Source organism: Orcinus orca, chromosome 17 (genome assembly GCF_937001465.1).
Source record: "Orcinus orca chromosome 17, mOrcOrc1.1, whole genome shotgun sequence".
NCBI lineage: Eukaryota > Metazoa > Chordata > Mammalia > Artiodactyla > Delphinidae > Orcinus > Orcinus orca.
In genome coordinates, this window is record NC_064575.1 from 19,699,092 (window position 1) to 19,771,180 (window position 72,089).

Consider the following 72,089-nt stretch of genomic DNA (forward strand, 5'->3'; position numbering starts at 1 on the left):
CAAAAGGTCTGAGAGAATACTGGAAGAGATTATAGTTGAAAACTTCCCTAATAGGGGAAAGAAAATAGTCAAGTCCAGGAAGGACAGAGAGTCCCCTAGAGGAAAAATCCAAGTAGAAACATGCCAAGACACATATTAATCAAACTATCAAAACTTAAATACAAATAAAAAATATTAAAAGCAACAAGGGAAAAGCAACAAAAAACATAAAAGAGAATCACCATAAGGTTAACAGCTGATCTTTCAGCAGAAACTCTGCAAGCCAGAAGGGTGTGGCAGGACATATTTAAAGTGATGAAAGGGAAAAACCTACAACCAAGATTACACTACCCCGCAAGGATCTCATTCATATGCGATGGAGAAATTAAAACCTCTACAGACAAGCAAAAGCTTAGCGAATTCAGCATCACCAAACAAGCTTTACTACAAATGCTAAAGGAACTTCTCTAGGAAGTAAACAAAAGAGAAGAAAAAGACGTACAACAACAAACCCAAAAGAACTAAGAAAATGGTAATAGGCATATACATATCAATAATTACCTTAAACATAAGTGGATTAAAAGCTCCAACCAAAAGACATAGACTGGCTGAATGGATACAAAAACAAGACCTGTATATATGCTGTCTACAAGAGACCCATTTCAGACTTAGGGAAACATACAGTGTGGGATGTAAAAAGATATTCCATGCAAATGGAAATCAAAAGAAAGCAGGAGTAGCAATTCTCATATCAGACAAAATAGACTTTAAAATAAAGACTGTTATAAGAGACAAAGAAGGACCCTACATAATGATCAAGAGATCAATCAAAGAAGAAGGTATAACAGTTGTAAATATTTATGCACCTAACATAGGAGTACCTCAATCCATAAGACTAAGGCTAATGCTAACAGCCATAAAAGGAGAAATCAACAGTAACACAATCATAGTAGGGGACTTTAACACCCCACTTTCACCAATGGACAGATCATGAGAAATGAAAATAAATAAGGAAACACAAGCTTTAAACGATACATTAAACAAGATGGACTAAATTGATATTTATAGGACCTTCCATCCAAAAACAACAGAATACACTATCTTCTCAAGTGCTCATGGAACATTCTCCAAGATAGATCATAACTTGGGTCAGAAATCCAGCCTTTGTAAATTTAAGAATATTGAAATCGTATCAAGTATCTTTTCTGAACACAATGCTATGAGACTGGATATCAATTACAGGAAAAAAACTGTAAAAAATACAAAGAGATGGAAGCTAAACAATACACTACTAAATAACCAAGAGATCACTGGAGAAATCAAAGAGGAAAGCAAAAAATACCTAGAAACAAAGGATAATGAAAACACGATGACCTAAAACCTATGGAATGCAGCAAAAGCAGTTGTAAGAGGGAAGTTTATAGCAATACAATCCTACCTCAAGAAACAAGAAACATCTCAATTAAACAAGCTAACCTTACACCTAAAGCAATTAGAGAAAGAAGAACAAAAACCCCCAAAGTTAGCAGAAGGAAAGAAATCATAAAGATCAGATAAGAAATAAATGAAAAAGAAATGAAGGAAAAAATAGCAAATATCAATAAAACTAAAAGCTGGTTCTTTGAGAAGATCAACAAAATTGATAAACCATTAGCCAGGCTCAACAAGAAAAAGATGGAGAGGACTCAAATCAATAGAATTAGAAATGAAAAAGGAGAAGTAACAACAGACACTGCACAAATAAAAGGATCATGAGAGATTACTAAGAGCAACTCTATGCCAATAAAATGGACAACCTGGAAGAAATGGATACATTCTTAAAAAAGCACAATCTTCTGAGACTGAACCAGGAGGAAATAGAAAATATACAGACCAATCACAAGCACTGAAATTGAAACTGTGATTAAAATCTTCCAACAAACAAAAGCCCAGGACCAGATGGCTTCACAGGTGAATTCTATCACACATTTAGAGAAGAGCTACCACCTATCCTTCTCAAACTCTTCCAAAATATAGCAGAAGGAGGAACACTCCCAAACTCATTCTATGAGGCCTCTATCACCCTGATACCAAAACCAGACAAAGATGTCACAAAAAAAAAAAGAAAACTACAGGCCAATGTCACTGATGAACATAGATGCAAAACTCCTACAAAATACTAGCAAACAGAATCTAACAGCATATTAAAAGGATCATACACCATGATCAAGCAGGGTTTATTGCAGGAATTCAAGGATTCTTCAATATATGCAAATCAATCAATGTGATAGAGCATATTAATAATTTGAAGGAGAAAATCCACATGAGCATCTCAATAGATGCAGAAAAAGCTTTTGACAAAATTCAACACCCATGTATTATAACAACCTTCCAGAAAGTAGGCATAGATGGAACTTCCCTCAACATAATAAAGGCCATATATGAGAAACCCACAGCCAACATCGTCTCAATGGTGGAAAACTGAAACCATTTCCAGTAAGATCAGGAACAAGACAGGGTTGCCCACTCTCACCACTATTATTCAACATAGTTTTCGAAGATTTATCAGAGAAGGAAAAGAAATAAAAGGAATCCAAATAGGAAAAGAAGTAAAGCTGTCACTGTTGGCAGATGACACAGGGAATCCTAAAGATGCTACCAGAAAACTACTAGAGCTAATCAATTAATTTGGTAAAGTAGCAGGATACAAAATTCATGCACAAAAATCTCTTTCATTCCTATACACTAATGATGAAAAATCTGAAAGAGAAATTAAGGAAACACTCCATTTACCACTGCAACAAAAAGTATAAAATACCTAGGCAAAAATCTACTTAAGGAGACAAAAGACCTGTATGCAGAAAACTATAAGTCATTGATGAAAGAAATTAAAGATGATACAAACAGATGGAGAGATATACCATGTTCTTGGATTGGAGGAATCAACATTGTGAAAATGACTATACTACACAAAGCAATCAACAGATTCAATGCAATCCCTATCAAACTACCATCGGCACTTTTCACAGAACTAGAACAAAAAATTGCACAATTTGTATGGAAACACAAAAGATCCCGCATAGCGAAAGCAATCTTGAGAAAGAAAAATGGGGCTGGAGGAATCAGGTTCCTGACTTCAGACTATTCTACAAAACTAAAGTAATCAAGACAATATGGTACTGGCACAAAAACAGAAATATAGATAAATGGAACAGGATAGAAAGCCTAGAGATAAACCCATGCATATATAGTCACTTTATCTTTTATAAAGGAGGCAAAAATATACAATGGAGAAAAGGCAGCCTCTTCAATAAGTGGTGCTGGGAAAACTGGACAGCTACATGTAAAAGAATGAAATTAGGACACTCCCTAACACCATATACAAAAATAAACTCAAAATGGATTGTATACCTAAATGTAAGGCCAGACACTATAAAACTCTTAGAGGAAAACATAGGCAGAACACTCTGTGACATACATCATAGCAAGATCCTTTCTGACCCACCTCCTTGACAAATTGAAATAAAAACAAAAATAAACTAATGGGACCTAATGAAACTTAAAAGCTTTTGCACAGCAAAGGAAACCATAAACAAGACGAAAGACAACCCTCAGAATGGGAGAAAATATTTGCAGACGAAGCAAGTGACAAAGGATTAATCTCCAAAATATACAAGCAGCACATGCAGCTCAATATCATAAAAACAAAAAACCCAATCCAAAAATTGGCTGAAGACCTAAATAGACACTTCTTCAAAGAAGATATACAGATTGTCAACAAACACATGAAAGGATGCTCAACATCACTAGTCATTAGAGAAATGCAAATCAAAACTGCAATGAGGTATCACCTCACACCAGTCAGAATGGCCATCATCAAAAAATCTACAAACAATAAATGCTGGAGAGGGTGTGGAGAAAAGGGAACCCTCTTGCACTGTTAGTGGGAATGTAAATTAATAGAGCCACTATGGAGAACACTATGGAGGTTTCTTAAAAATCTAAAAATAAAACTACCATATGACTCAGCAATCCCAGTACTGGGCACATACCCTGAGAAAACCATAATTCAAAAAGAGACATGTACCACAATGTTCATTGCAGCTCTATTTACAATAGCCAGAACATGGAAGCAACCTATGTGTCCATCAACAGATGAATGGATAAAGAAGATGTGGTACATATATACAATGGACTATTACTCAGCCATAAAAAGAAATGAAATTGAGTTATTTGTAGTGAGGTGGATGGACCTAGAGTCTGTCATACAGAGTGAAGTAAGTTAGAAAGAATAAAACAAACACCGTATGCTAACACATATATATGGAATCTTAAAAAAAAAAAGGCTTCTGAAGAACCCAGGGACAGGACAGGAATAAAGATGCCCATGTAAAGAATGGACTTGAGGATATGGGGAGGGGAAAGGGTAAGCTGGGACGAAGTGAGAGAGTGGCATAGGCTTTATATGCTACCAAATGTAAAATAGATAGCTAGTGGGAAGCAGCCACGTAGCACAGGGAGATATGCTCGGTGCTTTGCGACCACCTAGAGGGGTGGGACAGGGAGGGTGGGAGGGAGACGCAAGAGGGAAGAGGTATGGGGATATATGTATATGTATAGCTGATTCACTTTGTTATACAGCAGAAACTAACACACCATTGTAAAGCAATTATACTCCAATAAAGATGTTAAAAAAAATAAAAATGCTTTTCTTGTTCTCCTCATCAAAAGACAATCCTGAAAGACATTTCACATAGTTTATCAAAGTCCCATAGATTGACCCAACCGGTATCACAAAAGGCTGTCTTGAAAGCTCATACTTTTTACAGAATTAGTAAAACTACCTTTTTTTAACCTATTTAGAGTAAGTTGCTGATATGACATTTTATTTCCCCCAAGTGGTTAAGTGGGGAATTCCCACAAAGACATTCTCCTACATAACCACAATATAATTTTCAACATTGAGAAATAAATATTGGCACATTACTGTACCAATATAGGGACACATTCTTTTTTTCCCAGTTATTTCAAGAATTTCTTGAATCTAATCCAGGATCACATATTGATTTTAGTTGTCATGTCTTTTCAAGCTTTTCCAATCTGGAATAGTCAGTCTTTCCCTGACTTGTATAATCTTGATATGTTTAAATATTATAGACCAATTATTTTGCATAATGTCCCTCAATTTGGGTTTGTCTCATGTTTCCTCATGATTAAATTAACATTATGCACTTTGCAAAGAACATCATAGAGGTTATACTGTGTTCCTTTTATTGCATTTTATCAGGTAGTACTCGATTTTGATTTGTTACATTGTGTCATGTTAATTTTAATCATTAGATTAATGTGGTGTCTACATAGTTTCTCCATTTACCTCTTTATAATTAATAACTATTTTGTGGTAGGGTTCTTTGAAACTATGTAAATATTCCATTCATAGAAAAATACTTAAACCCACCAGTCTTGGCATCTGTGACAGTTGCCAAATATTTATTTTCTAATTCTAATTCCATAATTCGTACTAAATATATTAGTTAGCGTCCTATTGTAAATAAAAAAATTCCTCTCCCTCTCTCTTTCTCTCTTTATCTGTGTTTATAGATATACACCAGTATGACCTTATGAATTTTTATTTTATTCGATGGGTTATAATCCATTAATATCGTTAATGTATTTTAATGTTCAAATTATACCATATTTTGTAAGTGGGAACACCTTCAAGCTGACTTCTGTGTCTTCTTGGCATGTCTCATAATTCTTTTAGCACTTTTAAAATTTTTGTCACAACAAGATGTTTCAGGCTCATTTTGTACTTTCTCTGACCAAGCTCTTGTCCCCTAAGAATTGCTACTTCCAAGAATTTTCATCAATCATCATGTTCTAGTATCTGAGCCCAAGTGCTCTATTGTTCCAGAGAAAAAAGTCATACTTTTACCACTGCAGAGCCTATTAGTTGTTCAAAATTACAATTTACTAAGTATATGTTATTCAAATTTAAAAATTTACATACATTAAAATTCATACCGTTGGGTCAATGGTTCTGTGAGTTTTGATAAATGCATATACTCATAACCATGACCACAGTTAAGATACATTATAGTTCCATCAGTCTCCCATGTGCTAATCCTTGTATTTAAGACCTCCTTTCTCTCTTAACCCCTGACAACCAATAATCTGTTCTCCATTCTTATAATTTTGTCATTTCTAGAATGTCATGTAAGAGGAATGGTAGAATTTTGAGCTTTCTATGACTTGTTTCAGCTACCTTAATGTATTTGAGATTCATTCACATTGTTACAAGTTTCAATTGTCGACTCCTTTTGATTGCTGAGCAATATTCCCTTATGTGAATGAACCACACTTTGTTTTTCCCTTCCTCACTTGAGAGACATTTGGGTTGTTTCCAGTGTTCTGCTATTAGAAATAAAGCTGCTATTTACATGCATAGGCAGATTATTGTATGAATATAAAACTATCAAACTGTTTTCCAGATTGATTGCATCATTTTGCATTTTCACCAGCAACGTATGACAACTCAAGATGTGCCACGTCCTTGTCAGCACCTGGAACTATCAGTTTTAATTTTAATTTTGTAGCCAGTCTATTAGGTAACTCATTTTGGATTTAATTTGCATTTTTCTACTGACTAATGATATTGAACATAAAGGTAGCAGAATTCTCACACAGTAACTTGATTGGGGCCTGAAACTTCAGTCCTCTCATGGTGATTATGTGGAGTTCTATAATAGTTCTGGAGATTCTGATCCCACCTGCTTCCAAATACCAAGAAAAGCAACATGAATCATGTTAAAAATCATTGGCCCCTAAAGCAAGAAAGAAAGGAGTAAAAATTGGGTGAAGGGATAAAATGCTTGGAGGTAGCATAAAAGAATTTCAAAAATTAAACTAATATGACCTTCATGCATTCACTCAAAAAAAAGTGGGATCATCTCTTCAAAATGAAGTATGAAGGATTTTATTACAACAAAGAGATTTTGTTTTATTATGGAAACTCCAGTCAATTATTTACCTTTTTTCTTTACTTTTCTTTTTCCTTTTTGTTTTTCTTTCTTTTTTCTAGTGGATGAAAGTATGAGGTGACATCAGACAGAACTATTTTATAAGAATTTAATTTCTTAAGTGCATGACATGAACTAAGTTTGCCTGTGAGCCCATCCCTAATGGTAAAAGTAAGTAAGTTTCAGTTTACAATTTTCAAGTGGAAATCTGCCAGTTAAACATCTTTGAAAGGCTTTGGCATTGGCACTGAAACTGCTGGCTATCTTTTGTGTGAGGAGAATATCATAGGTAGTTTTCTTGGATGGTAGGATACATAATGTGGCAGAGATTTTGATGGGCAAGAATAATCTCAGCAGCCCTCATGACTTTTGGTTGAAGCAGTGAAGTTGTGGCAGAAGGTGTTTGTTTCCACAGGAGCATCCAAGTCCTGAAGGACTTTATTCTTAGATTAAATCTCTATATCTGGAAGAGTGGTAAAGAGTGTACACTTAACTCTAAAGAATTATCAGTAGTCTATAGAGGCTTTTTGATAATGAAAATCTAAAGGATGGGGAGAACTGACAATTCCCAAATAGGAAATAGTTCTTATTTGGGTCCAACTGGGTAAATAGTGTCTGTGTAGATGTTAGCTTTTCAAGTTAATTTTAGTCATAGAGAATATCTTTTCATTGCTGTGCCTGGTTTCTTTTTCAGACAATTTCACCATCCTCATCAGTGCTGATAACAATAGCAGTTTAGTTTCTGTAGCAAAAACATTTTTTTCTTTCTTTCTTTCTTTTTCCTTTTCTTTCTTTCCTTCTTTCTTTCTTTCTTTCTTTCTTTCTTTCTTTCTTTCTTTCTTTCTTTCTTTCTTTTTCTTTCTTTCTTTCTTTCTTTCTTTCTTTCTTTCTTTCTTTCTTTCTTTCTTTCTTTCTTTCTTTCTTTCTTTCTTTCTTTCTTTCACATCTTTATTGGTGTATGATTGCTTTACAATGTTGTGTTAGTTTCTGCTGTATAACAAAGTGAATCAGCTATATGTATACATATATCCCCATATCCCCTCCCTCTTGTGTCTCCCTCCCACACTCCCTATCCCATCCCTCTAGGTGGTCACAAAGCACTGAGCTGATTTTTGAAGACTTGTTCATTTCTTCTTCTTGGTCCCTCTTTCTTTCTTTTTTTTTTTCTTTTTAACTATTACCTACCACAACAGATAATCAGTTAACCTCATACAATTTTTGTTTTCTTAGAAGGTTAATATATTTAATATTTCCTTTTTTTGTGTTAAATACTATTATATTTTATTCTAAAATAGTGGGCCAATTCCAGAAAAAAATAAACAAACCCAGAAATCTAGTAAGATTTTATATCAAACAACTGTAGGTCAGGAAAAACTTAATCATACCAGAGAAGGTCAAATCCTGGAAAAGTAGAAAATAAATCTAGTGGCATGGAATTTTTTTCCATATCAATAATTATGTAGGAACAGGGCTCTGGCCAATGATTTCTTCTTCTCTCCAAATGTAATGCAAATTGCATAAAATGCAAATAGCAACTATGTATTGATTGACTAAAATATCTCCTTTAATTCCTCTCCAGTTTTTTTTCCCTCTTTATGCTAAGGCTTGTGGGTAAATTCACATAAGGTTAATGATGTGGAATCATTCCTCAGAATGTGAACTTTAATGAAGGAGAAGGATATCAGATAGGAACCTGGCATTTCCTAATTTAATAAGTACATCTTAATTATGAAATATAAACCTGGCACAATGTTTATTTGCTCATGATTTCAAGCTTTTTAACTATCATACTTCCAATCTAGGTTAATCCTCACACACACATTTTTAAAATTACTTATAGAGTATTGTCATTATTTTGTCATGCGTAGCATTCCAGAAAGATTCAATGTCTAGAAAGTTGTGTAAATCAGTTCAACCATGGCTCTTCTTAGAAGTTTGTAATGCGTTAACTTTGTACATAATTTACGTAATGTGTAAATGATATACCTTCTTCTTTCTTATTTCAACATTAACATGATTAGAATTGATTAAAGTGCTATACTTGTCTTGTAAGTTGTGCTTTTCACCTACACCCGCTTATCATAAGAAGAATCATTTCTTAATAGCAGCCCAAAACTGTTTGTCAAAAATTTCTTCCAGAGAACAAAAAATATAAATACAATATCCAGTGTATCATTTTAAAATATTTTCTATGTTATAGCCAAATAAGCTATAGCATAGTGATGCTTTTTCCTGTTAAATTTAATATGGGATGCTGACCCTCAATGGTGGAGTCTAGCTCTTCTGATGTATTATGCAATTACATTGATGGATGGTTAATTGAGTCACTGTGGCAGATCATATGTTTACTCATGACCCACATGTCATTGGTCAGGTTATGGCTTCACATCTCTGGCCTATAAACATATTTTGTTTAGGAAAATACCCATTTTAACTATAAACTTCTGGTTTAAACTGCCCATAGTAAAATAAAATTATTAACTTCATAATCAGAAATTTGCACACAATTGCTTTTGTTACTAAGATGACTTAGACTGTGCTTGTAACATGGTTTGAAACTACCAGTAGATCTAATAAGACTTTTGTGTAAATGGTATCATTGTCTCAACTTAGGTGTTCTCTGGTATTAGGGTCACTTGAACTTTCATAAATATATATGTATAGATGTTTAGATAGTAATCAGTTTTCTGGTTTATTGAGAATTTCCCTGAATATCAGGTGGTAAGCAGCCATTATTTATAAGGTCAGATAGGTAATTGAAGTGAATGGGCTCCCGTGACTTTTAGGAAAAGTGTGTAGCAGAGAGGGATGACTGCAAGCATAGGACTTAGTTGGAATCTTCACTCTGCTACCAACCAGTTCTGGGCTTTGAGCTTATCTTATAACAGCCGTAATTGGTTTCCTTATCTGCACAATGGAAATAATAATATCTATATCATAAAATGTTGTGAGGATTAATTAAAATTCTCTCTATATTGCATCGATTATCACTTCTATACTATATTTATATAATAATAAATATATTAGTAATTTTTGTTATTCCTTGAACATCTTACATAAATGCTTGGTAAGTAATATCAATAAAAACAATAATAATAATACTAATAACAACAACTGTCCTTTATTGAGTACTTGGCTTTATGGAAGAATTAGGCTATATGCTCTATCCCAATTTTCTTCACAACAGTTGTATTACATACAATTATTATTTCCATTTTACAGGTAACAACATTGAAGATCAAAGGGTGTATTAGCTTGTTCAAGATCACAAAGTTAATAAGTGATAGAGCATGAAATCAAATTCAAGTTGTTTAATTCCCAAACTGAAACATTGATACACATAACTTATCCCAATTTCGTAATGAAAAAAATTGACTTTCATATTCATCTCTCTTTTTTGCATGTCTGTATTTTTATAGCTTGCCCAAATGTATCCTAGTAAAGAAAAAAATGATAGGAAAACCGAGATGAGTTAGAATTTTGACCAAAGTGCTTCTATAAACTACTTGAGTTACCTTTCAGTGTCATTTGATTTTGGATTATGATTGTGGTCTTCTATTATTGGCAATTTTGAGAAAGAAAAGAGGGCTTCAATTACCTTGTACCATCTACATAATGCTGTATGAAAGCTTGTAATTCCCTGTAACTGTACACTTACCTTCTATCTTGGAAAAAAAATTACAATTACTTTTTTAAATAAATTTCTTAGTACTGTATTACATTCAATCTCTCTTGAGTCATATATATATATATATATATATATATATATATATATATATATATATATATATATATATATATGAATGGCACCTGTCACATGAAATAACCAAGTGCATTTTTATCACATGGTAGATGAATTCTAAGGTGAGCCCCAACAATATCCACCCTCTGGTATATACACCCTCCATAATCCCTAGGACCATGGATATAATGGGCTTTACTCCCCAAATTGGGTTAATTTATATGCCACAGTAGACTTTAACAAAGGGAGATTCTTTAAGGTGAGCCTGACCTAATCAGTGGAGCCCTTTAAATGTACTGGGATTTTCCTCAACTCAGAGATTCAGAGAATGAGAGGGTTTCTACATGAGAAAGATTCTCCTTTGCTGGCTTTGAAGGTGGTGGGAGGGGCATGAGACAAGGAATGCAGGCAGCTTCTACCGGCAGAGCAGAGTGGACCCCCAACTAATAGCCTCCAAGGAAACACATACCTTAGTACTACAATCACAAGGGACTGAATTTTCCCAATAACCTGAATGAATTTTAAAGTGATCCTATCTGAGAGCTTCCAGAGGAGAACTCAGTTTGCCTGACAACTTGATTTCAGACTTAGAACGGGTGAATTCTGACCGGGATCGGAAATTGTAAGCCTGTCACGCTGTGCCTGGACTCATTAATATACCAGTGTTGTTTTAGATACTAAATTTGAGATAATTTGTCACACAGCAATAGAAAACTAATATACACCATTGATAACATAGCTTATTTATAACCAAAAAGATTGCTTTTAGGAGCTAATGAAAATATAAAAGAATAAGCATGCTAATGAAGTAAAATACCCACAGGTTCTACTAGCAGACAATTGCTATGCATCTTTATAATAGAACCATGATTGTAAAGTGTGGTAAGTATTTCAGTAAAATACTTCCTTGAACTGTGACGGTTATTTTTTTTTTTTATTTTTTTTTTTTAACTAACCATTTGGATTTTGAGAGTCAGAATAAACGTTTCTGCTTCTTTATCAAAATGACATAAAATGCTTTCTATACGTGTATGAGCTGCTTTGCATAATTTCTCTCTGAACCAGCAATTTTTAAAGCTATCTAAATTTCCCAAAAGTTTTAAAGTAAATACTATTACTTTTCTACATCACCGTGGTATAATATATATTTAAGCAATACTGCTTTGTCTATGACATGCCTTTGATGATGCATCCAGTTTGACAAGTAACTCCTAAGCTCTTTAGTTTGCATCAACACTGAGATAAAATAAGACTTGGACAATGTGTACCATTGAAGCGAAATACATACATACATATGTATTACATTGTATTACATATTACATATGTATTACATTGTAAATAAATACATAACATACAATCATTATATTGTTAGGATAAAAATAGCTAATGGAGCAGTATGTTTGCTTCAATCATTGATTTTCTCACAAAACATTTAGAATTAACTTAAATATCTTCTGTCCAATGACTTTAACTTGTAATAAAAAAAAGAGGGCTCATCTCTGCTGTATAGTTTTTAGGGTGGCATTGAGAAGGATTACGATAATATACATATAATAGAATTGTCGACAATGGTTGAGTTCTGTAATTGTGAACTAAATTCAAGGAGGCTGCCTTGAAGATGAGAAGTAACAGTGTCTTCATTTTGATTAGCTTACCTTTTCAAGTGTTCTGCTAGGAACCTCTATCACACAAATAGAAGCAGGAACTTTATTATCATCACTATAGCAACTGCAGGGAAATTTATTTCAGAACAGTTGGCTACCTGAAAATTTTTTCAGGACAGAAAGAAGAGCAGATGATATGTAATATTTTAATTCATTTAAAATTTCTTTCTGTGGTCTAAATAGTGCACTTTTACAAGGGCAAGATAGTCCAGTTACTTTATAAATTTTTTATTTAAGCAATGAGATAATACATATATCTGTGTACAGGCATAAATTAATTTCAAATTTCTTAATGAATTAATGTGTAGAATCTCTTGCATTTTTGAAAGTAGATTACAAAACTCCTTTGTAAGGAATAGTTTTATATGGATCATTCAAAATCTGAGTACGTCACTACAGAATGCTTTTTCTGTGAATTATTATATTTAAGTAAAAAAGAGTATACCAAATATTAACATATACGAGCAATTGGAAAATAAATTAATACTATCTTCTTTGCCTTGTATAAGAATTATCACAATTTTAAAGCTGGTTTATTTAACATTTTGTGTTACATTTAACATTTCTTTCTTAAATTTCTGTGCAAGAAAATGCTCTTCTTCCTCCTATCGTATCTTTTCATTTCTCTAAACTTTATCATGAACATGCATGGTTCAAAGTTGCTGACAATCTGCATTTAAAATAAGATAATCATAGAATAGGACTTCCTAGGCAATTTTTAACCTTTATATCTTTGCTGGAGCCAGAGTTCTAAGAACTTCTTTTATAATGGCCCTTTTAAAAATGACTTTCTGGATGGATAGGATTTACCTTTTAAGTACTCTTCTCATACTTTAACTGAAAAAGACATGACAAGATTTCAAGATTCCCTGAAATACATTCTTATGTATGAATTATGCACATTCATAGGATGGCATGACGGCCTTTAGGCTTCCCTCATAAAGCCTCCTACTGATAGATTGAGGGAACAAGACCCCTACAAAATGTAGGGGAATTGGTTGCTTTACAAGGCAGATTATGGTATGCATCCATTCTCAGAGCTTCCATAATCTTTGTGTGAATTCTTCTCTTGGAATTAAATCTTATAAGTGTGAAAAATATACATGAAAGAACAATGAAAGGATAAGAAAATGCTTACAGTAAACAAGTAAAATGATGCATGGATTATTTTTTAAAGATCTTATTGATGCTTTAAAATCAAAAGTTGATTTTCCATGTTCATTACTTTCTTTTATTTTAGAATCAATTGAATGAGACATCTGGAATATATATTACATATACACATATATAAACATCTGGAATATATATATACACATACATATGTATGTACATATGACATTATAGGTATAAATTTAATATTTAATAGTTTAATAGTTAATATTTTTAAGTATTTAAAAATAATGATTATATTTGGTAACAATACATTTTTAAAGCTTTTCCTCAAAAGGCTTATTAAGTCAATTAGTTACATAACTAACTATAAAATTTCATTGTGCTTTTCCTGCAGCCTTTAATCACAAAATCAGCTTTCAATAAAACTCTCATATCTATGCTGTGTACAATTTCTATCAATATTCTTTGGAACTAAATAGTAAGTTAAGAAATAAATTGGTGACATAATGATATCTAGAAATATTAAACAATATTTTTGAACCCTGAATACCTTTTTTATTTAAGGGAGTTTTACCCCTGAAAGTTAGTAAGAACATTGGGATATTAGCTATTTGGTACTTATATCATTTATATTATTCTATGGAAGCATTTTCCTATGAAGGTAATAAAATGTAATGTGCATTTAGATAATACCTCAATTTTTAAATATGTGAGCATATTAATATAGATGTTATTTCAAAATCTAGGTATTTCTTTATCAAATATATATATCTTATTTTAAATTGATTAAGTATAACTTGTTTTGTTTAACAGTTTACAGAATTTTGGAGGTTGCCAGTAGATGGCATTCTGGTTTCTGTAAGAGATGTTTATTAGGGATGGACTCTTTTCTTTGGAAAAAGGAAAAAAAAATCTGTGACAATAGGATTCTGATTGAAAAGATTATTAGACCTTCTTGAGAAATTGTAGCCATTCTAAAAACAGTTAAGTCTCAAGCCTTGTTTCATTTATTACCTTAGTTTACCAAGCCAGGTCAATTTCTTACCTTTCAAAGTTGTGATTTGGATAAAATTAATGTAATTTTATTGGATGCAAATTTAATGTTAAAATATAATGTTATGCTGATTCTACATAAACTAGCGAAATAGTGTTTTAGATTCACTCAAAGCATTTTAATCAATAATCAGCTTATGCCAAGAACTATTTTATTGCTTACTGGCCCAAATTCATACATATTAGCATTATTTAATCATGAATAATCACATGATTTAATTTTACTTTTGTAAAAATGTTATTAATCTCAAATTAACTTCTTCCAAATGATAAACATAATCTAATAAAGTCTCCTGCATAGAGTAGATGATTATTAGGTATTTGTTAAATGAATAAATGAGAACGTACACCTATGACTCACTAAGAGTCTATTTCGGAGTTTATTTGTAAAATTACATATATTGAAAGCCCTCAGGAAACTCTTTCTAAGAATATCAACCGTCCAACACGGAGAATGTGCTGCTCTTTTCCAGGAAGCCTTTCCTTAATTTTTATATCACTTCATAGATAATTAAATTTATGCTATATAGTCAGTTCCTCTCTAAAACACTATTCTTAGTAGTTATATAATTTATTTTAGGGCTGGGATAGTTGAGGAAGTAAACCCCATGATCACTAAAAATCACCCAGCAATTATTTATTTCTAACATGTTTTAAAATACCTAATAAACCAAATGTATTTAAAGCCATTGAGATAACCTTTTCACAAACCATGACAAAAGAATAAGAGATAATTTTCTAAACTAATTGAAAGTGCAAACCAGATCAGGGTAGATGCTCATTCAAAATAGCAATCAATTTCCAAATACTGTTTTCTTCATTGCTTTAGAATTACATGAAAATAATTAACATAGTAATTGCAAAAGTAATCTTTTTATTAAAGCAATCATCCGTAGGAATATGCAATAAAGTACTTTGATAGTTTCTATATGCTGAGCAATTGAAAATGAATTAAAGAATTGTTTTCAAAAATTTAGACTTTTATTAATTATAAAATATTTTCCTCTATTGGTCTAATAGAAAAAGATCTGATATAGTAACACTGTACTAGAGTACAAATGATAGTCCATGTTGGAAGAAAGAACTAATTAATCTCAGTTAATACCTTAAAATTTCTGGTGCTATCAATAGAGTTTCCAAAGCAACTGATTTTTCTGAGTCACTATTGTATTCTTCCACTACAGAAAGGTGAGAAGCATGGACATTTCTGGCTGTCTGTACAATTCAAAATGGCAGTTACCTTCCTATTGTAAACCATAATCTATTTAGAATGTGGTTATTTTAATCCACATAGTGTCAGCAAGTTTATCCATTCTTGATGGCCTTGCTTAAAAGTCATCTCCTCCAAAAATTATTCCCTGATATCCTAAATCAGAAGTTATATTTCTCGGGTTTCAATTCTCATGGTATTTTACACCAATTTTTTTATATAGTTCTAGTTCTTAAAAATTTTGTATTATCTTCATGTATGTCTTTTCTATGCAATAAGTTCTTTAGAGAAATGTTCCTTATTGTATCGCTCACAATGGCTACTATATTGTCTTTTATGTGCCAGTTTCTCAACAATTATTTTCAAACTTAGAATAAAAACTACTGCAATAATACAAAAAGTATTTTTTAATTAAGTATGAGATCAATAAATATGAATAAGGTGAATAAGAGAATGCATAAATAAGTGATTATGATAGCTTTCAAGGGAACAACAAAGACTAAAGTTATTCCCTGGGGAATGGCACATTATAAATGATAAATTCAGGTTAATGTTTTGTTTTTGGAGGTTCATCAGTGTTATTTTCCCAGTGGGTTTTTTTCATTCTAGATCAGTGTCTCAACTGTGAATGCCCATTTAGAATCACTGGGAGCTTTAAAAATCAATACTTGTTCCTGTGATCCAACCCTAGAATTTCTGATTTAATTTGTTTCACTTTTGCCTCTTCCATCAAGATTATTTAAAATTTCTCCCTAAATGATTAAAATATTTAGTCAGTGTCGATAACTACAGGTAGAAAAATATAACAGACGAAGTCCTATGGATTCTTCCTCTAAATAGAGAACTAGTTGAGGAATATTTTTCAATATAATTATGCACCTGGGACAACCTTTACTGTGAACATTTATGTAATTTGCTATTTTAAAAAAATTATTCACACAGTTTGCAAGACGTGTTTGAACTGTGCATAGTCTCTGGAGGAACTATTGCCTGAAATAGATATTTCCTCATGGAGAGGGATTCATATGGGGTTTAGTGAACAGAGGACTTGATTTAAAATTCCAGGTCTATATGAGGTCAAGCTTGTAACCTTGAGCAAGAACACTTTTACCCATTCATAAAGAGAAGGTTATCATCCCTTTCTCATAAGATTGTTATGAGGTTTATGTTACAGGAAATTGTCGAGTGATTAGTGTGCAAGATGGCCTTTGGTAAGTTCTATTAAAATTAGGCCTATCAGATTGTTAGCACTATAATCATTACTGTCTTGGGTTCTTGTGCCTGGGTCCTGCTATTCTCTTAATTATTTTGGTTCTTATTCAAACTTTATGTCTCATTTTCAAAGGTTCTTTCTTGAAAATGTCTTGAATTATTCCCCAGTATAAGTTAGAATCACCCAATCTGTTATTCTCTCTCATCACATCTCTTTCAGAATGCTTGTTTTAGGTTACTTGCAGAAGATGGTTCAGTTCTCTGCCCTTGACCGTACTTCGCTTACTATGCAACAGAAATATGCTCTAGTCATGGGGTGAAGGATACTTCTTCACTACCGACACTTTGAATTTTGGTTGAAACTGTAACTTGCTTTGACCAATATAATGTGTGGGAGATGTGTGTGCCAGTCCCTAGCCAGGCCTTTAGAATACTGATTGCTCTCTAGAATTTTTCTTCCCTTTTAGAGAGGGCCTACACACATGGGTAGTGAAGACCCAACAGGCATAGCAGAAAGTAAAAGCCAGATGGATTGGAAACTCCTTGAATTTTCAATGCATTCCTCAAGTTGTTAAAACATAAGAGAAAACCCAATAGAAAAGTGGGCAAAAAAGGAACAAATAGTCCTTGGATATTTATTCTTTTAAGCCTATGAAAAAATGTTCATCCTCACTTATAATTAAAGAAATGCAAATTGAAACTACATTCATATACTGTATCTCACCTATATTGTCTTCTATTGGGGAGGCTGTAGAGGGACAGATACTCTTCATTTATTGCTGGGAGGAAGAGCAAACAGGTATATCCCTTTTACAGGGGAAACTGGAAATATCTAACAAAACTATTGAGTGCTTACATTTTGGCAAAATAATTCTACTTCCAGTAGTTTATCCTGAAGATACATCTCCAAAAATATGAAATGCACATGCCAAGGTTATTGACTGTATTGTTTGTAGTTTCAATATATTGCAAACAAACAAAATGCTCATATAAAATAAAGCAGTTGTTTAAATTGTGTGAATACTATTAAGCTGAAAAAAATGACAAAGATTTTATATATTTTATGAATATATAGTGTTTTCTTGGGTATATTGTTAAATGAAGGAAGGAAAGTGCAAAATAATATCTACAATATGCTAGCTTTCCATAAAAGATCATGAGAAAGCTGATCCCTATCAAATATTAAGTATACTAGAAAGTCCCTATAATTAAAACTGGTACATGGCTAGACAAACATATCAGTGGAGTAGAATAGAACATTCAGAACTAGAACAAGTACCCATGGAAATTTAGTAAATGATAAAATTGTCATCTCAAAGATAGTATTTTTAATAAATTGTTCTAGGACATAGATTCTGCTCATTTATACAAAAAAGAAACAGGAAAGATAAGCAAACATGACTGAGATTGCTTCTCTACAAGAAAAGGTAGGAATAGGGTAGAAAAGATGGAGGGATGAGAATGGACTAAAAGTGATGGGGAAAATGACACTTTGCTGAGTATATATTTTTATGAAGTTCTGACTTTTAGAAGCATGTCAATGTTTTACCCAGTTAAAAAATAGATACGTAAAATCAGCCAAAATTGGAGAATTTGAAAGGAAAACCCCCCACCAATACAGAATATAAACTGAAACAAATAAACCTATGTTTCAACTGAATATCACCTATACTACAAAGGTGAGAAGAGTGGGTATTCAGGAAGAAGTAACCTAAGTAACTTTGGAACATAGGACTTTGACAAAATAACTGAAGATTTAAGACAAATAGAATTATAAATAATTATTGTACTAGTTAATAAGTGTTTGTCACAGTAGTACGGGTTAGCAATTCTGAAACTACTTTGTGTGAATTCTAGGACTGAGCAAATTAGTGAATGTATTTGATTAGTAAAAAGCAGGTTTTTCTTTTTTGGAAAAGGAAGTTAGCAATAAGAAAAGGGAGAAGATGAGAATGAACCCTTTGTTGTTGGAGGCATCAGTATGAACTTATGACTTTTAAAAAATATATACATATAGAAATAAATATTAAAACATATCTTAAGCCTTTATTTAATTTTAGGTACTATGAGTGATGATTTTCATACCCATATGTACATTTAGAATATTTGTGACAATGCTCTCCTAGAACCTAGAATCTCATCAAGCAGAAAAGTGAACTGGTATCACAAGAGATGCATAATCACTTACTTTTGTTCAAAAATAGACCTACTGGTTTTGGAGTATCACATGAAAGCCAAAGTTTCTCAGATGTGTTCTCTAGTACTTTGCTACCCACACCGTGACACGTGGATTTGCAACATTATTTTCATCTTGAGCTTGTTAGTAATGGAGAATCCTGGGTCCCATCCCAGATCTCCTAAATCAGCTGTTCAGGTGCACATTAAACATTACAAGGCATTGCTCCAGTAGTGATGAAGACCAAAATCCACAGTAATGGTCTTTTGCAGGCTTACACATTATTTATCATATTTTACCCACTAGGCAGAAGTAATGGTATGGAATCCTTTGTTTAGCCATAGGTAGACATCCTGAAAGCAACCTGAATTAATCACACTTTAGCAAATCGATAGCATTTTAATAGCATCCATGGCAATTTTCTAAAATCTTAATACTATTAATGAACAAAAACTGACATTTCTTCTTAAAATTCAGCAAATAACTAACCACTGTTTTTCTATCTACATACCTAGCTAAATTATGAATCCAAGTTTTCACTATGGTAAAAGGTTTTGAAAAAATATATTCCATTAAAAATAATACGATGAGTCTTTTTTGAAAAAAAAATATTTTTCATTTTATATTAACATCATCTTTGCTTTTTCTTTTGCTAAAACAAAATAAATATATTTAGACAAATTATACAAACCAATTTAAGGATTTTGAAGGAAAATAGAGAGCCTCTGAAGTCTATTGACACTGGTGGTAAAGGTTAGGTTGGAGTGTAGCTGTTGATTGTAAAGTAGAGCACCATCCTTATTATGCCTCTGAAGATGTTGTCCCATATTGACCAGCTGGTAACAGTCTGTGCAGGCTTAAATTACTTATTTCATATAATAATCTATGTTGAAAAGGTCCTGCTACCAACTGTTTTCCTTGTGACTAGCTCTTCAGAGCAATAAACCAATTAGTTGAGTCTGTAGAGAGGTCTATATTTTACTCTCTTAAATAAACATTGATGACACAAAGTTCTTCACATATTTGAAAAGCTAGCATTTCTGTTGATTATTATAAAAACAAATGTATTACCCCATAAGAAAAGAGTTATTAAAAATTGTTACTATATTTTAACTCATAAACATACTTCCGATTATTTGGTAATGAAGTTAATTGCATCAAGTTTATGAGGAATGTAATTTTTTTATTTTTTTATTTTTTTTGCGGTACGCGGGCCTCTCACTGCTGTGGCCTCTCCCGTTGCGGAGCACAGGCTCCGGACGCACAGGCTCAGTGGCCATGGCTCACAGGCCCAGCTGCTCCGCGGCATGTGGGATCCTCCCGGACCGGGACACGAACCCGCATCCCCTGCATCAGCAGGCGGACTCTCAACCACTGCGCCACCAGGGAAGCCCCAGGAATGTAATTTTTAAAGGAATTTACAGAGGATACTTGTTTCCTACTCTCTTTTCCAATCGCAATAAAATCGTTAATTGTTGTTGGGTTGTTTTGTAAATTCAAAGATTAAATAGTCTCTTTTAATACCTTAATGTCTACTTTAAAATAGATGTCTTGGACTTTTATATCTAGAATTTAATTTTGCCTTTTTGTATCTCCAGGCTTTTACCCTCCAATCCTCTATGACTAGAAAGAGAACACAAACATTCAGTTCTGTCATTTGCTTTTCATATATTTACGTGAGTATATCTGGATGCAGAAGAGGTTATCAGAGGCCTTTTCTACCAAACGCTGTTAGTGGCTAACCTATGCAAAATCTCATTAGAGCCTTGGAAATTGGAAAAAACATAATAATTTCAAAGGAAATATCTTTCAAGATATCCTAGCGCTTAGAGAAAAGGAAGTTTGTACAAGTATGCTTCTAAAATACTTTAACCACTAAGTTTTTCAAGTTAGTAGCAATTATATTGCTCTTCAAGTGGGCTGAAATTTTTACTAGGTCTTGATTATGCATCAAGTCTCAGTGGCATTGTAATTTTGCCCACATATTTGTTTCCTGGAGCCAATTAAGTTGGGAAAAGCACTATAACCCACAGTAGATGACATATAAGTTTTTTGATACATGAAGGATGTCAGGCCCTGCATTTTTTCACATCACATCATAGGATCTTTTGCTACTTATCAGATATTAAGCCTATAGACTATTGTGCTATCACCTAGGACTTCTTCCTAATGGGAATTTTGAGTCATGCAATAGAGATACAGATATAGATACAGATATGAGTAGAGTAAGGCAAATGTGTCCCCCATTTAAAAGTCTAAAAAAAAAATAGAGCATACCTGCTTAGAAAAACAGAGGCAAAGGAACATAGAAGACCAGTGAAGGTCTTCAACCAGTTCTGTATTTAAATCCTAGCCTCAGAATTTATGTGCTATGGAACTTTGGATAAGTTACCATCCTTTCCAATCCTCAGATTCATTGTTAATACAATGTGTATATTATCAGATATAATATTAAAAATTTTAACTAGCACTTTTGAACAATTTGAGGAGGCTGTAGCTCTTCTAGCCATTTCCTGACCCTGGGCTAGAACAAATATTAGTCCTTTAATTTCTGCCTCAAAAGGAGGTGTAGGTATCTTGGGAAGGTACTAGGGTATCAGAAACAATGGGAATAGGTTGTGGGGGGGAAAGTTTTAGAACAATAGCTATTTATCAACCAAAAAGACATTTTAAAAATATTTAAATTGGTGCATAAGAGGATCAGGCCACTTCTGTTTATTGTGATGATTATATGGGGGAAATGCATATATAAAATAGTTCATTGAGGAGGATTAATAAATTTGGTTATTAGTATTAAGAATAAAAAGTCAAATAAAATGCAAAGCAGTAGGGAAAAGGAAGAAAGTTCATATTTAGCAGAAAATTCCAGAGTAAATAAAGACAAAGCCCCTATGTATTATAGAGTTTAACTTACTCATAAGTGAAAACTAATCAATATTAATGTTTAAATGTGAATATTATCAAGAACTGTGAAGGATTTAAGGTTTTGTCCTACTTGAAAGCTAGTAAGTTAAACTGCCATAGTTTCAGGGAGGCTAACAGAAGACATGAGATCGCTGGGTCAGAGAAAAAAACATTATTACTCATGGTCCAGCAAGCAACATGAACATCAGCATATCTGTGTCAGTTCCCCTTGCTCGAAATCACACTAGGCAATGTTAATGGACCCAGATTAAAGCCTGCATGCATAGCAAGTTTCATTACAAATGAATTCTGAATTTCGGCAAAAGTGCTTGCCCACGCTTTCCTTAGAAGGCAGACATTATCTCTGTCTCCAAAACCTGTTCATTATACAAATATCCTTAAAAAGATAGTCTGGAATAAAGGGAAATCAGTTCTCCTGTTCACAAAATGTGTAGAAATAGAGAATCATGAAGAATTGACTTCCACTAACAAAACATTGTAAATCAACTATCCTCTGACATAAAATAAAAATTAAAAAATTGACTTCCAAAAATATTGGATATTTTCCTTAACTTATGTTTGTCTGAACTATGTCAGATATGTCACAAAAGAGATAACTGTTACTGCAGTGATTCAAGGAAAGTGTGAAATCAAGTATATTTTTAAAATAAAACCTTTAATTGACAAACATTTTACATTTACAGAAAGATTATAAAAGAGAGAGACTTGCCATACTCCTCACACCTCTTTAGCCCTATTATTACCATTTAACATTATTATAATACATTTGTTACAATTAATGAACCAATATAGATACATTATTATAACAAAAACCCTTAATTCAGATTCCTTGTTTTTTTGACCTACTTCCCTTTTCTATTCTAAGATCCCATTCAGGACACCACATTGTGCTCAACACATTATGTCTCCTTAGGCAACTCTTGCCTATGATAATTTCTCAGACTTTCCTTGTTTTTGATAACATTGACAGTTTTGAGGAGTATTGGTAAGGTAATTTTTTGAATGTCTTCATTGGGTTTTGTCTGATATTTTCCTCATACTTAGGCTAAGGTTACGTGTTCCTGGAAGGAAGCCACAAAGGTAAAGTATCATTTCCATCACTTCAATGCACTTACTATTATAGCACGGTACATACTATTGACTTGATATCACTAAGGATATTAATCTTGATTACCTGGCTGAGGTATTGTCAGGTTTCTGCATTGTAAAGTTACTGTCTTTTCTCCCTTTTCATACTGTTCTCTTTGGAAGGAAAGCACTATGCCTAGCCGACACTTAACAGAGTGGAGATTTATGCCCCATCTCCTTTGGAGCAGAGTAGGCACATAATTTATTTGGAATACTGCAAGTGAGTTTTGCTCATTCTCTCTCTTTTATTTATTCCATTACTTGTTTATGTAAGTGTAGACTCAGAGATATGTATTTTATACTTAGGGTTATAATCCAATACTATTTCATTTATTTTGTTCAAATTGCTTCAGTTTTGGCCATTGAGAGCTCTTTCAGCTGGCTCCTGTATCCCTTTGACATATTCCCATTAGTGTGTGTGTGTGTGTGTGTGTGTGTGTGTGTGTGTATGTGTGTGTGTTTCTGACACTACAAATGCTCCAGGCTCATTTTGCATATTTCTTGCCCCATTTAGAATTTCTCTAAGGAGGCTTGGTTCTTTCAGTGGAGAATAGTAATAGAAAAAAATATCTGGGCACTAGGTAGGCTCGTTATTAGAGGTGCTATTATTATCTAGAGCTGTTGCTTCTAGCCAGTCTCAGCTGACAATGCAAGGAGATATATGTGTATATATCAACTCATGTATATTAACGTATCAATAAATATTTCTATATGTAACCATCTGTATCTATATTAAGCAAAACATGAATCCGTACTGATGGGTATAATTCTAATCCATTAAACATGTATCATTCTAGCCCCCAGCATTTGCTTGTATGTAACCTCTCAATCCAACAGTGAATAATCTGACTCCCATCATTAACATAAATTCAATTATTGTTCAATTCTGATATTCATATATAGCAGTAACAGAGTAGTTAACACACACTCCTGTGGGAAACAACTTCATCAACTAAGACCACAGTGCTTAGTATAGTTGTTTTTGCCTTTAGTCTTATAGTTTCCACTGATTTGCAAATTAACTTTGGCCAGCCCTTTTTTCCTGAATCCCCTTTGGTGAAGTTTTTCACATATTTATAATACATTTAAATTGTTTCTCACACTCTCATTCATTCTTGGGAGCTCCCAACATCCTAAATGACATTTAAAAACTTGCATACATTAAGGTTCACTCTTGTGCTGGAAGTTTCTAAGGTTTTCGACACATGCATGATGTCACGTATTCATCATTACCGTGTCGTAAAAAAGTAGTTTTGCCACCCTAAAAAATCATTTGTGCTTCACCTCATCAACACTTTGTCCTAGCAACCACTGATCTTTTTAGAATCTCTGTAGTTTTGCCTTTTACAGGGTATCATACAATATGTACACTTTGTATACTGGCTTCTTCCACTTAGCAGTGTGTATTTAATATTCAGACATGTTTTTTTGTGGCTTGATACATCATTTCCTTTTACCATTAATAAATTGCCAAACTATCTTCCAACATGGATGTGCCATTTTTAACTTCCACTAGTAATGAATGAGAGTTCCTGGTGTTCTACATTTTCACCAGCAATTATTTTTAGTATGTGATTTTTATAGAATTATTTTTTATCCTTGTAATGTTTTGGGGATGAGTAGATCAGTAGTGATGAATTCTCTTTCATTTCTGATTTTGGTAACTTGTGTCTTCTCTTTTTTTCTTAGCCTGTCTAGAGGTTTATTGATTTTATTCATTTTTTTTTTTTTTAAAGAACCAGGTCTTGGTTTCACTGATTTTCTGTTATCTTTTTCTATATTCCATATTTCACTTCTGCTTTAATTTTTATTATTTATTTTCTTCACATTGCTTTAGGTTTGGATTAGCCTTCTTTCTCTAGTATCTTAGTGGGGAAGCTTAGGTTATAATTTTTAATCTTTTTTCTCTTCTAATGTATGCACTTAATAATATAAATTCCTCCTCAACGCTTTGCTTTAGCTGCATGCACATAACTTGACATGTATTTTCATTTAGGTTGAAATACTTTAATTTCTCTTGAGACTTGTTCTTTGAGCCATGTGTTATTTAGGAGTATGTAGATTACTTCAAATATTTGGGGATTTCTAAACTATCTTTCTGTTATTAATGTCTAGTTTAATTTCATTATGAATTGAAAACATATTTTGTATGATTTCTCTGCTTTTAAATTTGTTTAAGAGTATCTTATGCTGCAGAATATGGTCTATCTTGGTGAATGCTTCATTCGAGCTTGAGAAGAATGTGCATTCTTCTGTTCTATTGATAGAATGGAGTATTATATAAATAGCTCTTCCTTCATTTATGTATACCTGAGTTTTTGAACTATATCATTTTACTTCTGCCTGAAAAACTTCTTTTAACATTTTTGCAAGAACAATATGGTGGTGATGAATTCTTTCAGTTTTTGATTGTCAGAGAATGTCTTTATTTTTCTTTCACTTTTTAGAATATTTTTTTCTGGATATAGAATTTTACATTGTTTCTTTTTTCTTTTAATAATTAAAATATTTTAGTTTACTCTGTTTTTTCTTGTATGGTTATTGGCAAGATATTTACTGAAATTCTTATCCTTGCTCCTGTATAGAAAATGTGTATTTCTTTCCCTGGGCCTTCTTTCAAGATGTTTCCTTTGTCTTTGGTTTTCTGCAGTTTGAATATGATATGTCTTGTGTAATAGTTTTGGTATTTATTCTGCTAGATTATCTCTAAGCTTCCTGGATTTGTGCCTGGATGTCTGACATTAATTTTGGAAAGTTTTCTGTTATTACTACTTCAAATATTTCTTTTGCTCCATTCTTATTTCTTCTGATTACATGTATGCTACACTTTTTGAAGTAGTTCTTTTGTTCTTGGATAGTCTATTCTGTTCATTCTTTTTTTTTTCTCATTACATCTCAGTTTCTGATGTTTCCATTGATTCATTTTCAAGGTCACTGACTTTATTTGTGCATAGTCTACAGATGAGCCCATCAAAGACATCCATCATGTTTGTTACAGTGTTTTTTTTTTTGCAGTACGTGGGCCTCTCACTGTTGTGGCCTCTCCCGTTGCAGAGCACAGGCTCCGGACGCGCAGGCTCAGTGGCCATGGCTCACGGGCCCAGCGGCTCCGCGGCATGTGGGATCTTCCCTGACTGGGGCATGAACCCGTGTCCCCTGCATCGGCAGGCGCACTCTCAACCACTGCACCACCAGGGAAGCCCTCAGTGTTTTGATTTTAAATATTTCCTTTTCTTAGAATTTCTAGCTCTCTGCTTTCATTACCAATCTGTTCTAATGTGTTGTCTACTTTTTTCCTTAGACACTTCAGTATATTAATCATAGTTATTTTAAACTGTGACAATTCTATCATCTGTGTCATATCTGGGTCTGGGTACAGTACTACTTTTTGTCTTTAGATTTTTTTTTCTTATATTTTGCATGCCTTGAACTTTTTTCTTGGAAGCTGGAAATTTTGTATTGGGTATTTGAAGCTGGGTTAAATTGACTATTAGTGTGAGGATTTATTTCAATCAGGTTAAGTGTTGGGCTGCGTTTAATATTTACTGTTGCTGTAGGTGCCAAAGGCTTCAATTCATCTAGTGTCCTTTTTGTCTTCACGTCTTTTCTTCTCTAAGTACTCTTCTTCATAGACAGTTTGCATTTTGAAGTTCTTTCAGATGTAATCCACTGGTATCATACTGTCACCCTGTTTCGTGGTGGTTATATGTAGAAGAGGAGAAGTTTTGTACAATCTTTGGATTAAATCATAATTTAGTGGTCTTTTTGTCTCTGGGCTGTGATTGCATAAGTGTTTCTTCATTGTTATAGTCTTTTGCCTTCCATAGATTAGACAGAAAACAAAAGAGGGCTAGAGTGGAAGGAATGATGTTTCTCTAGTTTGGATAAGTCTCTGGCAAAGTCTTATATTCTAGGTTTAGGCATTTATTACTGATAATGTGCTGGCATATCTTGCAATGATTACTCTTCACCTCTCGCTGCAGGAGCCACAAAGAGATTTATCTTGGATCTTCAGAGTGATACCCTTGCTCCTGAATAGTATGATTCTTTAGCAGTAACCCCCTAAGACTACAGGTCCAAGGAGTTTATGACTCTCATGATAGTCTATACTCAATTTTTAGCAATTCATCAAAATTACCATTACCATTGCTCCTAGTAGCTTATGTTTCCAGTGGGTGGCTTTTGCTCTAGGCAAGCATATCTTGGTTATGATTCTGAATTGGCCTATTTCCAAATGGGGTGATGTTTTCCTCTACAACCTCAGTTCTCTTATGGGTGCTAAAAAAAATTGTATTTTCAGTTAGTTCAGTTTTTTCTTGTTATAAGGACAGAGTGAAAGTTTTTAAGTTCTTTACATGTCAGAGTTAAAACAGGAAACAAAGTATTTTATTTTTCAAGCATAAATTCAAATGAAGCATTAAGCCACAGTTTGCAAATTGTGATAGTACATGATGTATTGATGGCTATGGGAAGTGAGAAGATGAGGATCATCATCATCATGATTATCGTCATGATTCTTATCAAAACTTGGCAAAAGAAAGAACCATAATATGATTCTTCTCTAAATTTTCATGGAATGATGAAATGGGAAAAATAAGCTAGAATAGCTCTATTTGTGTCATCTCATCTTTTCTTTTCTTTTTTTTTTTTTTTTTTTTTTTTTGCGGTATGTGGGCCTCTCACTGTTGTGGCCTCTCCCGTTGCGGAGCACAGGCTCCGGACGCACAGGCTTAGCAGCCATGGCCCACGGGCCCAGCCGCTCCGCGGCATGTGGGATCTTCCCGGACTGGGACATGAACCCGCGTCCCCTGCATCGGCAGGCGGACTCTCAACCACTGCGCCACCAGGGAAGCCCCATCTCATCTTTTCTTAAATAAGCCTTCACCTCCTGTGAGGAAAGACAACTGAAAAGAAATGTCAATCAAGAACTGCAAAAGCAGTTCCTCTAACCGAAGAAATTTTATAAAATAAAAAGCATTTTTATATTTTTTACGAATAATAAAAATAATTCTCTTTCTTAAATGAACACTTCTGTAAAGAATAAAAGTGAGAAGGCCTAAGTGAGTCTTAAGAGAAGAAATTGAGAGCTTGGCATTCTGGTTTTAATCAATGAGTTGGGATAAGGTTTCCCAGTCCAGTCAGATACACTATTCCCCAAAACTTGGCTCTCATTTTTTTATCTGCTCACCATGAGATCTTTATTTTTTATCATCTGAATCCTTTTGATTAACAATTTTCCCATTGCTACTATCTCTAGTCACCTTTTATCAGCCCTTCTCATGTACATAATTCTTCTCCAGCTATCCCTAATGTTTATGTATCAAATTAAAGGCTGTCTAACTTTCTTCTTGAACTTTCTAAGGAATAACAACTCAGTATGTCACATGGCATTCTTTATAAACTAAAGGTGGAAGACACTATTGCACAATAATTCTTTGGGGTCTCAGCCCCAAAGATCTCCTATCTCTCATTATTGAATATCTAATGAAAAAGCTAGGCCAAAGTTCAACAATGCATAAAAAGAACTATACACCATGACTAATGGGGTTCGTTCTAAGTATTCCAGGCTGGTTCAACATTTGACAATCAATAGATATAATCCAACACATCAACAAGCTAAAGAAAAAAAATCATATAATTATATCAGTTGATATAGACAAAACATTCCACAATCCAACACACATTCATAATAAAAACTCTCAGCAAACTTGGAATAATAGGAACTTCCTTAACTTAATAAAGAATGTCTACAAAAAACCTGCAGCTAACAATATACTTAATGATGATGGACCATTACCTTAATGGTAGTGGGACACCTTCCCCTAAATTGGGAACAGGCATGGATGTCCTCTTTTACTACTCCTATTCAACGTTGTACTGGAAGTCTTAGCTAGTGAAATAAGCAAAGCAAAGCAAAGCAAAGCAAACCAAAAAGAAAAGAAAAGAAAAGAAAATGTATATTGACTGGAAAAGAACAAATAAAATTTTCTTTATTCACAGATGAAATAATTGCCTATTAAACTTCTAGAAGAAAGTATTGGAAAACATCTAGATGACCTTAGTTTTAGTAATGGAACTGCAAAATACAACACCCAAAGCATGATTTATGAAAGAACAAAATGATGTTGGACTTTATTAAAATTAAATCTTCTGCTTTGTGACACTGTTAGAAAACAAAGACAGGCCACAGACTGGGAGAAAATATTTGCAAATCACATGTGTGATAGATGACTTGAGTCCAAGATCTACAAAGAACATTTAAAACTTAAAAATAAGAAAAACAACCCATTTAAAAAATGGGCAAAAAATCTGGATAGACACTTTAACAAAGAAGATATGCAAATAGCAAATAAGCACATACAAAGCTACACAACATGCATTTTCATTAGAGAATTGAAAATTAAACAAGTTACCACTGCACACCTATTGGAATGGCTAAGCTCCCCAAAACACCGACAGTATCAATTGCTGGTGAAGAGGCAGAACAATAGGTGGGGGATTGTTGGTGGGAATGCCAAATGGTACAGTCATGTTGGAAGAGAGTTTGACAGTTTCTTATAAAGCTAAATATAATTTTAACATAGGATACAGCAATCACACTGTTGAATATTTACCCAACTGATCTGAATATTTATGATGAATTTTCATAACTAATCAATATTATGCATGAAAAATTTCAAAAGTTCAAGAATCAAAAGGAATTTTTTTCCCTGTTCTTAATAATCAGAGGCATAAGGCATTTTTGTATACCTACAGTAGTGAAACTTCCTTAAGTATTCTTATAAAAAGAAGAAATTAGGAGCTGTTATGTAGAAATTTATCCAGATATAATTTTGGCTTATGAATAAGATCAAAATGTCAAATCTTATGTCTCTGAATAAGTCAATTGTAATATTTTCTTCTTGGTTTGAAGATATTTGCCATGTTGTTTTACATTTTGGTGACACTGACAATGAAATATATTAGATTTTTCTTCTGGAAAGAGTACTTCATATATATATTTGATATAGTCACCTTAGGTAGATATCAGTTGCAATCTTTCTATTAGGCTAAGCTTAATAATTGATATAAAATTGATGGATTCCCTGAGTCAGAGATAATTCACTGATGGTGCAGGACATTTTTCCAAAATTTACTTCAGAATAAAGAGATTTTTGGAGAAAATGTGCAAAAACTGCTATTATGTTATTTATTATTGCCATCTTTTATATAGAGATGTAAAATACATTTCAGAGTGTGAATATTTAAGGCTCTCAATAAATTTAATGAATAAATTGCTTTTCAAAATTATTGTGCTAACTTTTACTCCCACCAATTAATGAGGACTTAACCTATTAAGCCCTGTGAGCATTGGGTATTAAATATTTTGACAATTTATTTACATTTAGATTTCTTCTAGTTTTTTCAAGTTAACCTTTAAAAATATATTATTTGTAATTTTGTGAATAGTTTTTAATGTCCTTTATTTATTTAGATCTTATTGCTTTTTGTTTTTAATTTATTTTAGTAATTTTGGTACTTTGGGACTTTGAAAAAATGTCCATTTTGTATAAGTTGTCAAATTTATTGAATGCAAGATGTTCAAAACATTCCCTTATTATCTTTCTAACAAAAGTATGATCTACACTAATGCCCTTTCTTCTATATTTGATATTTGTAATTTGTGCCTTCTCTACTTTCTTATTAATTAGTCTAAATATAAGCTTAAAATTTGTTAATCTTTTCAAATAACCATCTTTGAGTTTAATTTGCCTCTATTGTATATAATTCTATCTTAGATATATTATACCTTTTAACTTACTTAAGGTTTAACTTCCTCTTGTTTCTCTATATTTTTAAAGTGGAAACTCAGATCATTGATCTTAGACCTATCTTCTTTGGAAATATAAGTACCTAAGGCTATAAATTTTCCTCTACACAATGCTTTACCTTCATTCTACAAATTTGGATGTGTCATGTTTTAATTTTCAATATTCCAAAATATTTTCTAATGGTCTTTTAAATTTCTTCTTGGTTAAATACTTCTTGGTTTAAATACTGGTTATTTAAAATTTATTTGTTTGAATTCTAAGTATTTTGAAATTTTCACAAAAGTCTTTGTTATTGATTTTTAGTTTAATTCCATGGTGGTCAGATTACAATTCCATATGATTTCATTCTTATTAAATTTATTGAGGCTGGTTTCATGTTCCAGAATGTGATCTATGCTATTGAATGCTTTATTTGAGCTAAAAAGGATGTGTATTCCATCATTTTCAGCAAGTTGACCTCTATTTAATGTTTAGGAAAGTGGGGTAATAATGTTTTTCCAGTTTTCCCTATCCTTAGTATTTTCTGTCTACCTTTCCTAGCAATTATTGAGAGAGGTGTTGAAAACTCTAATTATAATTTGTCTATTTACTATTTGCTTCCAATATTTTGAAACTCTGTAATTAGATGCATACACATTTAGGATTATTACATCAGTTTGTTAGATAGATCCTTTATCATTTTGAAATAACTGTCTTTATTCTTAGTAATATTTCTTGTTCTGAAGGCTACTTTACCTGATATTAATAAAGCTACTTAATCTTATGATTTTTGTTTACATTGGATACTTTATTTTTAACCTATCCATGTCTTTGTATCTAAAGTAAATTTTTTATGTCCCGTATACTGTGGGGTCTTGCTTTTTTATCTAGTCTGACAATAGCTGCTATTTAACTTTTTGGTTTAGACTATTTGAATTAATGAAATCATTAATGTGGTTTTATTTTTCAAACCTATCTTCATGCTACTTGCTCTTTCTAAAAATTGTCTTATAATGTGATTTTTTACATAACACAAAATTATTTTAAAGTGAAAAATTCAGAGGATATTAGTAATTTACAATGTTATAAACCACTACCTTTATCTAGTCCCAAAACATTTTAATCACCTCAAAAGGAAATCTCATACCCATTAAGCAATTGCTCCCCATCCTGACACCCTACTCCTCAGCCCTGGTTCACCACAAATCTGTGTTATGTTTCTATGGATTTACCTATTCTGAATAGTTCAAACGAATGGAACTATACACTATGTGCCTTTTGTGTCTGGCTCCTTTGACATGGCATAATGTTTTTTATATCATCTACTTTGTAGCATAGATCTATAATTCGTTCCTTTTTATATTGTAATAATATTACCAACCCATTGTATGCATATACTACAATTCATTCATTCATTGCCATTGAGCTGTTTACACCTTATGGCTATCATGAATAGTGCTGCTACAAATATACATGTACACGTACTTGTTTTAGTACTTACTTTCCATTCTTTGAGGTATGTGTATACCTATGAGTAGAACTGCTGTAGGCTCACATGGTAATTCTATGCTTAACTTTTTGAGGGAACACCAGTTTTTCACTGTGATCAAACCGTTTTACCTTCCTGTCAGCAATATACAAAGGTTTCAATTTCTCCACATCCTTTCCAACACTTGTTCCCCAACCCCCTTTTAAAAAATAACTATCCTAGTAGGTATAAAGTAGTATCCCTTTGAGGTTTTATTTGAATTCCCCTAATGACTAAGGATGTTTAGCATCTTTTCATGTGCTTTTTGGCCTTTAGTGTATCTTCTTTGGAGAACTGTTTATTCAACCCTGCCCATTTTTTTAAATTAGGTTGTCTTTGTATTGAATTGTTAGTATTCTTTGTATATTCTGGATACGAGACTCTTATCAAATACAAAATTTGCAAACATTTTTTTGCCGTTATATATGTTGTTTATTCACCTTCTTGACAATGATCTTTAATGTACAAAAAGTTTTTAATTTTGATGAAATCCAACTTATCTATTTTTTCTTTTGTTGTTCATGTTTTTGATTTCATATCTAAGAATTATTCTTTGCCAGATTCAAGGTTATTGAGATTTACCCCTGTTTTCATTTAAGAGTTTTATGGCTTTAGCTCTTATATTTAGTTTGTTGAAGCATTTTGAGTTAATTTTTGTATACGGTGAGAGTTAGGGGTCCAATTTTATTTATTTTTGCATGTGGATTTGCAGCTATCTACATATTATTTGTTGAAGAGACTTTTCTTTTCCCCATTCAATTTTCTTGACACCCTTGTTGACACTCAGTTGACCATATATGTATGGTTTTATTTCTGGAATCTTATGTCTATTTCACTGATCTACATGTTCATCTACATTGCTTTGGTTACTGTAGTTTGGTAGTAAGTTTTGAAAGTGAGAGTGTGACTCTTCCAGTTTTATTCTTTTTCTATATTTTTTAGCTGTTTGGGAACCCTTGAAATCCCGTATGAATTTGAGGATCAGCTTTTCCATTTCTACAAAAAAGCAGCATTAGAATTTTGATAGGGATTGCATTGCACCTATAGATCACTTTGGGTTGTATTGTCATCTTGACAATATTAAATTTTCTAATCCATGAACATGGGATGTCTTTCCCTTTATTTAGGTTTGTGAAATAAATTTGGCTTTGATTTGCCCCATGTGTTGCTTATTCTTCTTTTCCTCTAATTAAACTTCTTCTGAATTTATTAAATTTTTGTTTAGTGGTTTTATTTAAGGACTGCTTTTGGATTATTAGCTATATCCCTGTTTTTTTTTTTTTTTTTTTTTGTGGTTACTCAATGGATTGCAACAGACATCTTTAATTTATCACAACTGAGTTTCAAATAATACTACATGACATCAGGCTTAATGTAGGATTACAGTTCACTCTTGAACTATGTGGAGGTTAGGTTGCCAACCCCTCACAGTTGAAAATCTGAGTATAGCTTTACACTCTGCCCTCCATATTTGTGGTTCCAGATCCAAGGATTCAACCAAACACCAACTGTGTATTATTGTAGTATATATTTATTGAAAAAAATCCTCCTATAGATGAACCCATGCAGTTCTAACCAGTGCTGTTCAAGGGTCAACTGTTTTACAACAGTATCTTTCCATCTCCCTTCCATTCTTTATCCTTATGCCCTTCCATTACATTTACAACTTTTGACATTCATTAATATTTGGGTAGATTCTAGTTTCTATCTAGTGTCATTTTCCTCTCAACCTGAAGTACTTCCTTTAACATTTCTTATAATCTACACCTACTGGCAACAGATTTTGTCATCTTTATTCATAGTTCTTTATTTCATAATAGTTTTTGATAGATGATTTACTAGTTATAGAATTCTAAATTACCAGATTTTTTTTCAACTCTTTAGAGATGATATTTCATTGGTTTTTGTTTGCAGTTTCTGAAAATAACTCTGTGAACTTCTGATCTTATTTCCTGTGTATATACCTTCTTTTTCTGGGTGTTTTAAAGATGTTTTTTCACTTGCTTTCAACAAGTAGTTTTCATTGTGTTTATTCCATTTTAGATTACTTGACATCTTGGATCTGTGTATTTATAATTATGAAATTTATATAATTCAATCTCTTTCTGGAACTCTAATTACATGTATATTAGACTACTCTTTTATCGCTATGCTACACTTTTTATAGTTTTTATTGCTGTGCTTTCAAGTTCACTTATTTTTCTTTTAATGTATTTCATCTGATGTTGATTCAAAATGTGAAATTTTTACTTCCAGAATATTTTATTTCCAGATATTTTTATCTCCAGAATACCCTTTGATTATCTTTTATACCTTATATCCCTCTCTTCATTATGTCCATGTTTGTCTTTAAATCTTGGAACATATTTATAATATTTATAACAGCTGTTTAATAGTTTCTGTGTCCTAAGTCTATCATCTGTTATTTTTCTGTTTGTTTCTAATGACTGCTTATTCTGGATATGTTTTACATTTTTCTGCCTCATTACATTCAGTAAATTTTGAATGGATGCTGGATATTGTAAATTTTATAATGTAGAGTACTGGATTATGTTATATTTCTTTAAAGAACATACTTTATTCTTACAGGTAGTTAAACTCCTTGCATAACAAGGTGAGTTTCTTCCGGCTTATTCTGAACTTTTATAAGGTGAGTCTAAATAGCCTAGAGTCTACAGCTAGTTTCACTTGACTTCTAAAGCTTGACCTTTCTTAATCTCTACTGAAAGCCATATATATATATATATATATATATATATATATATATATATAATTTCTCTCCACTTTGGTTAGTAGGAAAACTGGAATTACTCTCAGATCTCTCTGAGGTCTGAAATTACTAAGCTTATAGATTCTTACTAATTGTTCTTTCCCTATAGTTGGTCGTTGCCTGTCTCATGAAATTTCACTTTATGGATGACAAATGGGGTTCAGACAGAAATACAGTAAAGCTCTTTCTCTGTTTTGTTCCCTACTCTCTGTCACTCTGTCCTATAAATTCTAGAAACCTCTGCCTCCCAAAATAGTAAGCTTTGCTTCCTTAACTCAGTGAAACTTCAAATCCTGTTTTGTTCAACCCTCTCTGCCCCTGCTTGGGAAATTGCCTCTAGTCAGAATATGAGCATTAAAGTAAGGTCTGCCTCAATTTTTTTCCTTCCTAGTTAGCCAAGGGAGAGCAAATTACAAAAAAAAGTATACTTCATGAGTGGAAACAGATATTTTTACCAAAATTTACAAATTATTTTTTTCTTTTTAGTTGCTAAAAGGTAGACTTTATAAAGAAATGTTTCCTAATTTTTTTCAGGGGTTTCATTGTTTAGAATTAACAAGAAATTTTCTTTATAGACCAGATGAAATCAATTTTGAATCATATTCTTAACAGTCTGAAAAAAATCTCAATTCTGTAATTTTAACTTATCATAATTTCATTAGCTATACCAACAATAATGTTTCTTTTAAAGGCCTTAAATGTCTTTCATAGATTATACCATTTATCAGATTTGGGAGGTGAAAAACTTATAAGTTAAAGCAAATTATTTCCGTTATAAGTGCAGATACAAATTAGCCAAGGAGTAGATTTCAAATCTCTCAAGAAAGCCTCATAATTCATTCACCTGTCATTCCAGCATATATTTATGTTGTATGAGGCATCAAAAATTTTCATGAATAATCTCTATTTTCATTTCTTAGATCAAGGTTTACTTCCTCTGTGCTGCTACATTTTTGTTTTCATCAGTCTCCAAAAAATTGGTTTGAGTTTTTACTTTTGTCTACTCTGCAAATCTCTGAGTGCTGTATGACTCTTCCCAGCAAGAACACTTTCAAATGGCCCACAGTTCCCCCACCTCTCTCTTCCCGAAGGCAAACACAGATACACTTGTTGCTTTGCTAAGGAACTATACAGGACATTTATTTTCAATGGAGTTGTTATAAAGCTTAATAATTTTATAGATTAATTGAAGAAAGTCATATTTCCTTTCTTCTTGTTTCCCTCAATTATGGAAGCAAAGTTTGAGAGACTCAAAGGAATGTTTTTACTTTTAAAAAGTTTTCCCATAAGAACCACTCTATGACTTCTGTTTACAGTTCATTGTACATGTCTAACTGTAAGACAATGTATAGCTGTAAGGGAGTCTGACAAAGTATTTTTACTTTCCAGCTTCCATAATAGAGTTCATCTTTCTAAACTACTAGTTAATAAAATCTACAGTAAATTATTGTCTTACTTTCTGGTTGAATAGTTACTGCCTATCTTCTTCAAATTTTAAAAACCTGAAGTAGATTTGGTACAACATTGCTCTTTAAACTTACTTACCATTTTAACCTTAACTGAAGTTAATGAATTTGGAAGGAAGAGGATTATTTCTAAATTTGTTCAACATGGAGAACTGTAAAAGTAATTGATGGTTCATCATTTTAATTTTATCACTGAAAGACTCTGTTTCAGAGCCCAACTCTAAGACCATACCATCTCAGATTTGAATCCAGGTTGTGTATTTTAGGCAAGTGACTAAATTTCACAAAGTCTCAGGTTTTTTCTTTAAAATGCAGATAAATATGTCTAGATCATAAGGCTGTGGGAATTTAGAAAAGCAATATGTGTTTATGCTTAGTTCAGTGCCTAGAAGAAATTAGATCTTAATATATGATAGCTATTGTTACTTTTAGTGTTAACTATTATTTAGCAACTCAGATTGTGGCATAGTGTTAGTTCAAATTACTTTCTTAATTTGTATTAGCTATCAAAGTATAGTTGAACAAAATTATATTAATTCAAAAAACCCTGTCATTGAACATATGTAGAGAAAGTTGCATTTGTTTAGCACAACATGAAATGAATATTTATTAACATCCAATTAATCACATTGTAAATGACATTATCAGAATAATATATATAAATCAGTGGGTACAAAAATACCTATAGGATTTGGGTCATACATATAATTTCCTAATCTGACTCAGTTTGTGTATACTTGATGCCATAAACATGCTGAGAATTTGGTTCTCATGAACTGGAAGGCAAAACTTAGAATCAGGCCATGTAAGTGGCCTGGTACAAAATCCTATTATCAACCCATTATTTAAAAATTCAGAGATAGATGTGTTAACATTTAGAAAGAGGTTTGAACCTTCCTTATCTCAAGGTTCATGTTTTTATGTTGTATATTAGTTTCCTAGGGCTGCCATAACAAAGTATTACAGATTGAATGGCTTAAACACAGAAATTTATTTTTTCACAATCCTTGAAGCTAGATGTCCAAGATCAAAGTGTTAGCAAAGTTGGTTTCTTTTCCTCAGCTTATAGAAGGTCATTTCCTCTCCGTGTCTTCATATGGTCTTCCTTGTGTACATTTCTTCATCCTAATCTCTTCTTATTATAAGGACATCAGTCATATTGGATTAGGGCTCAACCTAATGATCTCATTTTATTACCTCCTTAAAGATCCTGTCTCCAAACACAGTCATATTCTGAGATATTAGGGCTTAGGGCTTCAACATATGCATTTGGGGGTGACACAATTCAGCCTATAAAATGTGGGTATTAGATTGTGAAATAGTGGACATAGAAAGGAGCATTCTTAATTTTGTTTATTCAAATCTTTGATCCATAAAGTAATTTTTAAGTCATATTCTAATTCTAATGGCTTTCTTATTGTGAAAAAATAGGGCAGTGGTGCTGTAATAATTGATGGATTTCCTTTGAAACTATCTAATAGCTTATTTTTAAAATCATATGAAGTGTTTAATTTTTAAATTAATGCTTTGATGCATTGAGAATATCCATTTTCTCTGCATGGTCACAAAATGGATTGCAAAACCAAAAATATGGCTTAGGTAGTTAGAAACACCTGTTTGAAATTTATGCAAAACTAGGAACATTTGAATACCTTGGCAATGTATTTGTAGAACTTAATAGAGACTATCATTTATTCTCTTGGAAATTAAAGATTAATTAAAACTAAATCCCTATTCATAAGTTTTCTGCTGTTACATATTTTGCTAACTATTTTTACTCTTTTTATTACATATCTGAGAATGTGTTATTGGTGAATTCCTATTTATCATAATTATTATCATCTGAGACCTAATGGAATTACTTTTTAGCAGATGCTAGTATTTATAATTATTGATTGTGTGCAACTTTGTGTATACATAGCATAAGAGGAAATTATTGAAAGCACAATATTTATTTTCCTTGTCTAATGTGCCATAGTGCTTCAACAATTGTAATGCTGAAAAAAAAATAATATTTGATGAGGCACAAGGAACTGTTCCCAGAGGCTCACACAGAATGGCACGTGGTAACTTCCAGGAAAACATTTTAATAGTAGTGAGATTTTCTTTAATGTCTGCACAGTTGTAATACAAATTAGGTAAAAATAACAAAATGTATAGATGTATTCTAGAGTCATTGTATTTATTTTGCCTAGTATGTATTTTTCCTGAAAGTCACTTCTTTCTACTAGATATTTATTATGCACAATTATGTATATATATATATATATATATATATATATATGTGTGTGTGTGTGTGTGTGTGTGTGTGTGTGTATTTATTACATAAGTATGCTTGGCTTTATAAGTTTTCACATTAGCTGGTTATGTAACACAGCATGCAATTTTGTCCTTTGTTAAACATTTCCAGTGGTTTATATTGTTTTCAATAGATGAATTAGAAAATCTCAGAAAACTGGTGACTGAAATTGCAATGGGAATGGTACAATCCATTCTGAAACCTGCCTTTTGGTGTTTACCTCAAAACATGCTTCTGCATGTTTGCTTGATTTACATTTAGCAATATCTACGTGCAAATAGTAATCATACACCAAAGTAAACAGGACTATATGCAATTGCTTCCTCCGTTTCTTCAATTGCAGTTGCAATCCCATAGATTTCCATCTCGACAGTTAGCATAATTAGAAAATTCTCTTTGTCTTATTAAATGTGACTCTTCTCAATAGAATTCACTTCATTGTCAGCAAAGAACAGAAAATATACTTCAAATCTAAAATAGGAAATCAAGGGGGGCTGTTTTATTTTTATCTGTCTTTGTGCCAGTGACATTATTATCAAAGGATATTGTAATGCTGAAAATGTACTTTGGGGATTTAAATTACGCGTTAGCCTGGAAAGCAAAAAGTGCTGTAGGGCCCATGCAATATATTTTCTCATTAATCTGATTGAAAGATTATCCTTCCTATAGCTATGAAAAGTCTAATACTCATATATCCATCTTCTATGCTAGTAAAATTCAGCTTTATGCAAAGTCATTGTCTCTTGTGTCGAGAGTCCAAGACTTTTCTTCTCTTGGCATAAGTCCATCTGTATTAAAATAAAGTCAAAGCAGGCCACCATTTCATGCACACATTTTGATTATTTCATAAGCTGCTGTGGAAAATGGAAGTATCAGCAAGCTATGCAGTTTCCTGGTAATGTAATGCTGTCATTACCTCAGTGGTCATGTGAGAAAGTTTAGCTGTACTGTCTTTGACAAATGTTCAGTGAGTCAAAACAGTGCATTTAAATGAAATGCAGATATGAATGAGCCATTATTGCAATCACAACTCCAGCTTAAAAATTATCTTCTGTGAATATATACACTTTCTCTGTAACCTGACATTTGTGGTACAGAACTAGCTGTGCATTTACTCTCCCACGATTCACCCTGCCTCTTTTCTGTACGTCCTCCCCCAGGCTCAGAATGAAGGAAGGTATTATGATCAGAGGCTGTATGCAGTAATTGAAGACACTCCTGATGATTCCATGCAATCAGAGTGACACGTTATCTGTGAAGAAAATTAAGTAAAGAAACAAAGCAGATTTATAGGTTGCTTTGCTATGGTCAGTGCCTCTACAAAGATTAGCAAATGTACACATATAAGCACCATCAAAAAAAAAAAAGAAAAAAGGAAAAACAAAACAAAACAGAACCAACAACCACTTATATGCTTTTCCACATAAGAGGCTCACAAAATTTTGTATAACCTTAGTCGTAACTCCCAGCGCTTAGCGATTTTAAGTTTTAATGAAACTACAGAAAATGTCTTAAACTGAATGATTTCTATTCAGAGCACTCAGAGTGCTGATACCATGAACAGTATAGATGGCTCCAGCCATAACTGTCACACAGATAATATTCTTTTATGCCTCAAGACACTAAGATGGTGCTGTAGATAACCAAAAGAAATAAGCTGCCACCATCACTAATCTGCAGCTTTGAAACCGTATAGCTTTTGCATGGTTAAGAGAAGGTACAATCACCTACCAGTGTAATAGAGAAGACATTTTAAAAGTGAACAGGACCTGGAAGAATTAAGGCTTTCATATTTATTTGTAATCCATATGCACCATGGATCAAATCATCCATATCCGATTTTATGTGTTTGTGTATGACAATTGGAAATGCAAAATGAGCTGGGGACTTTCCATTCCCCCAGGACATTTTTGCTAATGTTGTAAAATGAAAATCTAAGGAGTATTTGGTCTTAGTGTTCCCTTCAGAGGTTAACTTTGGAAATCTTAAGTGTGTTCTTATGGCTGGATTTGTAATGTATGTAGCAGATTAGAATGTATTATGATATTCAGATGCACCACCCAAACAGTATAAAAAAATTGCTGTCTGTATTTTTCTCACCCAGCAAATATTGCTTGAGGGCTTTTCACATGGATAAAATTGAATTTTACATTCCAATTGCATAATGTGACTTATCAGCTACTTTCTGTATGTGTGAGCCTGGGGTTTGGTGAACACAAATCATAACCAAAGTTGGATGAACATCTTCCATAAAGCTAAGATACTAGATCCATAAAAAAAGAACATAATTAGGTTTATGTCTGGAGCTACATTTTGGGGTGAAATACATCATTTCATATCACAATGGAATGCATCTTTACTGGCGAGGAAAAATACTATTCCTTGCTACTTGCCCATAAGAACAAAATAAATATAAGATCAAAATGAATTTTGAAATACCAAAGGTATTTATTTTTATTTAATTTCAACGGTTGTTTTTTATATTCAGTTTGGAAATCTCAAATCAGAAATCCTTTCATTTGAGAGTACAGGCTGACATTCAAGACTCTAGGAAACAGAGAAAACATAATGATAAACCAAATATCATGAGAACTGGACCCTACGATAAAACCATTTTCTCATTATTTGTTCTAAGAATGTGATAGCTTTCCAGGGAAAAGAAAAAATCTACTTGAAAATGTAGAGCAAGATATACAATTTTTTTAATCGAACACAAGAACTATCAATACTAATCTGCTAATTTGTGCCCCAAAATGTAATCATATTGTTGGGACAAAAACACAATGCATTCAGGAAGCTATTAAATGCACAGCAGTATTTGAAATCGAACCACAGTGACTTGTTGTTATGGCAGGCTGACATTATTGGTTCTTGTATATAGTTACATAATGATCTCTGAAGCCAGCTTTAAAAACTGTTCTATAAAACCAGTTAACAGATGTCAAAATCTGACTAAGAGTCAACTTTCTAAGACACTTACTTTACAGCTACATTTAAGAACCTTTTGTCTACGTTAAAAAATAAAAATCCAAAACCAACGTATTATATTATTTTCTCTCTCCAAAAGATCTCTGTTGCACAGTAAACTCTATTGCCTTTTATTCCAAATTTGTTAGGGATGTCATCATCCAGTGGTCATTAACAAAAAATATGCACCACTGAAATTATGTCGATGTGAAATAAAAGATTATGATTTTTTTCTGTCTGCTTTACTAACACAGCATACAGTTTTTACTCTGTATAAAGATTATCTTTCTATAGAAAGTTTGCATCATTTCAAACATACAAAAGACAGTATAATCAGAAATCATTTTATCTATAACATTATCATACTATTATGGTCATATCTTGTAACATAATAGGATTTGCTGTGAATGTCATCTTGTAATATGAAAAAATAAAAGAGTGATGGTGCTATAGCAGCCAGTAGTATTGTGGACAAATATTTTGGATCATTATTTTCTAACTCAAAGTAAATGATTTGTCCTCACAATAGTTATAAAATAAAAATGAAAATACACTTAAAATAATTAAACATTCTCTTCCCTTTTCTAGTGTCTATATAAAACAACTCAAAAATTAGTATACACAAAAAAGAAAAAAAAAACATTTTCAATGCTTTTGCATATTTCTCAAATAAAGAAGGTGGAATCTAGAAAATAGAATTGTTACAGTAAAACTGCTTTCTGTTCTGTGAAAGCCCTTGTTTTTGTAATTGTAAATGAAGCTGTTTCATCTGGTTTATATGCTGCTGTTCCCACTATTGCAGCTCAGGGCAATACAAATGATTAGTTGCCTGATTCCAGATTCATACAGGCTCAAATATAACAACTAGACTCCGGCATTTAAATGACTGAACTGATGTGAGCACATAAACCATTCCAGACCATTTATACAAATGGAACCGGCCAGGCATTTTATCAAATCTATTACAAGAAAAAACCCTGTATCACCTCCATGCAATTCTTTTGTTTGTTTGTTTTTTACTCACAAAATATTGGGGTGTGCTTTATGCTAATTTTTAATTTTAAAAAGTTTTGCTATAAATACCACCACCAAAATGATATTTTCAGGTCACAGCTGCAAATGGTCAAAGCCTCATGTTTCACTCAGTTACATTTCAGTGAAGAGGTCTCTATAAAAAATATTTCCTTCAAAGGAAAGCATCTTTTTCTGCAAATTAAATTTCTGAGAAGTTTCCCTGGAATACAAAAGTGTGGATTTCAACTGAGCTCAAAAGATACAATTTACATATAAAAATCAATCATTCTATTTTGGGTTGAACATCAAAATTACGTGCCTAAGCTTTCATATTGGTAATTTCATATTCCTAAAGAGTTTGAAATGTCAGTGAATACTCTCCAAATCCTCATTTCTACCTTTCACCAGAAGTTCTAGAATGTCAGTTTGAAAAATTGCACGAACTGTATGAAGTTTTACAAAAAATTTCAACACATAATTTAAACAGCCTCCTAAATTAGCACAATTGAAATTTAGATTTTAATACCATGGTTTATGAGCTTGAGCTTCTGCCTCCCTGAAGTTAATGGAATAGTAACTGGCAATAATATATGTGAAAAAGATTAGAAAGAAATAACTGAATTTTTTAAGCCACCCAGGCAGATTAGTCCCTTTACTTACAATAATAATGAACACTATGAACAACATGAATGACAATGAACGGCAGAACAACAAGAACAAAATGGAGAGCACGACTTTTATGAAGGTTTATAAGAAAAATTAAGAACCAGGCAGAATTTTATTAACTGAGATGAAAAATTAGTTCAATTTTTTTAAGACTATTTTTTAGAGCAGCTTTAGGTTCCCAGCAAAACTGAAGGGAAGGTAGAGAGAATTCCCCTATACCCCAGAGATAATTAGAGCAGGCAGTGACTTTATCTATGTGATGGTAGTAGCTTGGAATGGAAAATAACTGGTAAGAACAGACTATTTAGGGGGTGAAATATGTGGATAGATGGAAATATAAGTCTAAGTTTCCCAACCAACCAATGGTGATAAGGGGATCTCATATAGAACAAACAGTGTATGCAATGTCATGAGGAATATATAAGCAGTTTGATACTACGGGAACATCAAGAATAGGGAGGAACACATTAAATGCAACTAGGAGGTGAACAAAGATCAGGTTATAAAAGGATCTTAGACCATAGTAAAGATCTTTAATTTTATTATTTAGGCCACTTGGGACAGGGGATTGTCAAGAAAGATATTTAGTATGGGAAACGGATGATAGATTTGAGACTATTTGTGCTAGTTTCAAGTAAGGAATCCATATGAAGGGATTGTGGTGTTGAGGAGAGTGTTCCTGGGGGTTCAGGCTAAGTAAGGGAAACCAGAAAGCTACTCCTTTAAGCCCTAGTGGGCACACCGTCTGCAGTCACATACCCCTTAGTGAATCCATACCACCACCTACTAACCACTACCACAGAAATCATTGTATTTGGGGTAACCATGTACCTGTCTATGCCATAACTCACCATCCGTCCCAGCCTCCAACCCACCTTCGAGATGATAAACTCATTGAATGTAAACTTTGTCGTCTCCCTCCCCCATACAAACCATAGTGTGGTACATATTAAGGCTCAATAAGTGTTTAAATGCATCAATAAGAATTTTATGGAAAATTAAAAACATCACTGTGTAACATTAGGCCTGTGTTGTTTCTAGCTATTTCTACAACCTGAAATCAGCCACACATTTATTACTATTTTAGATACCTACTAAACTTGTAAAAATTGCATGAGAATGGAATTTTTAAATTTAATTCCAAAGTTATATCTCATACATAAGTTTACAAACTTTATCTTTCATATAATGAATATCTAAAAGTTAACTTATAAAGGAAGGCAACTAAAGTTGATTCAGTACTCTCTGAGTCTCAAAACACTGTTATATGGGGGTTATTACTAGGGGTCATAACTGGAGGTCTAGGGATACCTGAATCACATCTCTTTCCTTTCTACTGGAAGTATGAAATTAAAATAAATTTCTTTTTTCAAAAATAGAAAACAGAATAGAGAAATGACTTTAGTAAGAGTTACACAAGTTTCTGAGATAAGCAAAGGTTGAATAAAAGCCAAGCTGATGCTTATGGCCTAGGCTCAAACCCTACATGGAGCTTCAAACTTCTATCTAAAAATAAACCTTGGATCCACACAGTTAGGTAAGCTGGCAAGGAGAGGGAGATAAACAGACCCCAGGAGAGTCCCTGGGTCCATTTAAACACCAATTATAAGGAAGCAGGAGAGAAAGGTTCCTTTGGAGCCCTGTTCTATCTAGTTGATTCCATTACTGCATTTGGAGTAGAAGAGGAACACCCAGGGGTCTGAGGTAGGAATATGTAAAAGGGAGTGGGAGTTTTTCTTTTAACACAGTGTCTCTAGCAAGAGATAACTTTGGCTCATCAGTGCTTGACAATCTTGCCAAAATAAGCCATAGAGATCCTTTCTTTACAGAGTAGATGATATTACTATTATTTTATGGATGAATAAGATGAAATTTAGAGAAGTTATATGGTTTGCCAAAAGGTACAGAGGTAGAGAGGCTGAAATTTTTACCACATTTGCCAGGCTTTAAATCTGTGCTCTAACTGAAACCATATGGGAGAGCCTTAGTTGATGCCATTTGGTGCACAAGATCCACCTAGTAAACTCTGTCGAAACACTTAACTCCTCAGAATTGTCAGCTGATAAAACGGCTGCTGCTTAAACCATTAAGTTTTGGGGAAGTCTGATATGCAGCAATAGATAGCTGAACTACATGCATTTTCTGAGAGTATCTTTATTTAGTACTGTATACTTTAATAAAACATGCATGTCCTTACTGATTAAGGGGTTAGAGGGAAGGGAGCCCCACTTAGCTTAATGTTGAAATTCATTCTAGAACCACAGTTGATCTGAGATCACTAGTAGAGGTCTGGAGAGCTTCCCAGATAGTCAAAGCTTAAATAAACAAAGTATTGTGACTTTTTTTTTTTAATGAATCAAGATCATATTACATACCTTCACCAGAGAAGTAACCCTTGGCAAACACTGAAGAATAGTCTATTGACCCAACTTTCAACAAATACATAAACTAACAATCCTGTATCATTTAATTAAAAAAGTCAGTATTTCCAAGTTAGAGCCCTGTCAAAAGCAGAAAAAATCATGTTCCTGTACATTATGATTCTCAAAATGTAAACAAAAGTATGATACTTTTTTTTCATACTCTGTCTATGCATCTCACTTCTTTTACTCAGGTACTTTTAAGCAATTTCTCTGAACTCAAACATTTAGCTGCTAAGTGGATTTGGCTCTTTTCAAAATGTTTTTACATAAATGACAATAGTAGCAAATAAAAATGTTGTAGATTGCCTGGGCGATTATTATTATCAGCAGCAGGTTCTTGTGAAACATAAGATTTTTAGCCTAATTATTGAGGAAAGCTGTATGGAATCGACCTTTCAAGCATATAAATGATTGAAATAAAGATTTAAATGTAATCAAACGTTTACATGTTATGTTGGTCAATGGAAGTTATATTTGTGATTGTGAATTATGCTGAAAGTTAATATTATTAAAAGGAAACAAGAAACATGATGATTAATAATTCATTAGCATTCTTTCACCTTCCTTTAAAATAAGCTATTACCTGAATTGTGGGAAAGCAGATAATAGACTATAATTTATCATTTTTCAGGGACTAGAAATGGTCCTGTATTTTAAATCCTTGTTTTAATTATCTAGCCTGATATTTTGATAACCAATATTATAACACCAGGAGTCTCAGAAGATACTGTAGGAGAGATATTTTGACATATTTAGTCTACATTTCTTGATTTCATAGTGAGATTGTAATGAGGAATTCCCATTTACTCTTGAGCTCAGCATTTAGATAATTGAATAATAAACCACAATCAATGAGAACCTTTAAAGATTGTCACTCTTATGTTAAGATTGAACTTAAAAAAAATAGCTTCTTAGCTTGCAAACATTTTTGGCTGAACCCCATTTGGTATTCAGAATGTAAATGAGATTTGTTATCAGGCAGGAAACCTGAAACTGATTTAACCTAGATATTAATCTTCATATTAAGGACATATTTACATTTCTTGCATAGCACAGTAGGTTAGCACTAAGGAGGATCTGCATTTAATTTTTTTAAAATGGCTTAGCTCAATTGATGTACAGTGCATATTTCTCATTTTAACTATTTTGTTTATTTCATAGATTCTTTTATTTTCCCATGGTCATGTTAAGGCTTGCTGGATTGAAAATATGCCGCAAATAGAAGCCAAACCACAGTAAAATGACTCTGCCTAACCCTAAGAGTTCCAGTCATTTCCTTTTATATTTTATAATAAGATATGACAACTCAATTTAAAGAAAATACACAATAGTTGCTGACTACAGTGAAAAGTTTATATTAAAATAATGTGTTGCTGTGGGGAGGTGGATAATTGAGCATTCAGTAGGTATTTTCTGGCAGGGCTCCTGAAATAAGCAAAAGTAATATCTGTTAACAGAGGATAAATGCAGATAAAGTTACTCTAGTCAGTAATTAGGATTTTACAGATCCCTGTTTAAATGCTGATGCAAGAGAAAATGAAGAAGGCTGCACTTAGTCATTAAAGTTGAGCTGATCCAAACTCTCTCAGTAAGACCTGACCTTTGATTGAGCCCCGTTCCTACTAATATGTGACTCCGCCAGTTTTCTTCTGCATGTAATGAAGAATGAGCACACTTGAGAAGTACAAACAAAATCTAACTGAAACTGTTAATTTTAAGATGTGACTGGGTGGGGTAGGGGGGAAGGGTTGGGATTTGAAACCGGAAAGCTCTAGTAAGTTTCCCTAGATTTCAAACAGAACCTTTGGTTATTTTGTCTTCTTCAACCATCTTATTTAATTCCAGGAAATAGAGTTGTAACTCTTTGACATCATGAAGGAAGAGGTGAGGTGACCAGGTATCAACTTTTTCAAGGGGATAGTTCTTAGAAAATTCCAATTGACTACTCTCTCCTTTCCTTCAAGAGAATTTATAAAATCAACGTACACAACATCTTCTCAAGCAGTCGTGTTCACCAAAACAACAGTAACTTGAATGATCAAATTAGTGTTAAGAATAGGAGAGCAGGTATTTTTCCTCAAGAAACACTACAACATGAAAGTACCTGTGCACTGAATACTGCCTTACACACAAAAATCTAAAAGCCAAACTTATTCCCAAAATTATAAGTCAAATAACTCCTCCCTCCTTTCCACTTTGTTGCCAAAAGTGATTATGGGGTGCTAGCAATGGTCAGCCTTCATCCATTACCATTTTTGCTTAGGAAATTTTATAGGAATCTAGAGATGATTAATATGGATCATCATACTCCCTTGCAAAAGAAAAGAATTGGGGACTTTGGGGTTATCATCACTTATTGTGCTTTGAATAATTTCTCCCACAATGTTTCCTTGCTACTTGGCCCAGTAAGGAGGTTTTTGCAAGCATAAGTAGGATGGATTAAAGCGGGGAGAGAATAGAGTTAAGGAAGCAATTAGTAAGGTATTTCAAAATGTATTGGGGTGAAAGTCTCCATTATCATTTATCATTGTTCTTTAGCTAGAACCTAGAGACAAGCCTCTAATCAAGCATTACTGTAAATGATAGACACTTGAACCTCTATAATCATAAACTTCTCCATAGGCTTGGGAGCTTCTCATTCTATTCCCACTAAATCCCCTTTATCCACTTGATCAAGTGTCCTGTCAACTCTTGCTCAGTTACCTTAGGTCATCTGGGATGAGTATTGACTGCTTTCTTCCATTACTAGTCTATACCTACCTCTGGTTACTATCCTTAGATATTTTTTTGCTCTAAGGTTAATTACTATAGCTCTGCCTTTTTACTTGAACAGAGGGAACTCCTTGACCCCTACCCTAAGTTAAATCCCTCTGTTATATAGTTCCATAGGACCTTATATTACACTCATTTTTAAAAAATTGAATCACTCAACAAATACTTGTGGAGTGCTTATTCTGTTCTAGGTACAACAGTGAACAAAAGTTCCAGGCCTCATAGAGCTTACATACTATAATTATATGCTATTTAAAGCCTTCAGATCTCCAGCTAAAATAAAACTCTTTGAAAGCAAGAATTGTAACTGTCTTCTTCATCACTGTTTCCCCGGCACTTTGCAGAGTACCTGGAATATTGAAAAGGTACAATGAATATTTATTGAATTATTAAATAAATAAATAAACATTGCAGTTTTACAGAAACATAGATGTTTTATTTGTTCATGAGCAAAATTCAGCAGTATAAAATTACCAGTAAAAAGTGTCTATAAAAAGTGACCTAATGAAACTATTAGACTAAAACACACTAGTACATGTGCACCAGCCATATGACTGCATTGCTACTTACAAATAAACTATTTTCTAGAAAATTATTTGGTTTGTTTCATGTGCTGTGTTTTCAACAGACAGCAAGGCATTGATTAAGCACGTCCTAATATTCAGTTTAAGTCAATGTAGTACAATAAAACACATCATTCATAGTTATTAAAGTGACACCAAAGAACCCATCCTAGAATTCTAGGAGCAAAATATGTGACATAAGATTCAGATGTAAACAATTTTTCACCTTATAGTAAACGCACACACACACACACACACGCACACCCCATCTTCACAAGATCCTTTGAATGAATGAGTTGAAGCATTTTTACTGTTAATATGGTGTTTAAAAGTGTGAGTCTTTTGATTGTATTAATGAGAGCAGGGAGTTCCCAATGATGAAAAAGCTAAAGTTGTATGCCTGCATGAAGACCAGAATTGCCTTCAATTGTCTTATATTTTGTTCCTAAATTTATCTGTAGCCAAGATTAGAGAAAATAGACAAACACAGACATAATCTAGGTCTCTTCACTCACCAACTGTTTCAGCCCATGGAAATGGTTAAATCACACAAAAAAGAGTGCCATGAAACTATGCATCACATATGATCCCTTTATTTTTGAAGTATCAAAAATAAGCCCACAAGATAGTATTAGAAGTAAAAGGAAATTATTGGCTCCTTGAACAAAAAATCTAGTAATAGCTGGTATTAGCTACCATTTAATAGCGGGTACAAGTGATATCACCAAGACCCATTTCACAGCTTGAGATTCTCAGAGTTGGCTTCATTCTCAGTCATTGCACATGATGGGAATAAAGCATCCATATTCTAAGTCTCATATATTCATGCCAACAACAATCGAGGCACAATGACCAGGAGGGTTAATTTGGGGGGAAAGGGTAGCAAATTTTATAAAGTATATTATAGAGTCCAACAGAGTCCATATTTGTCACATGAATATGTTACAACTTGCCCCAGTAAAAACTTTACTCTTTCTGCTGAAGAAATAAACAAAACACAAGTCCCATGAAGCCAAGATCTAACGAATGCTCATCTCACCGAAAGGTACAGAGCCGAGTTTCTCAGTCAGTACTGTCCTTTTAAGGGGTATTTGGAAATAGTGCGGGTGCTTTTGGTTCACATAATGACTGGGCTGTGATATGGCATTGGGTGTTCAGGATCTGAGGTTTTTCACCATCCTGAACTTCCTTGATAGTGCTTTACAATGACAAATTATTCTGCTTGAAAGGCCAACAGCGCTCCCTCTCACTGCCACACACAGCAACAGAGAAATGCCTATAGTGGCAGAGACCAAACAGTGATGGACTTGTTCGGTGAAACGGCAGCCAACTCTTTTGAGACTGTATTGACAATGGCAAAAACAGTTTTCTCAGCAATAAAACTGATAAATTCTGAACTTAAAATGAAACTTTTTGGAACATTGTGTATTTTTAAAAGCAACCTTTGGTAAGAAAAAAATCTAGTGAGCCTATCTGAGCAATCCACCTGACCCTTCCTTCTATTTCTTTCCCTGAACACCGCTCTTTGAATTTTTCTAGAGAATGGGCCAATTCAGGGTGGAGGTTTGTTCCCAAGGCAATCAGCCTTTCACTACTGGTCCTAAGGTTTACCCATCTCCCACACCCCCAGTCATTCCTCAGGTACCTTAAATTACACCCAAGCCCATCTCCACCCGACCTAGCCAGTGCTTCTAAATAGTTCCAGATTCCACCAATGGGCGCAGAGCCGGATCCGGCCCTCCCTGGTCCGGCCCCTATTCTAGGTAAGTCCAACTCCCGCCAGCCAGTGCAGAGCCAGGTTCTGGCCTTTTATATCTCTGGCTGCAGCTGGAACCTGCCCTCCTCGTTGGCATTTAGTTTCCTCCACTCAACGCTCTTCGGTGTGTCTGGTTGCTGTCCGGCCGTCCTCTCCCTGCTCTGTTCTAATTCGTCTTTTCTAAGCAATCACTGTAGAGTTACCCTGCTAGCCTAGGTAGAGCCCTGGACCCACTCACTCGTTCCCGGGGCTGTGCCCAGTTAAAAAACACGTACACACAGAGTAAGGAAGAATTGAAAATGGATTTTAAAAAAGGCAAGCACTAGGTGTTGCGTCCAGAGTCAGTTGCGTGTGGTTGGACAAAGTACAAAATGCATGTGTATACAGAGTTGTAATCCCTGAGCGTTAAGTTTAATCACCGTCAACAAATTGTATATGCCATCTACATAAACTCCTAACCTCCTGTTATTGTTAATTTGTACAACATAGAGATCAAGATTTTACTTTGAAACCAAGGTGAGAGAGCCTTATAAAATGAATCTATAACTATTTCTGCTTTTCAAGGTATACTAAACATTAGGCAATAATATATCCATTCTGATTTGCACGTGCTAGTTAGCAGTGACCTGTGATGGATTCCTGGCTCTGGAAAAAGCAAATAAAACTTCTCAGTCAGTTAGCAGTTGGCCTCAGTAAACAGCACAACTGAACTAGGGAGAAAATGGATGCTGGACACTGAGAGCCATATAAATACTGTAAAACAGTAACATAATAGCTGAAGTAATAAAAAATATGTTGGTAGTAGAGGTCAAGAACACTAGGGAATTAAGAACATTTTATAGGTGGTGGAATTATATTTTGAAGTCTAATTAATTAGTCTCTCCTTCACATCTTTTTACGTGATGCTCCCTTTATATTACTCAGAATCATCCCTTACTTCAGGAGTAGTTAGGAAGAGTCAGTATGTAGCTCATTAGTTTAAAATAAACATTTCAATTCACAGAAGTCAGAGTAGCACTGACTATATTAAAATAAAAATAACTGTAAAACAGAAAGATGGGTTATATTGTGTCCCCTTGACTCTCCATTAGATAAGCGCCATCTGATCTGGAGAAGAAAAAGATGGTAGGTACGTGGAGAGAACATCCCACAAAGGTTTACTGATTTTGTGGCACGCAAAAAGAGTTCCACATCCTGCTCTCCTCCTGAGAATAAGGAAAGAATCTCAGAAAATTTAAATACAGGAGGGATTGTTTGATTCGATTTCAGGACTATAGTCCTGAGATGACACCAAGCCTTGAGGAGAAGCCCAATGCTCTGTACATTGCTGGGCCAATAGATTTAAAATGGCTCTATAAGATTTCTAGAAAATTAGGTGACATTTTTTTTCTGCATGTCCCAAGAAGGTTGTGTAAGTTCTTTCAAAGTGAGACAAACGGTGGGTCTGCAGAGATCTTGTGGTGAAAGTAAAAGAACACTTTTGAAGAAGGTGAGGCACATAGGTTGCCTAGAGAGATCAGATAAAAACCCATTTTGTTTCTGCTCGTTCTTGCATAGAGGAAAATGACTGCTTGAGGACCACGCTGGGCGGTGTGTCTCCACAAAGACCAATGGAGTTTGAAGACCAGGGAGTATGAAGCTAGTGGGGATGGAGCACAATAATGAATGACCTCACACTCTTTCCTCAGTGACATATAAATCTCACGCAGTCCTAAATTGAAGGAGGTAGGATAGAAATTATGAATCAAGTTTACACTTGAAATGACAGAGAAATTTGAAGTGACTGAATTTGCCTGGAAATAATCAGATTATCTTTGATGACACCAAGTAGGTCAGACTTCAGAAGAATAAGCAGTTATAGGAAAATAAACTTGTACTTACCTAAATAGTACAATAAACTTGTGGAATGCCTTCCTTGAAATGGCCATAAATTGAGTACAATGCTAGTAGTGAGGAAACTTTCCTGGAAAAATCAGTTTTCTCATTTGTAAGTTCAGAGAAGTAAGGTTGCATCCAGTTCAAATCAGGCAAAAGCACCAGTTAGCAATGGAGAGAGGGGAATGCAGATTCATGGCTATGACAATAGCATAACTAAATGCAAGGAAGCATTAAAGTAAGTGACTGGAAACAAGAAAGTACTATAAGGGAGGAGAAGATAACTTGTGATGAGGGGAGAGAGGAAATGCCTGGTCAGCTCGAAAGGAAGACATATCCTGACACTAGGGCCAATTTAGATCCAAAGCCATAGATCCAATAAGTCCTGTAATACCTGCTCATCACAATGTAGTTGGCAGACTAGCAACACATCAGCATTACCAGGAAGCTTATTAGAAATGCCAAGTCTCAGGGCCCAACCCAGAGCAACTGTATAAGAATTTCAATTTTGACAAGACCCCTAAGTGATTCGTTTGCACAAGAAGCACAGCTCTAATTGATCCACAGAAGAATGGGTAAGAAAATATGAATGTAAGTTCATGTGGGCAGGTAATTTTGGCTATTAGTTGTTCTATCCATAGTATCTGTAAGAATGCTTGACATACAGTGAGTACGTAATAAATAGTTGTTAAATATATGAGACTTCTTAACTTCACCTTCATTACAAAAGAAAGCAAAATGCTTACATATACAGTTGATCGTGTAACTTTTGAATATGAAAAGCAGACTCAGTCACTTAATTGCCTAGCCAATAACTAAAAACAAAATTAATGTCAAAATTTTGAAAAAGTTTCCTTATTTATATCAAATTAATCAATACTTTGGCCCTTTCACTACTCTTCCATATAATAATGAAAAGACATTCAGAACTTCACATTTTTATATGTTGTTGGTTGGTAAGAAAATATTGCTTATAGAATTAATTTATTTCTTTTGATCCATAACTAACCTGATTATTCATTCAGACACATTATTTCTACATTCTGTGAATTATACTCAGTGTTCTGGAGGAAAGTTTGAAACATACACAATCATTGTCTTAAGTGAAAATGAAGGGGGAGAATAAAAGTTTAAACTAACTGCACATATTAATCAGAAGAGAATTAATTTTATACAATAGAATTTATAAACAAAATAATGAGAGACTGTATCAAGCATATACAAGACAAGAAAATGCCAAGGCTTGACTGATTCATCAGGTAAAGATGCAACATGCCACTTTTAGATCCATACAGTATATTACTTCTATAGACAATGAAAGGTAGAGTAGACAAAGATGGCAGCCAAAGCTGCCACACACCAAAACAGACAATACCAGAGGGTCAACGTGAGTTATGGGATATCCTATCACTAAGGAACAAATTCTAGACTACAGCTAAGCAGTTTTACAGTTTGCAGTTCTGTTCTGAGAGGAACCAGGCAGAAAGCCCCATACCTCATCAGAATCCTGATGGTGATCAGAAACTGTGTCCTGATAGCCACCCAGGTGAGATAGGAAGGTGAGGGGGAGAGGGCTTCAAAGGGGCTCTTCTGAGGCCTCCCATCCAGGAGAATCATGGGACACTGGCAACAGTCAGATTAGTTGCAGGTCAAGTTCGAGTCTTTGCCTGTGTGGCCGATGTGGATATGTGCAAGACCTCGAGGGCACCATGGTGGAGCTCTTTTCCTACAGAAGGCAGAATTAGGAATAATTAATTCTATTTGGATTCATTGTAGAGCCTTAAAAGGCCAAGAGGTTTTGTTAGTGTCATCAGTGTTTCTGCTCTCAAAAGTGGCATTGTATTACTGGGACTAGATTAAATGGAAAAGAGATGAAATTCCCTTTCATCTGTTCAGTCAGAGAATGCCTGTGAAAATAATTCTTTGGTGAATAAGGTGGTAGTACATAAGGAAGTGAAGATGTGGACATGGAAAACAAGAAGAAAATACAAGGTAGTGAATAGTAAATATGTGGAACTTGTCACTCTAAGAGATGGTAAATATAAACTGTATAAGCAGAAGCCAGTAATGTTTAGATATCATATCAGGCACAGCTTAATGCACGTCCCATGATCCTCTTGATTCAATAGTCTTCCAGCCCCTCAGTTGTTTGTCCCTCTTCAGCCATCATCATAGTATATCCTCCCAGAGGGACCACCCACAATCTGGCAGTCACAGCCTACTGACTTAGCCTGGGTATGTATAGTGCCAGCACCTGGGGCTATTCACAAGGTCTGAATTCTCTACACTTTGGCCTCAGGGCCAAACCAGCCACAAACATTGAATGGTAGTTTTCTCCATTACTCCCAGGTTGGATGCAGGCATAGTTTTCTAAACAACTACCAAAGGGACCAGAAAATACAACTCTGAAATGTGGGGCAGTTAATTCCCTGATAGGCAAGTTTCATTAAATGGAAAACAGAAGATGGGAGGATACATTTCCTCTACTTTCTCCCTTCCGTAGAGTTCTCCGAGCAATGTTTTATTCACACAGTGCATCCGAAGGAGTCATGAGTGGCTAAGCAGATGCATGTGTCAAGTTATGGGTGTATCTCTGTGGTTCTGCATAAAGCAGGGGGCAATGCAGTAACACGTTACCTTACATTGCTTTACATCCCTCTCTGTCTCACTACCTTTTTCTTTCAGTCTCCGTGCTCTAGGATGTTACCTTCCAAATAAAACACCAGTACTTAGACCTTTGCTCCAGGTTCTTTTCTCTTGGGAACTAGAGCTAGGATGGATATATTTGTGGACAATCTAGGCACAAAATCAAGGACAAGATGGGTTCAGAGTTCCTCCTAATCTTTGAGATTGTGTGACATTCTCCTGGAAAAAAAAAATAATACTGTCAAAAACTCTTACAGTGCCTCGTACGTAGTAACCACTCAAAGGTGTATTATGTGAATCATACAATCAGAGTTGAATAGAACAAAAGGGCATAATAAAGTCACCGGTTCCATATACGAAGAAGAAATCAATTGCTCTGCAAAAAGGCCTGCACTAACAGAGAGTTCACTGTATGAATGGATAGGAGAATCAGATATAAGAGTTACTATTTTAAAAACATCAAACATATAAACAAATAAACAAACAGAAAACCCATTTGTGGTACATAATAACAAACAGGACCATTTAAATCCTTTTAGAATGTCTTTGGTTTATCACTTTTACTTTTTGCTCTTCTTTTTCTTGCTGCCAGCTGGAGACATTGTCTAAATTCCAACACTAGCCTTTATATCACTGTCTTCTTCCCCCTCTTCCTATCTTTTTTACATTCTCTCAGTGATCTTAACCACTCATGTGACATCATGTTGTATCATTTGTATCCAAATAACTCTCACTGTATAATATATGGTTACAACCTGTCAAATTATTTCTGTATATTTTCTTTAACTTTTAAAATATTCTACCTAGAGTGTTCCACTGACTCTTCCCATTTTATGCATCAAAAACTAAACTCATTAGTACCACTAAACAGTTCTTTTTCTTACCTCTTTTATGACAGTGATATTTTGTCGTGAAGTATCTTTCTAAAAATCCCCATGTCAATTGAGCAAAGGTATTTACTGATATTGACTGAACTTATACATTGTGGAATTTCTGCCAATTCCACATTGGAATTCCTACTGCCTATTGCAGGACAGCTTTCCTCAACTCCTGGATACATTTTCTTGCCCACTGGATACCAATCAACAGATCCTGGCCTTTTAGTTGCTGACTGTATGTCAGATATTCTAACGAAACCCTTTGGATCTTTTACAAAATTAATTTCACTCACTAGGTTCTCTAAAATGCTACCCACTTCAACTAAATTCACGGCTTAAAGAGCAAAACTTTATTTACTCAAATTAACACTAAAAATATATCAACCAGATGAAGGGAGAGGATGCAGAAAGATAGAAATATTTCCAACATTTCTGAAAACTTAGAAAAATGAAAATGAGATGAAGGGCAGGGAAAGGATATAAGTGCCAGTATGCTGATAGGAGAGCAAAAACCTGAAAGCCTGGATTCTTCTCCAGCACTTCTATTTGTCTTTCCATTAATCATTACAATAAATGCCTATCAATCTTTATTCAATAAGAGACTCCAATTAATCAGATCCTTCTTTTGGCTTTGTTCAAAAGTTAACATTACTTGACTCTGAAAGAAACTCCAGTAAAGAAAAATTTAGCTCAAGATATCCTTAGTCCATTAAAAAAATTATAACCAATAGTCTTTTAAAAAAAAAAGTCAATATGCAATGTCAAAACAACCATCACCACAGTAGTCATTCAGAGTTCAGGCTCTAGGTCTACTTGGAATCCATAATTTGTTGAATAATATTGAACAATTAAGTTCCTTGTGACTCAGTTTGCTCATAATAGCATTTCCCTAATTTTGTTACTAATTAAACGAGATAAGTTACTTATAGTGTTTAAAAGACTAACTTGAATAATTGCACAATAAATGTGAGCTCTTCATTATGAAGTCCTTATTCTGTATCAGAACAACTCTTTGCAGGCTGAAGGACCATAACTTATGCATTTTAGTGTAATCCATGTTGTACAGCTGTAAGAAGCCACGGAACATTTGTTGAAGAAGTGAAATTTTCAAATACCAGTGATTTGATGACTGATGATTCTGAAAAGATGATTCTGAAGTTTTCCACGTGGATCACCACTCTAGATGAATTAGATGAAATAGAGAATTAGAGTCGTCTTGTTAGTGTTGCTAGCAGGACATTTCATTTGGGAAAATTTTCAACCATTGTGAAATATCTAAACCAATGGGCATAAATGAGTATATGGTGAGTAATTGTATTAAACACTTTATATTTACTGAGCATTGACTATCAAACCAAGCATTATGTTAGACACTAGTGAGGCAAAGATGAGCTAGATAAAATCCTTGCCTTCATAAAACTTATAATCTTTGAGTTATATGAGTCAGGTACAGGAAAGCAGCTGAGCCTGAGACAATAAATGTACCACAAAATGAATAATTAAAGGAAAAGGTATAATGTGAGGAATATTTCCGAAGGATGATTCAGCACCCATTGCAAGTTGCAAAGTTCTGATTTTTTTAAATGACATTCACAAATTCATAGTAAATGTGACATGTCAGAATGCCCGAAGATTAAAAAGCTTCAGGTTTCATTTTTACATTTTTTTTTTAAAGCAGAAAGTCTTAGGCTTCCACAAGGATCATATGTGTCCATAATTTCCCAGAGAAACTGACTGAGTTGCTAAACAATTCAGGCAGAGTTTAAACACCTTTCCCAATATCTTCTTTCCTCTAAGGACTTTGGTTGGTCACTGTGTCAGTGAGGCAGTACCACTGTTTCAAACAGATTTCCTCCTTTATTGAGAGGTCAACCACAGAGCCCTGGGCAGGCTAAGGCAGAGTTCACCTTTGCTCTCTTCCTTGGCTGTGTCACGTACCTGTTCAAGTGGAATCCCCAGTTAGAGTCATCCCTGAGGCCAAGAACTTCTATTAAACTGCAGCAAGAATTGGTCAGCTATTTGCTCCTGGGAAAATCCTACTGCTACGACTAATAACTATTTCAAAAGAAATAAATGAGCATGTCATTCATCCTATGATTACAGGATGAGCTTCAAGGGAGTTGCTCGTCAGCAGGCCTTTCACATAACCCCAAGTTACTGAGTTCTTTCCCTAAATAGTGCAAATTGTCCCATGACAGGATTAAATCCTTTTCCAACCACTACCATGGCAAATCTGGTGGGGGATCACAGCATACAGTGAGATGAAGGAAATGTTTGCTACCTTATGGGGGAAGGCAAAATGGTATTTGTGCCATTGAGTCAAAAGGGAAATTAGTTATAAGGTTTTATATTCTAATTACATAAAATATAGTTATAATTTAAAGATTCAAGGGCAACGCATGTAATGACTGTTATTCCTAAAATATTAACTATATACCTGAGGACGCATTGTGCTACATTCTCTGTAAAGTGGGATCTACAATCATTGTGTACCACCACCACTAAGACCACCACCAAACCTTCACCTCATTGCTATTATTTCAAAATAAAACAGAATAGAAGAATGAATATGTATAACATTAATGCTTTATCCTCACCTATGGTTTTGACTTTCTATCTTCTGTATCTTCTTCAAAGTCAAGGATACCTATGAACCATCTGTGAAATCTTCCCTGGGAACAATTTCATTCTTTTTTCACCTTTCTTAGCATATTTTCTATACATCTCTCATGGTTTTTTATACATCTCTTTTGGTTTTCTATACATCTCTTATAGATCATATTTACCTTGGACTCTAGATATTTATGAACTTATTTAACTTTCTCTACTGAATGAAAATGAAATCTCTTTAAAATTAGGTCTATGTTTCATTCACTCCAGTTTAAATGCCTTCCTTATGTTAAGTATTCAGTAAATAAATGTCAATAAGTGAAGGAAAAGGGAAAGTTTAAAGATGAACAAACATTGTATCATTTTCACTCTATTTGTCAAATGTGTTTTAAAATAAGCCCCACTTTTTTAAAACCTCTTTTTCATATCTGTGGTTTTCTTCTTTTTTTTTCTATTTATATTCCTTCAACTTTTCCTTAATGGAGCCAGATGATAAACATCATGTCAGAAAGAACATACAGAAGCCAGTTGGAGGTAGCATGGCACTTTCCTTAGTTTTTTATAGATGCATCTCCTATTTGTCCACCAGGCCTCATTTCAATGCTCCCATCATTAGTTTGCTGTGTTGTACTCCAATTCTCAAAACTTATAATAGAGTTATTCTACTCTCTGTCTGTACTGATGATTCCTTTGTACTCATTTATTTACCTTTCAACCTTCAGTTCCTTTAGTTGTGACATTGCCATAGCTCTAGACAAGACATTTTCCTTCAGAAAGCCCTCCTGACTGTGTGTGTTGGGGGGAAGGGGGGGTTGAAGCTTGATAAGACATCCATGCCAATAGAAAAGAACTGAATATATATGTGTGTATGTATATATATATATATATATATATATATATATATAAGTTTTTATATATAAAACTTTTTGACTTATGTTATTTCTGCCAGATGCAAGATAATAATTTGTAAAATAGCTATACCCTGGCTACTTTAAAAAATGAAATTAAAATAAAAGAACATTATTACATACAGAGAAGCAATTTTCTTTTATGTTCTGCATCTATGCTATTTCACTTACTCAGACTGCTCCTTAAGATTTGTTTAGACTCTCAAGGTAAAAAGGAAAATATAATGGTTCATATAATTATCTTAATTAAAGGAAACCTATATTCCCAGTTAGATAAACTTTTGTTCTAAGTTCTAATAGGATTATGAATCTTAATGTGAGGGACATTGATAAAAAATATATTTGGTAGAGCTTTTATAGAAGATGCAAAACAATTTCTCCATTAAGATTTTTATGAATGTAGAAGTCAATGATATTACAACAATGCTTACTTGAATGAAGACAATCTGTAATGAGCTAATAATTATAGACATTTCCAGGGCTCAAATTCATATAAATGTAGATGGAACATCTGTATGAACAAATGATTAGTATGTCTCTTAGATCATCTATCATTGAAAAATTGTCAACTTAAAATTATTTGTCCAGAAAAATAGTCTTTGCACATGAGGGTGAAATAAAAATATTTTCAGGTAGATAAAGGCTGAGTTAAGTTTGCTGTGCTGTAAGATATGTTAAGGGAAGTTCTTCAGGCTACAGGGAAATGTCAACAAATGGAATTTAGATCTCTAAGAAAGACTAAAAATCACCCCAAAATGGTAGATGCTAAATATGAAAGATTTTCTTTTTTCTTGTCTTAATTCCTTAAAAGTTATTTGAATATTTTAAAAAAGATAACATTATATTGTGAAGATTTATAATGTATATATTAATAAATTATGTGACAAAGTGCAAAAAGAATAGGGCTAAGTCTAATTGTACTTTTAAATTTTAATATAAAGTGTAAATATTAACTCTAGTTAGATTGTAACATGTTAAGATTTCACATTTCAATCTCTAGAGTAATGACTGAAAAATAAAGACAATAGTGGAGATAAAATGAAATACTAAAAAATACTAAATTGATACAAAAAGAGAGCAGGAAAACAGTTAAGGAACAATTGAAAGATAGGACAAGTGATAAATAGCAAAATGGTAGATCTAAGTAAAATCACATTAATAATTACATTAAATAAAAATGGAGTAAATACTACAATTGAAAGAGATAGAGTCAGACCACTTGTAAAAGGAAGGCTTATCTATATGTGGTCCACTTATAAAGGCATAGATAGGTTGAATAAAAAAGGAAGGTAAAAGGCATGTATGCAAATATTAAACATAGAAAAGTTAGTGTAGCTATGTTAATATTAAATAAATTGGATATCAGAACAAGGGACATTACCAGAAAAAAAGAGTGACTGTTCATAAGATAAATGGATAATGTATTAGGAAGACAGAAAAATTTTGTAAATGCCAAAACATATGATGCAAAAACTGGCATAGCTAAAGGTAAAATTAGACAAGTCAAAATATCATTGCTGAAATTTTTAACATCCACTATCAAAACTGATAGAACAAAGAGACTAAAATCTCTAAAGATACAGACTTGAACAACATGATGAGCTGAGGTAACTTAATTAAAGTTTATGTGATATTACCCGCAAAATCTACAGTGTACACAATATTTTTAAATGCACATGGGATATTTGTTAACATAAATGTTCTCCTAGGGCATAAAATAAGTCTTCAACAACTTTTGAAAAATTTGAACCTTACAGAGGATTTTCTATGACCATAATGAAATTAAATTAGAACTCAATAGCAATAAGATAATAGGAAACCTCCCAATACTTAGAAATACTTAGAAGCAGGACACTTGTAAATGACATATAGTTCACAAAGAAAAGTAAAACTGGAAAATATTTCTGCTGAATGTGAGTAAAAATGGAAATGTTCACAATGCAGGCCACAGAGGGAATTTTATGTCTTTAAATGCTGTATTAGTAAGAAAACAGACCTAAAATCAATGATATATGCAACAACAAGAAGAAAACTTAAAAAAGAAAATAAAATATTAAAAAAGGCAGACACAAATGAATGCATACTCCTTGATTTTATTTACATGAAGTTCAAAAGCAATAAAAACTTTAGCAAAAATTGAAACCATGGTTGCCCATAGGGGCTGGGAAGGACAGGAAGAGGGCATGAAGGGATTTCTAGGAATAAGGAAAATGTTCTAATATCTTTGTTATTCAGGTGTGTATTATTTGTGAATTGGATCTTTAAGGTCTGAGCTTAGGTGCTCAGACCTGTGAATTTTACAAAAACAAAAAGAAAAGGCAACTAGACAAGAAGAAAACAAACCCTGAACCCCAAAATAAATTTAATTACATTCTTCCAATTGACACATAGCATTTCTGCCTAAATTCAAGAGGTTCCAACTATAATCAAGTAGTCTCAGCCTTTAATTTAAAGCCTTCAATCTTTGGCTAATTTCAGTCATTGGGTGGTGAAAAAGGGAGAAAATTTTCTTACAAAGTTATTGATGCAACTAAGGTCTAACTCTCAAAAAGTATTTTCCTGGTAATTTTTTCCCAATAGTTTGTTATCCATAAAATAGTTTCATTTTGGCGTCTGTTGGTTAACTGATTTTAAATAGTTCAGTATCATGACACACTCACCACCCTCCCAAATAATGACATAACTGATCGGCAGGAAATTGTTATGTAGTTTTGCCTATTTGAACACTGGAGAATGTCAGCTGAAAACAACTATTTGATTTTTGGCCCACATGATGCTGAACAGTTCTTTAGGACAATAATTTAAAGAGCAATTTCCGTTGTTTACTGGAACCCATTCAGAATTCAATAATATAATATAAACTAAACAAAGATGCTTATATTCCTAATTTTTAGGGCATGTACATACACAGTATATTTAAAAGATAAATAAACATTTTGATCTGGAAAATAAACACTAAAGTGACTGACTTTGGTATACAAATTTATCCTGTCAACATAGTTAAATTAATAAAACATTCTTATGTATTTTAATCATTTTTATGTATTTGTTATGTATTTTTTTCTTCCTGGCATGAGTTAACTGCCACATTTACATATTGAATCAAAAAAAAAAAAAACAATGTCTTGAAGTTTTATTGTTCATTGAAAACAACACCAATAAAAATAACAAAAAGAATGTTGCCTGAATGGTCTCAGTCTTTTTTGTTAGTTTACTTGTTTCTGCAGTAATCATGTAAAATAAAGTATAAAATAAAGTAGGTTTAAATAAAGCCAAGGACCTAGGTGGTCTTGCTTTAGTTAAGATCACAATGTTTTTAATAATGTATTCTTTCCTTCTCACACAGCAGCAATAACTACCTCTGGATATTTTAAAGTGTACATTATGTTTTTACATCTTAGAGTGTTTCTCATTCTCCAAGTAAAGTAGTCATCTTGGGCTTGACCTTGCAGCCTTTACTCTAAAAATGTTTCCCCAGAAGCCCTTAATGACTTCTGTAAGATCTGTGGAATCATGCCCCACAAGAAGTGTTTGCATCATTGCACTGAATTCAAGAAAAGATTAGTTATGAAGCTGAATGGGGTGTGTGTGAAACAACAGGCTGATAGTAAGTCCTCTCCCCATCAAAATTTGCATTTTTAAGACTATTTTGACCCATAAACCTAACTTTCAAACATGCGTAGCAGAAGTAGGCATAGGCACATGCTGAATGCCTAGTAAGCTATAACATATTGAAATTTCAATTCAGTCCAAAGCATTTAAACACTAGTGAATTTGAATGATTAGAAAAGAAGACAACCTACATGTTTAACCTCAAATAAGGCATACAGGTAGCACTTCAAATGCAACTTTGATATTATTTTTAAATGGCCAAAATTTGATCATATTTTACATACATTTCCTCTTTGGCCAAAAGTTTCTGCAAAAACTGATGTCACTCATTTTATTTATTTAATCCACATTAGTTTTTTAAAGTTTCTTTCAGGAACTGTTCTAGGTATGTGAATACAGTAAAGAATAAAGCAGGCAGGGTTCTTGTCCTCATGGAATTTTTATTCTATTAGGACAGATGGGCCAACAAACAGAAATATTAACAAATTCAGGGAGTGGAGGTCTTTTTATTTGTGGAGAGTTATGAATGAAGAGCAGAATAAAGCAAAGGAAGGTAGAGCATTCTAGGAAGAGAAAATTACAAGTGCCGATATCTTGAGATGAAACAAGACTGGTATATTAGTATACCAATTGGTATAGATCCGATTGGTATAAATCAGAGTGGCTAGAGAGGAATGAAAAGAGAGAAGGTGGTAGGAGATGTGAGAAATGAACAATCATGAATGGGCTTAGAGGTTATGGTGAGGAATATAGAGTTAATTTTAAATAAGAAGGAAGGTGATTGGAGGATGCTTAGCAGGGGAGTGAGATGTGTTGATCATTCTGACTGCTGTGTAAAGAAATTACTCTTTTCCAAATTCCTTCAAATGACTGGAAGAGTGAACTATAGTCTGGCTTCTGCAATGCAGGAATCAGAAAGCCAGAATCAACTGTCATTTGTCATCATTTATCATGCCACAACTACTTTTCAGCACCCAGGAAACTAGAGAATGAATCCTAGAATGTTGCCACATAAAATAATCAATTTCCATAACTTCGCTAGTGAGCAAGGAAAAATAAAACCTAAGATCGAGGAAGATAGCCTCTACCTTACTTCTGCCTTTCAAATTTTGAGCAAGTATACCTAATTGCAAAAACAAATTCACATTTAAGAAGCCTAGCTTCAAAGGAGTCCATTTCCTATGGAAAATGTGGTTTTTACTTTCCTGTCCGGGGACAAGAAAGTACTCTAGAAAAAGAGTAAGATAATGATAGAGCAGCCCTTAAACATTACACTAGTCTAGGAGAGAGAGAATGATGGTTTGAACTGAAGTGAGACACGGTGAGAAGCAGTCAGAATCTAGATAAATTTGTAGAGTTAAAAGAACTGCCAAATGATAGAATCTGGGATGTGAAGAAAAGAGTGGAGCCAGGGTTGACTCTTAATTTTTGGTCTCATCAACTGGACAAACAGAGTTCATTCCTTGAGGTTGGATGATGGAAAGAAGAAGGAAATCAAGAGTTCTATCTTGGTCGTTTAAGTTTGAAATACCAGTAATTACATATAGTTAAATAAATCTGGAGATCAAGGTAGAAATATTTTTCAGTGTCACATGCATATCAATGACATTTAACTTTATGCCAGGGTGAAATCACCTTGAAAGCATCAATAAGTGTGAAAAAAAGAGAAGGAAACTGTAGACAAAGCCCTGTAGCACTCCATCTTTGAGATAGCAGCAAGAGAAGTGGATCAAGCAATGGAAATTGAGTAGATACAGTCAGTGGAGAAGGGCAAACCCAAGAGAATGCAGCATCCAAGAAGTCAAGTGAAGAAATTGTTTCAAGAAGTAGGGCATTGTCAGCCGTGTTAAATGCTAATGAGTCAAGGAATGTGAGAACTGAGGGGCAGAAAGACCTCCATTCCAGCCATGAGTTTATCTAGTGGGGAAGAGAAGCATTGTAACTCTGAATCAGTTGGGATACTGGAGTTTTATCCAAGACAGACTGAATTTTAATCATGGAATGTGATACAAAGGTTTTAGAATATATCGTTAAGGGATAGAAAAGGGGATTGACAGAACAGAGATGAAAATGGTGATTGGAAAAATGAAATGCCATGAGTATTCATGGCACTCCTTAGTTGATACCCATAAGTCTGTTTCAGAAGAATTGGCATTTACGAGTGTAGTACTACATGTGTTTTATGAAGACTATGATTATGTTTATTCAGCCATTCATTAAATATTTATTGAAAACTTATAAGGTATTGGGCATTGGGGAACTTAAAATTACATATAAAGATTACTAGACAGCAAACACTGGTGTTTTTCTTTCCAGTTTTATTGAGATATAATTAACATACAGCACTGTATAAGTTTAAGGTGTACAGCACAATGATTTGACTTAAATACAGCATGAAATGATCATCACAATACGATTAGTGAACATTCATCATCTCATAGATAAAAAATTAAAGAAATAGAAAAAAAATGTTCTCCTTGTGATGAGGACTCCTAGGATTTACTCTGTTAACAACTTCCATATGTAACATACAGCAGGGTTCATTCTATCTACCATGTTGCATATTACAATCTAAGTACTTATTTATCACATAACTGGAAGGTATATTTTTTCCTATCCAACTCACTCACTGCCTTTGGTAATCACAAATCTAATCTCTTTGTCTGTGAGTTTATTGGTTTTTGAAGTATGTTTTTGAAGTGTACTAGGTTCATTCATGTTACACAACATAGTGATTCTATATTTCTGTACATTTCAAAATGATCACCACGATAAGTATAATTACAATATATCACCATACAAAGATGCTACATAGTTGTTGAATATATTCCCTACTCTGTGCATTTCATGCCTGCGACTCATTTATTTTGCAACTTAATGTTTGTACCTCTTAATCTCCCTTAGCTATTTCTTTCCCTCCCTCACCTCCCTCCCCTCTGGCAACAACCTGATTTTTCTCTGTGTCCATAAATCTTTTTGTTGTTGTTGTTGTTGTTATGTTTGTTCATTTGTTTTGTTTTTTTTAGATTCAACAAAGAAGTCATACAGAACTTGCCTTTATCTGACATATTTTACTTAGCATAATACCCTCTAGATACATCCACATTGTCACAAATGGCAAGGTTTCATTCTTTTTTATGGCTGAGTAGTATTCCACTGTGTACATATACCATATCTTCTTTATCCATTCACGTACTGATGGGCATTTAAGTTGCTTCCATATCTTAGCTAATGTAAATAATGGTGCAATGAACACAAGGGTGCATAAATCTTTTTCTAATTAGTGTTTTCCTTTCCTTTGGATAAATACCCAGGAGTGGAATTGCTGGATCATATGGTAGTTCTATTTTTAATTTTTATAGGAATCTCCACACTGTTTTCTGTAGTGGCTGCACCAATTTACATTCCCACCAAGAGTTCAAAATGGTTCCCTTCTTACCACATCATTTCCAATGTTTATTATTTATTGTGTTTTTGATAATAGCCATTCTGACACATGTGAGATAATATCTCATTACGGTTTTGATTTACATTTCCTTAGTGATTAGGAATGCTGTACATCTTTTAATGTGCCTGTGGGCTATCTGTATGTCTTCTTTGGAAAAATGTCTATTCAGCTACTCTGCTCATTTTTTGATTGGGTTGTTTATTTTTTTGCTGTTGAGTTGTATGAGTTCTTTGTATATTGTGAATATTATCCCCTTACTGAACATATTGTTTGCAAATATCTTCTCCCATTCAGTAGGCAGCCTTTTCATTTTCTTGACAGTTTCCTTTGCTGTACAAAAGATTTTTAGTTTGATATAACCCCATTTGTTTATTTTTGCTTTTGTGTCCCTTGCCAGAGGAGACATATCCAAAAAAATATTACTAAGACCAATGTTAAAGAACCTACTGCATATGTCTTCTTCTAGAAATTTTATGGTTTCTGGTCTTATATTTAAGTCTTTAATCCGTTTTTAATTTATTTTGTGCATGGTGTGAGAGAGTAGTCCAGTTTGATTCCTTTGCATGTAGCTGTCCAGTTTTCCCAAAACCATTTATTGAAGAGGCTGTCTATCCCTTTGTATATTCTTACCTCCTTTGACAGAGAATAATTGTCCATGTAAGTGTGGGTCCATTTCTGTGCTTTCTATTCTGTTCCATTGATCTATGTGTTTGTTTTGGTGCCAGATCATGTGTTTTGATTTCTGTAGCTCTGCAGTATAGTTTGAAGTCAGGAAATGTGATATATCCAGCTTTGTTCTTTCTCAAGATTGTTACAGGTATTCAGGAGTTTTGTATTTCCATACAAATTTTAGAATTATTTGCTCTAGTTTGATGAAAAATGCCATTTAGGAGACTAAAAACTGTTAGAGTTAGGGCATTACAGAATATTCTTGATTGCTGTTGCTGCTTTTCTTCAATCAGATATTTCATGGCCAATGTGATTTTGCTTTTCATACATTAGGCAGCACCAATGATTGGAAGCTGGACAAAATGAACCTCAAATATCTATTATAACACTACAATTTTATGATCTCTGGGAAATAATATTAGTAAATTAAGATAATATATTAGGATAATGAGCTGCTGCTTTAGAAAAGTACCTGGATACTCAATAGGACTCTGAGTTTGTGGCATCTAGAGCTGAGAGAAAATATTGATGGCAAAAGTTGAGTGGACAGGGGCTTCCCTGGTGGCGCAGTGGTTGAGAGTCCACCTGCCGATGCAGGGGACATGGGTTCGTGCCCCGGTCCGGGAAGATCCCACATGTCGTGGAGCGGCTGGGCCTGTGAGCCATGGCCGCTGAGACTGCGCGTCCGGAGCCTGTACTGCGCAATGGGAGAGGCCATGACAGTGAGAGGCCCGCGTACCACAGAAAAAAAAAATAAAAAAATAAAGTTGAGTGGACAGTTTTTATTCTGGTGACTCAGCATGAGTGTTTTTTTTTTTTATTTGCATTAGAAACTATGTTTTTGATATTACCTTTCAAAGCCCAGGGAGCTGAGGCTGAACCAAAACAACTGCAATGATGCTTGATATAGCCATAATAACCTATGTGGGTGACTGCACAATCACATTTACTTGAATGTACACAATCAATTGTAGAGATACAAAAATAGTAATAGTTTTGTAAAATAGCATACTTGATAGAACTGACAACTATTTAAGGTACACATTTATGACATTTATTATTTTCTAGTTACTTTGTTGGAAATATATAAGAATTAACTTTTATCTGTTTTAAATGTCTCTGCCATTCATAAAACCAGAAATAGTTATAATTTCAGATAATTTATTTGATAAAATTTAGATTTTTAAAAATCTGTTGCTCTCAAATAATTGATATGTGTTCACCTACTTATGTATGCAACAAATAATAACGGAGCACCTATTATGTGTCAGATATTATACTAGGTGCTATGGATAAAGTGGTAGACAGATACAGTCCTATATTAAATTAAAGTCCTATATATTAAAGCCTACATTTCATGTGGCATTGGAATTTTTTGAGATATAAGATTTTTCTAAGGTTACCTAGTAATTTTTTTTATACAAGTCAATGATTATAAAGTTGGACAATGGAGCTGGGTGAGAAAAAATAGGAAGATATGTGAGTTGATGAGAGTTAATAAGAAGTGGTAGGGTAAATCACTTGTAGGACCCAGTGAGATCAAAGAATGATTTGAGTGCAATACTAAAAGAGAATTAGCTGAAAAGTAATAGGTTGTGCTTAGAGAATGGAATCCTTTTAAGTGAGATTCTCTTGGTGAAAGGATGGATAGAAGAGGAGGCTCTGTGCCAGGATCACATAGACGCCAGGATCACATAGACCCCAGGATCACATAGAGCTGTGGTGTCTCTTCTCCTCTAATATTTGAGGGTCGAGACCTTTTATTCTCTAATGTCATCTGACATATACTAGGGTTACCACAGTCAATCAGGCCTGTTTTTATTCATCTTTACTCCAATACTAAACATGGTTCTAATTCTTTTTCTCAGGATAGCCTCAGATACCATTAAATCCCATTAGATCAGAGGACATAAATGAATATTTCCATAGAAGTGTTGCATTTCTTTATTTCTTTAAGCCTGACTCTTGTATAGTCAAGAAGCTCATAACTGCTGGAATCTAATCACATTGATATTAAGTGGCAATGTTCCCACCATGTAATGTATGTTCAGTAAATATTTATTGACTACTGGCTCTTGACTGACTCATGATGTAATCACATGAAACCAGAAACAGCATAAATCCTTACCCTTTTATGAGTGAAACTAATCTTTTCCTTTAGGAGAACTGGGAAGGAATAGAAGAAGAAGAATGATGTGCTGTTAGTGACATTCCATTATCAAAGCTGGAATTGGGAAGGTGGGCAGAGGTTAAACCTCTGTAACTAGCTGCCTGTCTTTTTTTCTTGGGACCATAGGAAGTTGCAGAGAATATGACAATGGCAGCAATCTGTTTTCAGCGTGTTTCAATGCTTTTTGGTTATAGTGCCAAGATCTAAAGCAATCAGTCATAAGTAAAAGTAATTAATGTATTTGAAGATCTGTCACCAAAAATCTAATCATTTTAATATCTTTTTGTACTTCACCATTTGTTTTGCTCTTCTTCAAAAATATCCAAATTAATGGGAATATTCTGGTCATTTACTCCTGGTACAATTTTCTTTAGTCTTGTGATATAAAAAGTGGTAGCAAGGGCTTCCCTGGTGGCGCAGTGGTTGAGGGTCCGCCTGCCGATGCGGCGGATGCGGGTTCGTGCCCCGGTCCGGGAGGGTCCTGCGTACCGCGGAGCGGCTGGGCCCGTGGGTAGTGGCCGCTGGGCCTGCGCGTCCGGAGCCTATGCTCCGCGACGGGAGAGGCCGCGGCGGTGGGAGGCCCGCGTATCGCAAAAAAAAAAAAAAAAAAAATAGTGGTAGCAAGGAAACTACATTTTTAAGAATAGAAAAGGAAAAACTCTTATATCTATAGGTGGCGCTAATGCAAACTTTCTGAAGCAAATGGGGTTTTTATTACCTTAACGCTTTGTATAATTTAAATATATCTCAAGAGCAGACATGAGTGTTAAGCACAAATTGTTCTTCAGTGGTAGAAGTGAAATTCAATATTAGCTTTATTGTGCAGCATGAGATTTTTTTCCTACCACAACTGAGCAGCTAGTTTTAAAGAACAACGTGAGCAGTTCTCATTCAGATGCTGCTACTTAGAATTCTGGATGAAGGAAATAAGTAATAACAAATCAACCAGGTCTAGAAATGCTTAAATGCATTCAAAAAGTTTCTTATTTAAAACCACATTTCCAAATGTTTGGAATCTAAGAGTAACATGGAAAAAGCAAGTTCAATAATATTATTATAAGCTTTATGAAAATATAAAATGTGTGTTAACCTGAAATAGAGCCCACATTCCTCAACTGACTAGGAGTAATTCTGTGTGAGCACAGACTCTTAGAGCTTTCTTCTTAAAAAAAAAAAAATCAAATATTTCCAATATTCAAGGAATATGGGTAATTAATTCAAAAGTGTATTATTATAAGGATCTTTACATGATATATAGAATATAAAGGGAAGTGAACAATTAGAGGAAATTTAGTAACACATGAAGAAAAATAACAGTTTGTAGAAAGATCTAAAATATTTTTTCCTTTGCTCAGCTTCTGATCCCCCACCTAGAAATGGGCCATTAGACCTAATTGTCACCAAGAGACATAGAAGAAGCCAAGAGCAGTGATTTCAGTAAATCTGGGCATGGGATTCAAGGAAGCTATCTGCCATCTTTTGTCATTTGTGTAGATTCCAGAACTAAGTTTTTGCCTTTTCAAAAAGCTATTTATGTACCTGTCATTCTCCCTGATCAGAATGTACACTCCTTTAGACAAAGGGTATTTTGATCATCCTTTTACATCCCCTTCAGAACTAGCACTATTTCTAGTTCTGAATAGGTCTTCAACAAATGTTGCAGGAATTGAATTAAATTCAATATTGGCTAATAAGGCATAAAAATCTACAGTACTACTGAATGCAAAGAGAGTCCAATCATTAACTCATAATTCTCGGATGATCTCCAACTAAGTGGAAGAGATTAATTCATAATTGAGACAAATAAAAATTAAGCAGGAAACAATCATGGATTATTATTAGCAAAGTGATTGGTAAGTTAAGAACAATATTTTTTGGACAAATTTACTCACAGATTGGAGACTAATGAAAATGGTTAGTGGTGAAATAAAGGATTAAAAATAGTCTGAACTTGAAATATTTGGGAAGTAGTGCCAGTTTTAGATTATTAAATGCTTTTTTATAGAAAGGGGATAAGATGACCAAATACTTAGGGAAGACAATATATTTGTATCTTTGT